Genomic DNA, 60,783 nt, shown 5'->3' on the forward strand with positions numbered 1-60,783 from the left:
ATCAGTGTGCCTCTGTTTCCTTGTTTCCCACTATCAAATGGACAGCGACTCTTCGAGATGCTGGGTCGGAAATGCTGGGTGAGCTGGAGAATCTCCTGGCCTTCCCTGTCTCCCTCCTTTTCCTACTCTTCCTCTCCTCCTCTTCCCCATACTGATAGGTATGTCCCATAGGCTATTAGGGGGATTTAGATGGGTCATTATTTACAGAGGTCAGAACCCTGTCTGGCACACACATTTAGTAGGTACACGAATGTTGGATCAAAGTAGGATGTTGCATGGGAAAAAAGCAAGACTCTGGAGATTACAGATTTTTAAAAGTTCAAAAGCAATGAGGATTAAACAAGACGTTGCCAAGGTGTACATATATGCTATCAAGGGATGATAAACAGAAAGTGATCTGGGAACTACTGGGAGGCAGGGGTGAGGGATGGGGAAGTGAGCTGGGTATATGTGCGTTGTTGGGAGTCTCAGGAGATGGGTGGGATCCCAGGCACTTACAGTGTCATTAGAGGAAAAGCTTGCTTGCTTGCTTGCTTGCTTGCTTGCTTGCTTCCTTTCTTTCTTCCTTCCTTCCTTTCTTCTTTCTTTCTTTCTTTCCTTTCTTCTTTCTTTTCTTTCTTTCTTTCTTTCTTTCTTTCTTTCTTTCTTTCTTTCTTTCTTTCAGAAAGAGAGAGTGCGAGCCCGATTAGTGATGAGTGAGGGAAGAGCACAAGAGCAGAGGGAGGGAGAAAGGAAGAAACAGACTACCCACTGAGCAAGGAATCCGACTGGAGGGGTGGGGGTGGTGGGCTCATCTCAGGATGCTGGGATCATGACTTGAGGTGAAGGCAGACGCTTAACCAGCTGAGCCACTCAGGCACCCCAGAGGAGAAGTTTTAACACTGTAACCCTTCAGCATGAGGGGCCTTGGGCTTCAGGCCCAGACCAACTGGATGCTTTGGGGAAGAATGAGACCCCCCACCCCGCTGATTGCTTCCTGCCATGGTGTCCTCAGGCAGAAGTGCAGCTCTTGTACCTCTTGCAGCTAATCAGAGGGAGGAGGATCTGAGCCAGTCAGAGGGAGATGGGCCTCAGGGAGTAAAAAAAAGGAGGAGGACATGAGCTGATCCAAAAGATGGGTCTTGACTAGTCAAATGGAGCAGGGCCCCATTCTGAAGGGGGAGGGTCCAAGCCTGTCCTAGGGAGGGAGGAGGCAGCTGGGCCCACCCAGGGGCCCCTGGAGGACTTGTTTCCCTTGTGGTTTTTTGTACTTCCTGTTCCCCTGCACACTGCGGAAGTTCCTCTTCTTACCCTGCACCCAGAGCCTAGCCGGAGAGGACAAGGGCAGGAGGCACCATGAGTGGGGGCCCTGTGGGAGGCAGGTCTGGGGGTCGCGGAGGACCAGGGGTTCAGCAGAATATACCCTCCACACTCCTCCAGGACCACGAGAACCAGCGACTCTTCGAGATGCTGGGTCGGAAATGCTGGGTGAGCTGGAGAATCTCCTGGCCTTCCCTGTCTCCCTCCTTTTCCTACTCTTCCTCTCCTCCTCTTCCCCATCCTTATTCTGTCCTTCTCTCTTCCTCTTCCCCTCTTCCTTCTCTTCTCCATCACCTCCTCTCTGAAAATCCACTTACCCCCATTCACCAGTCCCAGGAAGATCTTGATTTCAGTATCTGTCTGCTTTCCCTCTGGCTGTGGCTCTTCCTTTGGAATCAGGACAGCCATGGAGAAGGAAGAACTGGACCCTCTGGCTGACCAGATTCCACTGAGCCCTGCTCTTCCCTCCCAGACACTGGCCACCGCTGTTGTTCAGCTGTACCTGGCACTGCCTCCTGGAGCTGAGCACTGGACCAAGGAGCATTGTGGGGCTGTGTGCTTCGTGAAGGATAACCCCCAGAAGTCCTATTTCATCCGTCTTTATGGCCTTCAGGTGACCCCCGTCCCCGCACTGGACATGCAAACCAGTGTTCAACCCGCAAACCCAGATCTGTGTCCATAGCCCCAAGGCCTTAGACAGATCAGTGAACCCCTGAGTCCCAGGACCAAAGACTTCATCCAGACGTCAAACTGTGGTTTGGCTTTCTTTCTTTTTTTTTTTTTTTTAAAGATTTTATTTGTTTATTCATGAGAGACACAGAGAGAGAGGCAGAGACATAGTAAGAGGGAGGAGAAGCAGGCTCCATGCAGGGAGCCTCATGCGGGACTTGATCCCGCGACTCTGGGATCATGCCCTGAGTCAAAGGCAGATGCTCAACCTCTGAGCCACCCAGGCATCCCTAGTTTGGCTTTCTTTGTCTTTGATGACTGACCCCTTGTCAAGATCTATAAACCACCCCCCTACAAAAAAATATTAGTATAGTTCCTAAATCTAGTCTGTTTCATTAACTAAAAAAAAAAAAATGTGCACTGTATTTTTACCTGAACCTCAAATCTGTTCTAAACTCCACATTTTGGGTCCCAGAAATCCCTCATCAAAACTCCTGGACACTAAAGGTTTGCCTAGCTCCTAAGCCATAGTTCTGCTTCACAAACATCAAACTGTATATCCCTTGACTGAATTCTCCACCCCTCAACTTTCAAGTCTGTATCAGACAACCCCAACTCCCAGTACTGGAGCCCCACCTGCCCAAATGAAGGCCCCATAAAGAAAAGATGTAAGATGGAGTCTATGTATGGTCTCAGTTTCCTAGGATTAGAGTCCTAGATCCTCACATTCAAGCCTAAGTCCCACATCTTGGGCTCTGAACCCCAAATACAAATCTCTCACTGCAATATCTAAGCCCTATACCCCTAAGTCCTAAGTACCCCAACCCTCCACATCTGACATATGGATTCCCAACTCTGCTGATAAGCTGAAAATCTCCAATCTGATCCCGGGGCCCCAAATTAGGCCACCATTCTCCTTGTCCAGATACAGAGGCCTGCCACCCAGGGCATGCCTCAGTACCAGTGTGCTTCCCCCAAAATTCTCCAGGCTGGCCGGCTGCTCTGGGAACAGGAGCTGTACTCACAGTTGGTCTATTCCACTCCTACCCCCTTCTTCCACACCTTTGCTGGAGATGTGAGTGACGACTCAACCGTTGGGCCTCAGTTGGGGTGTGGGGATGAAATGGGAAAGGTGGGGGGGGGGCTGGAAGGCTACTGAGCCCAAGATATGTGTAGGACTGCCAAGCAGGGCTGAACTTTGCAGACGAGGGCGAGGCCCAGGCCTTCCGAGCCCTGGTGCAGGAGAAGATACAAAAAAGGAATCAGAGGCAAAGTGGAGGTGAGGAGGCCTTGGGGGAAGAAAGGAAGTGGGGCAGAAGGGTATGCAAGAGAAGCGAGCTGGAAAAGCCCCTCTTGATGGTTCTGGTTCTCAGTCCACCTGTTTCTCCACAGACAGACGCCAGCTACCCTCACCCCCAGCACCAGTCAGTGAAGGTGAGTGCTCAAGTTCAAGGAGGATAAGAAGGGGCTGGTCCGGGAACCTGTGGCAGAGTTGTAATAGTTCTCTACCCATTCCATCTTTCCAGAGAGAAGAGGAGGGCCCCCACCCTTGCCCCCACACCCAGCTGGAGACCAAGGGGGTGAGTGCTGATTCTTCCCTGTGTCTCTGGGTGGACAGATGGATGGGGGAGTAATGAATAGATGGGTGGAGATGGGCAAGTAGTTGGGTGAGTTGGGTGAGTGCAGAGATAAGTGGGCAAATGGATGGGTGGGTGGGTGGAGGGATAGATGGGTAGAGGATGAATTGATGGGAAGATGGAAACATAGATGTATAGATGTATAGGTGAGTGTACAGATGTATAGGTGAATGAGTATGTGGATATATATATGGATGGAAGGATGGAAGGATGGATGGATGGATGGATGGATGGATGATTGCCTAAATTAATGAATGAGTGACTGAACAGCAAATAAATGAATAAGTGACGTAACATTTCAATCAGTGAAGAAAGCAATGACTGACTGAATAATTTAACAAATTCTGGTCAATGAGCCAGAATTAATGAATCAATACTTAAGTGATAAGCAGGAGTCAATGAATAAATAAATGAATTGGTGAAGGTAAGACTGGTTTGTGGGACCCACTCATCCACTTCTCCATAAACCCTAATTGGACCCCTCATCTACTCCCTCCGTGACCATCAAACACACATGCAGATTCCCCCAACACTCTTCCTGTCTTCTGCCCCTACGCTTTGGTTGGTAGGTAAGTAGGTCAATGGCTCAATCACCCTATTATCCCCACAGGCCCAGCAACTGGCCCACTGTCCCTGGGGCTAGTAACAGTGGACATCCAGAACCCGGACATCACGAGTTCACGGTACCGTGGGCTCCCAGCACTTGGGCCTGGCCCAGCTGATAAGAAACGCTCAGGGAAGAAGAAGATCAGCAAGGCTGATATTGGTGCACCCAGTGGATTCAAGTGAGAACCTCTCCCCACTAGTCCCACAGGTCCCTGTTGGGGGGGCAGATGAAAAGTTGGACAGGAAGAGAGCTGGGTGGATGGAAGGTTGGGCAGATGGATGGGTGAGTGGGTAGGCAGATGAGTGGAGAGTTGGGTAGGTGCAAGGCCAGGCCTAGGGAAAGGCAAGTGAGGTTCCAAGGTTGCAAAATGTACAGAGGCACTTACTCTAAGGGTCCCACAACTGCAATTCATGCCTCTGAGAGTAAGGACCTCCTTAAATTTTGCACCTTCGTCACCTCACTTGGTTCACCTTGGTCCTGCCCTGTGTGGGCTGCCCTGTGTGGGTTGGTCCTGCCCTGTGTGGGTTCGTGGGTGAGTGAATGGGTGGGTAGATAGATAAATGGTTGGATGGATGGATGAATGAATGAATGAATGAATGAATGAATGAATGAATGAGTCAGTTGGGGAATGAATGGATAGGTGGTTGGATAGATGGGTAAATGGGAAGTAGGTGGATAGATGGATGGGTGAGTGGATGAGTATGTGGACAGATGAATGGATATCTGGTTGATTCACAGAGAAGGTAGATGGGGATGGATAGGTGGCCAGATATGTGGATGAATGGACAGTTCAGTGGATAAATAGAAGTGTGGTTGAATGGGTAGACAAAAGAGTGGATGGATTGAAAGGTGGGCACATGAGTGGATTGACAAAGGTGTGTGAAGACAGATTGGCAGACAACTGGGTAAACAAATATATGTGGGCAGATGGGTGGAAAAACAAATATACGATAGACTGGTGGTCTGACAGGTGAATGCAAATGGCTAGGTGGACAAATGGATGGGTTGATGGATAGTAGAAAAAGGGATGGATGGATAGATGGGCACTACAAGCTATGAACTGTTCTCATTCAGTCACTCATTCATTCACTTATGATTCATCCATTAATTCTGGCCTTTCCGAGTCCCTCTGGGCAGGGGAGGGCAAGAGGGCTTCACCAGAAAAGGAGGGAAGGAAGGGCAGTGGGGCTTCACTGGGATCTCCTCACCTCCCCCAGACATGTCAGCCACGTGGGGTGGGACCCCCAGAATGGATTTGACGTGAGTAATTCCAAAGACCCCTTGACCTGCTTAAATACCCACCTACCCATCCAAAGTCCCCTGGCTCAGACCTACCCACAGACCCCACCCTTTCTACACTCCTCTCAGGTCTCCCTCTGAGGTGGACCCAGTGATAATCGGTGCCCCTCCCCTATCCACCTTATTCCCCCACTCCTGCCCTGGCCTTTCTCCTCCTGGGCAGGTAAACAACCTGGACCCGGATCTGCGGAGACTGTTCTCCAGGGCAGGAATCAGTGAGGCCCAGCTCACAGATGCTGAGACCTCTAAACTTATCTATGACTTCATTGAGGACCAGGGTGGGCTGGAGGCTGTGCGGCAAGAGATGAGGCGCCAGGGTGAGCACCCCCCCACCCCCCATCTTCTCCAGCCCTAGTCGCTGGTTTCTAAGAGATACACTGCTAGTCATTCAGTTCTCATGGAAACCCTTATAGTGCTTGAATCAGGAGTTGGTCAGTTGGGGTGCCATTTTACAAATGAGCAAAACTGAGGCTCTGAAGATAATTATAACAATAGCTATGTTATTTTCCCCCCTCAGAGCCGCTTCCACCACCCCCACCACCATCCAGAGGAGGAAACCAGGCTCCCAGGCCCCCTACTATAGGGAGCAACAAGGGTCGTTCTGGTCCACTGCCCCCTGTTCCTTTGGGAAATGCTCCACCCCCACCAACTCCCCGGGGACCCCCACCCTCAGGCCGAGGGGGCCCTCCACCACCACCCCCGCCAGCCACTGGACGTTCTGGACCACTGCCCCCTCCACCCCCTGGAGCTGGAGGGCCTCCTGTGCCTCCACCACCACCACCACCACCACCACCACCACCACCACCACCCAGCTCTGGGGAGGGGCCAGTCCCTCCCCCTCCTCCTGCTCTGGGGCCTTCTGGGGGCCCGACTCCTGGTGGAGGTCGGGGGGCGCTTTTGGATCAAATCCGGCAGGGAATTCAGCTGAACAAGGTGAAGACGGGCAAGATGGAGGATTGGGGATCTGGGACTTGGGTGTGCTGGGCATGTCTGGATATTAGGGGGCCAGGGCCAAACTGATGGAGGTCCCAGGCTTTTGGGTTTCAGTGATAGGGCTGGGAGGCTGGTGGGGAGAGACAGGCTGGGAACCTAGAAGGGGACTTGAGAATATGGGAGGGGAAATAATGAGGAAGTGGCAGGGAGGTGTGCTCCTATCATGGGCCCTGAACCCTCTATGCTGGATCCTGCTTGCTCCAGACCCCTGGGGCCCCAGAGAGCTCAGCACTGCAGCCTCCACCTCAGAGCTCAGAAGGGTTGGTGGGAGCCCTGATGCACGTGATGCAGAAGAGAAGCAGAGCCATCCACTCCTCAGGTGAGAGCCTGCCCTTTGCCAGGACAGTGAGCCCAGTTCCTAGGGCTAGTGTTGGCCTCAGAACAACTCTACCGGTTACCATTCATAGTACATTTCTTTTAAAGATTTACTTATTTATTCATGAGAGACACAGAGAGAGGCAGAGACATAGGCAGAGGGAGAAGCCGGCTCCTTGCAGGGAGCCCGATGTGGGACTTGATCCCTGCCCTGATCAGGAGGCAAATGCTCAACCTCTGAGCCACCAGGTGTCCTGTATCCATAGTAACATTAACCCCATCATGATTCTCACGTTTGTCTTCTTTGTGACAATATTAACACTGTCATTATGGAACAATAATAGAATTCACTCTTTGACAATAACATTAACATTAATGCCAAGGCATGGCCACAATATTAATATTAATCCTGTATGTCCAGTAGTGTATAACATTAGCCCATATGTGATGATATTATAAAGGGCCCCACCATAGACAATAATATGAACTTGAACTCTGTGTCAATAGATGAACATTAGCTTGTAATATGATAATAATATCATAACCAACCCAATCTATCATAATAACATTCATCCCCCTAATTGTGTCAATAATATTACTATTATATGACAATTAGATGAGGGTAATGTGAACCTCAACAGATTAATGACAGTATTAACATTAATCCCAGAGTAAGCCCACAGATTAATATGAATCCATTATATGACAATATTATAACAAACTTCCTCTTTTGACAGTGATATCAATAACCCATTATAGGTCAACAATATTAACATTAGCCTGTTATGAAACAGCACTATTGTAATGTACTCCACCTTTGCTTATAATACTTAAAATTCACCCCAGTAAATAACAAGCCTGTTAACATTAACCCTTGTGTGGCAGTAACCACATAGTTGGGCAGTAACCCACCTAACTACATTTCTGACAATGGTATTAACTTTGATTCCAACTTCAACCTACACCCTAACTCTCCCTCCTCTGGGTGGCCCCCTTGCTCATCCAACTGCACAGGCCCCCAGATCTGACTTCCCAGCAGGAGATCTCAGCCCCTTGCCCCAGACCCTGAGTCCTGACCTCTCAGACCCCAAGAACCTTACATTACCCAGGGCCTTTGAACCCTTCTGCCCATCTTGAGTTCTGCTTTTTCTCTCCCTCTCAGACGAAGGGGAGGACCAGGCCGGCGACGAGGATGAGGACGATGAATGGGATGACTGAGTCACCTTCCACACCTGTTCTGAGCCTCCTCCCCTGGCAGCTGCTGCTTGCTGTCCTCCACTCCTGGCCTCCAGGCCCTCAGGTCCCGTTTCTTCCCCACCAACCCTTCCAATGCAGTTATCTCTGACTGGTCCCCAAACATTCACCCTAGCAGTAGCCAGGGCCCCTTTTTATACAGAATTTCTCAGTGCTTCTCACATAATGAGTTTTAAACCAAAATAAAATAACTGTCTTTTTGTTTCTCTAATCTCAAATTGGTTTATATTCCAAATGTGGAAATTTGGGGTCCTTTTCCCCCAAAGTGTCTTTTATTCACCTATCCCATTTCATTTATTTAGCCTTACCCGTGTACATTCACTCATTTGTTCCCTCATTTATTTCTTTGTTTCCTTCTGCCTTTCTTTCCACAAACATTTGTTGCCCAGCACTACTTTAGGGGTTGGAGCTAAACCAGTGGGAAGAAAACCTAGTGAGGCCAACATTCTACTGGAGGAGACAGATACAAAACCAGGAATCAAACAGAAACAACAGATAGTTTCAGATCATGACAAGTGCTGTGATAGGCTGAGGGGGAACAGCTTCAGATGGAACATTTAGGGAAAGCCACCCGGAGGAGGTGACAGTTGTGAAGAATCTAAAGAGAGAGGAGTCAACCAATAAACTTTTGCGGGGAGGGCATTCAAGGCAGAGCGAACAGCCCGTGCAAAGCCTTGAGGTAGGGAAAGCTTGGTGTGAGGTTGAGCATGGTGAATGATCAGGAGTTATTTATTCCTTTACTTACTTATTTAAAAAAAGTCTAATCAACACAATATTAGATCAAGAGAATACTGGATGGTCAGACTTACTCTCCATGTACACAACTCACACACCAGGATCTTGATGGGCAGGATCCCTTTCTCAATTTTAAAATTTGGTTCTGCCCAGTTCTCAGAGCAAACCAAGTCCTGACCAGTGGCAACTGAAGAGGCAAAGACTTAGTAATAAGATAGATCTGCTCTAGAACCTGGGCAAGACCCCCCACCTCTGAGCCTGTTTCTTCATTTATACAATGAGCCGAATAACAGTATGTAACTGATTCCCCCCTCCTCTTCTAGGAAATTACTCACCAGAAAAAAAGGAGCAACTCAAAACTGTCCCTGGTGTTTAAAGCTATTTCCAGGGGGAGTGATTAGACGCTCTTGCACATCAGAGCCTTGGAAGAGGTATCTCCTCCTTCTCATTTCTGAAATCTGGTGGATAAGGAGATCTCAGGTATCCTAGCTTTAGGGGAGGAAGAGGGGAGTGGGGGAGAAAGAGAACAGTGAGGAGGAATCTGGAGAGATCAGGCTTCATTCATCTGCAAGACCAGTGGATGAATTTCTGAAACATCAGAGGTGCAGGCTGGGGGCTAGGGGAAGGAGCAAAGGAGAGCCACGGTGAGGGTGGAGGTGTGGGAAGTGGGAGCTGATTTTGCTCCTTAAGAACTGCCCTGGAGCCACAGAAGCTGAAGGAGGGAGTTTCAAGTTCCTTTTAATTCTTTCATGGTTCTTCACCTTCCACTCTACTCCCCACCCCACCTCAGCCAGGTCACCAGGGCCCAGCTGAGTCTAGGAAGGGCCTGTCAGCATCACTCACCTGGCTCCCCACTCCCTGCTAGGAAACTCTAGAAATCCAGTGTGCTGGGACCCCCTCAGCAGGCTTTGTCATGGAGAAGACCTTGTATCATACAACCCCTGAATCCTCAGGAGCACTGCAGGCATGGGCTTGGCAAACCAGTACTGACCATGGGCAAGTTGCTTGACCCTTCTGGGCCTCAGTTTTCCCCATCTTTAATTTGAGACAAAAAAATTGCATACTTTGCAAGGTTGCAGAATTAAACTGTCTGCAAAGTGCCTGGCTCCTTGAGGCAACTACAAACATTAGATGCCACTGCTGCTATTAATCTTCCTACTACTGGTTGATCCTGAGTCACCACTGATCATAAAATGCACCATTATTGTATGTATCACCAAGGAAGACCAAAAAAGTACTGCGAATTAAGTTATGACTCACCAGTGCTTGGGAGATGCAGCCAGAATTCAGAGATGTTCCAGAATTAAGTGTTCCTGGATCTCTGGCTGGAGATGTTTCTTAACCTTTGTTCTGGTCCCACAGTTATGTTTGCTTGTGAAAACGCAGGACACTGATCACTTATGGCCTGTGACCTCTCCTAAATGTGTGGTACACTCAAAGATGGGGTTTGCATTGAAAACAGGTCAAACCTATACAGCTTGGAATGGAGAAGACCTTATTTGGCCCCAGCACTGGGCAAGGCAATATACACAGTTGGCACTAAAGTAGTGCTGAATGAACAGACAAATGGCTGGGATTGGGACACAGTAATAATAGGGTAGCCTCTTCCTTTTGAGGTCTCCTGGACAGATGCTAGTCCAGAAAGATTGATTTCCAAATGAGTGGGAGATACCCACCCCAAGGCCACTCATCTGACATTTTCAGATGAAGAAACTGCCTAAGGTCACACAATTTAGCAAATGCTACCATTTGAATTCAGGTAGCTAGGCTCCAAGATCCATGCCTCTACTCATTACATTATATATACTGTTTGGGGAAGACCACTGTGTGAAAATTAAGAAAGGGAAACCTTACTTAAATGGACTCAGGATGTTAGAAGGGGAGGCTGGTAGAGAAAGCCTATAGCACAATGTCTACTGCAAAAAGTTTCAGCTACACACCCAACAGAAGTATCTCAACAGGAAAGAATGTTTAATTATAGGCCCCCAACAAAGGAAAGATGTACATCCTATCTCCTTTAAGAAACTGACTACTCCTGCAACTCAGCCAGTGAGAAACCATCATCAGTATGAACTCTTGCTGTTGTCCAATAGATCTTTGTTCCAAACCCCTCCCAACCTCCTCCTTCTCCATAACATAATGTTCTCCTTTGTTTATTGGACTTGCATATGGTTTTGCCATAACTTGCTTGTTCTGCGTTGCAATTCTCAGCTATTCCTGAATATACTCATCTTTTGCTGGTAACATAACTGGCAGTTTTATCTTTCAAATTGGCAAAGGGATGTTTGCCCAACACCCACATACTCCTACATCACCCCCTCCAGATTCAGTCGGGCCTTAAGCCATTCTTATGGGTTGGACTAGGCTCCTGGGAATAGGAGGGTTTTACCTTTTTGGGGAGACTGGGAGCACTCAAGGACCAGCATCTGACTGTGTTCTAGAAGGAATAAGGGAAGGAAGAGGATGCATGGTGGGACGTATGCTGCTGATTGTTCCAGTCATGGTAAGCAGGAACTGATGGAACTTCATACTGACCGTCTATTTCTCCAACAAGCTCAGAGCTAGACTGGCAGGTGGACAGAACAACCATCTGCTTAACTGTAATCATTTGGTTGACCACATAACTCATGGACCAACAGGGAAAGGGGAGCTTTGAGGAACTGACAGTGCGGTTGCCTGATGGTAGGAGGTACTGAATATCTAACTAAATTATGCCCACCTGGGACTGGCTGGGACTGGTGGTCTGATAGTGTAGAAGACAGGCAGCCTCCCAAGGGACTGACAAGCTGGCTGACTGGTGGTGTGTGCTGTTGCTGCTGCCTGGGCGGCGGGATGTTGTGTGTGGCTGACTATTGCTAGGAGTCACATCTGGCCTGAGGGAGTGTCTGGATGTTACACTGTCTGATGCAGTGTAAAGGAGGGCTACCCTGAAGGAATTTCGTGCTGACTGAGGGACAGATCTGTGACTGCCTGATAGGCAACTGTATCTGGTGAGTGACTGTTCACCCTGACCACATAGACCATGTGTGGTCAGTCAGATGCTGAGAATGGCTGCCTGGCGACTGACAAAACGATGAGGAGCAGTGAACGACTCACAGGCCAGCTGACCAGTTGAAATACCAGTGTAGCTGCCTGACTGGATGGCTGTATCAGGTTGGAATCACAGCTGCCTGGAGGGAGCCCCACGGAGACTGACCAAATGACTGACCAATGGTGGGCATACCTCGCTGAGAAGTGACAGACTGCTGACCCACTGTCAGGTGGCATGGAGGCTTTAGTTGCTGTGACTATTTCTTTGAGGGAATAATTGCCTGATCATGGCGTGAATGAGGAGTAACCCGAGGGAATTAAATATTGACCGACACTGGACAGTGTGACTGCCTGAGAGGGCGACATCAGATGACAATGACAGCCTGTCCTCACCTAATCACGGCCCACCTGAGCCACGGCTGGTGGCTGTGAGAGGGTTTCCCCAGGGGGATTCAGGGCTGCCCCCAGAGCAAGAGATGGAGAGACCGGCTGCTTGACTGTGTGAAAAAGGGGCAGCCGGAGGGAATGATAGGTCGGCTAACAGTGTAGTTGTTAGGAACGCGTGTCTGCCTTAAGACTCGCAGCTGGCCACGAACGGATGCTGCCGTTTACTGACAGACCCTGTGAATGGGGGTGAGGGACCGGGGTCTGACTAAACAGTTGTCTGTGGTGAGGGACCCATTGTCTGATTTAAGTCTGGGGACTGGCTGAGCAGCTGTACGTGGTGACAGTCCATCTTGGGAGTCACGGCCAGCTTGGGGTTAAAATGTGGTGACGACCGAGTGACGGTAGTAATTGGGGGTCTGACAGGACGGAGAATCCCCCGTGCGGCTGGCTGACAACGTGATTGGCTGACAGCGTGACAGACAGACCGGCGTACGGGTAGGGCCTCCGGCAACCTCAGTTGCCGCCGCTGCCGCTGCCGCCCAGACGCACTCTGGGAAAGCGCTGGCGAGCACCCGCCTTCGGAACCGAGCGGGGTAGCGGGGAGGGGTCCGGTCACGGCTCGCCGGTTGGTCCGCGCGGGCGATGCTCGCGGCGCCGTGCGGCCAATAGGCTGCGCGTTCTCGGCCACGCCCGCGCGAGCTCTCTTCTCGCGAGGCCGGTTAGGCCCGAATGTCGTTAGCCGTGGGGAAAGATGGCGGAAAATTTAAAAGGTGAAGCAGTGGCGGTAGCGGCGCCGGCCTGCTGGCCGGGCCGGGTGGGCTAGAGGGGTGGCGTCGCGGGCTTGGGGCCCCGGCGTCTGAGGCCACGGAGCCAGGAGCCGGAAGCTTGGCGCGGAAAGGATGGGGCTCTTGGAACCCGGGCCTGGCGCGCGGGGCTGGGCGGGGCTGAGGGGAGGGGGCGCGTGCCTCCGAACGCGGCGGGTGCGGGGCTAAGTGGGGACGCGGCAGGGGGGCGCGCGCCTCTGATCGCGACCAGTCGGCGCGCGCACGCGCGGGGGCTTGTCGGGGAGGCCGCACCCGCGCGCGGGAAAATCGGCCGCCAGTGACCGTTACCCGGTTGGTGTCCACGCGAGACGCCGGAAGGGGAGGGAAGGGAAGGGGACGGACCTCCTTTTCAGAGTGGGGGACAGAGGACTCTTCAGAGTGAGGGTATCTCCTTTCCACGTGATGGGGAAAGGGTTTGCTGTAGAGAAGACTCCCCAGGGAAGAGGGGAAAGGTGGCTTCTCTGATAGGAGAGCTGGACTCCTTCGTGTGTAGGGAAAGAGGGGTGACTTTTCCAGTATGTTGGGGAGGGTGGGCTCCTCTGGGTGAGGATAGCTGCGGGGAGGATGGCCTCCACAGTGTGAGGGGGACCTCTGAGAGGTAGGAATCCACCTGTGGTCAGTGCGGAGCCAGCAGCTGGAGAGGTTAGTTTGGGACCACTTTAGTGGGGTTTCAAATGCAAGTTAAGGGGCTTGAAAGGGAGAGGCATCACAGGGAGTGGAAAGCGTGGGCACAGGCTGAGTCTCCACTAGGCCTGCCTCAGTGGAGGGGGGGTTGTGCACACGAAATAATTTTGCAATGCTCTTGTACGTTTTCAGGTTGACGTCTGCAGTATTTCATTAGGAGTTCAAATGTCTGATTTTTTTAACAGGAGGTAGACGATATTAAAAATAGGATGAGTACTGACTGCATTTGGAATTAGTGTTCTATGGAATGATTTGATAAAATGGCTTTAAAGCACATTGTGCCTTGAATCAGAAGTCTTTTTCTTTCCTTTAAATCGGCGTCTTGAAAATTTCTGATAGCACCAGAAACATTCCAGGTATATTTAAAAGAATCGTCAATAACCTATACTGTTTTGCTGGTTCCTGAATTCAGAGCGTATTCCTTTGGGTGAGCTTTACCCTTCACAGAAATGTAGATGAGACAGCAAGCTAAAATGTGGTGTGAAAAAATATACCTTGTAGGTTTAAGGCACCCAGGCTAATCATTCAAGGAAGCTTCCTGAAATCTAATACCATTCCACAGTCTCTCATTCATAATTTTGAAATCTAAAAAGCTCTGAAAACTTAAGTTTGGCGCCATTTAGGGGCAAAACTAGACTATAAAGTGGGACTATCTTGCCTCTTTATTTCTCCTATTTAATATAGAAAATTCAGATTTTTTGCTGCAGAATTACTAATGTGTTTGATTATGGCTTGATGCCCCTGACCACATAGCGGGTGTTAGGTAGTGCATGGGGCATACCTCGGACTACACTTGTAAAAATAAAAAAAAATCTGAATTCCTAAACACAAGTAGCCCCAGGAGTTTCAGATAAGGGATTCCAGACCTGTCTTTCCAGTTAAGCCTTTGTTTGGGGCCTACAGGTTGTAATCCCAGCCCCATCAGTTCCCTCAGGGCAATGCACCCTACTGAGATGGGGGGTTGTTCTCTTTATTTTGCAAAGTGGGGAGAGGGATGATTAGGTCCTGAACCCAACTGCAGGTTTGCAGGCAGTTTTAGGAATAGTATGGAGGGAGTTGGAAGCTCTAGGAATAGATTCCTTTAGGACAATTCCTGCAGCAGATCCCACTTTGAGGGCTACAGCTGGGGGGGAGGGTGGCCTTGGAATGAGCACTGGGGCTGAAGGAAGTGGCACATTTTTTATGTAGAAGGGTCTCAGCATGGAGAAAGCCTGTGGATTAAATCTCACTGACTCTGAGGCAGTTCTTTGGAAGTCCCAGAAAGGATTTGGGGTCCCCTTTGATCTGTGCCTTCAGCAGGATACCCAGTAAGTTCTTTCTGGCCTCCTCGTTCTAGGCTGCAGTGTGTGTTGCAAGTCGTCTTGGAATCAGCTACAGGACCTGTGCCGTCTGGCCAAGCTCTCCTGCCCTGCCCTCGGCATCTCCAAGAGGAATCTCTATGACTTTGAAGTCGAGTACCTGTGTGATTACAAGAAGATACGCGTGAGTCTGGGGTGCCCATGGCCAGGGCAGGGGTGTCTCAAGGAAGCTGGCTTACTTCCCTCTTTCCTCCACCCCCACTTCCTGCATCTGTTTCCAAAGGGAATGTTCTCTGATCTTAAAAAATTAGGTTTAGTAGGACTTCTTATCATCCTCATTGTGCAGGTGAGGAAATTAAGTGGCTTTCTCAGAGGGGCAGGAGCCAGAATGAATCCCCAAATAAGTCTTCCCACCTCCATAGGAATACAAACCAAGTGCAAAGATTGAGATGTTGAGTGCAGAAATGGAGATGTTGATAGCTAGTGATTTTTTTTGAAAGATTTTATTTATTTATTCATAGAGACAGAGAGAGAGAGAGAGGCAGAGACACGGGCAGAGGGAGAAACAGGCATCATCCAGAGAGCCTGACGTGGGACTCGATCCAGGGTCTCCAGGATCACGCCCTGGGCTGCAGGTGACGCTAAACCGCTGCGCCACCGGGGCTACCCTAGCTAGTGATTATTGAAGCACATTCAGTATGCTGGCACTTCCTCTCAGAAACCCATTTAATCCCCCAAACAGCTCTGTGGGGAACTGTTGCCATTGCCAGAGGAGGCAATGGCAGGATAAAGAGAACAGATTGGAGCCAGTATGGTTGGGTTCAAATTTTGGCCCTATAACCCTGGGATACTTATCCAAATTTTCTGTGGTTCATTTTCCTCATTTATAAAATGGAGACAACTAATAAACAGTATCTAGCTCATAAAGAGTTGTGAGGGTTAGATTAGTTAATAAGATGTAGAAGTTACTTAGAAGAGTACTTGCTACATACTGAATGCTACAAAAATGTCAGCTTTTTTTTCCCCTTATGTATAGATGGGGAAACCAAGGGTCAGCAAAGTTAAATAACTTGCCTAAGGCCACATAGCCAGGGAACCATAGATTCCGAATTTGTACCCAGGGTTTCTACTTGTAGAATCTATGTAGTTAAACTGTACCCAAAGCTGCTCTCTGCAAGAAAATATCCCTCTGCCTGCTGAGTGGAGAACAGATTGTAGGGGGCAAGGGTGGAACGGAGGAGACCAGTGAGGAGGCCTACTACTGTAATCCAGGCAAGTGATGATGGTGGTAGCAGTGACAGTGGTTTGAAGTGGTTAGATTCTGGATGTAGTTGGAAGGTGAGGCTGCCAGGATTTGCTGGGGGTAGATGTGGGGAATGAGAAAGAGAAGTCAAGGTTATGACTTCCAAGAGTTCGGGCCTGAACAGCTTAGAAGGAGGGACTGATGAGAGGAAAGAGATAGGAGGGAGTAGATTAAATTAAAACTTGGAATTTAGACTGTAATAAGGGGGAGAGTGAGATTTGAACCTAGGGATCCTTACTCTAGAGCCCATGCTTTTTGTAAAAATAATTTAAAAAAATATTTTATTTGAGAGAAGGAGCTCGGGGGGCGGGGGGGGGGGCAGAGAGGGAGGGAGAAACAGACTCCCTGCTGAGCAGGGAGCCAGATAAGGGGCTTGATCCCAGGATCATAACCTGAGCTGAGGGTAGATGCTTAACTGACTGAGCTACCCAGGCGCCCCGAAACCAGTGCTTTTTTAACCACCACATGGAGTCATTCCAGAAAAGGTGACGGGAATAGTTTGGGTGTTATCCACTAGCTTTGAGATGGAAGTCCCACAAGGGCTGGTCCAAGGGTATCGCCACTTATGGTGCCCCCATCCCCTGGTCCCCCAACAGGAACAAGAGTATTACCTGGTAAAATGGCGTGGATACCCAGACTCAGAGAGCACCTGGGAGCCACGGCAGAATCTCAAGTGTGTACGCATTCTCAAGCAGTTCCACAAGGACTTAGAAAGGGAGCTGCTCCGGCGGCACCAGCGATCAAAGCCCCCCCGGCACCTGGACCCAAGCTTGGCCAACTACCTGGTACAGAAAGCCAAGCAGAGGCGGGCGCTCCGGCGCTGGGAGCAGGAGCTCAATGCCAAGCGCAGCCACCTGGGACGCATCACTGTGGAGAACGAGGTGGACCTGGACGGCCCCCCGCGGGCTTTCGTATACATCAATGAGTACCGTGTTGGTGAGGGCATCACCCTCAACCAGGTGGCGGTGGGCTGTGAGTGCCAGGACTGTCTGTGGGCCCCCGCTGGAGGCTGCTGCCCTGGGGCATCGCTGCACAAGTTTGCCTACAATGACCAGGGTCAGGTGCGGCTGCGTGCCGGGCTGCCCATCTACGAGTGCAACTCCCGCTGCCGCTGTGGCTATGACTGCCCCAACCGTGTGGTACAGAAGGGCATCCGCTATGACCTCTGCATCTTCCGCACGGATGACGGGCGTGGCTGGGGCGTCCGTACGCTGGAGAAGATCCGCAAGAACAGTTTCGTCATGGAGTACGTGGGAGAGGTAGGGAGCCGGGACCCAATGTGTGTGTGTGTGCGCGCGCGCGCAGCTCTTCCCACCATTGTGTTTCCATTGTGTGCGCCCAGCTGGCCTCACCGTATGCCGGCCATGTCCCTGCTTTTCCTGTTCAGGGAAAAGTGGGGGCGGTTAACCTGAGTGTTGATAGGGACATCCTGGCAGGGGCGCGGATATCCAGCTGGTAGTTGAAAGCATGCTGAAATAGACTTCTGGACTGGTTGACCTCATAAGGGTACCTATTGAATAGGAAAGCAGGAACTGAAATCTAGGGAGTGTTCCTTTTAACAGCCCATGTGGTCTGCATAGGGTTGTGTCACCTGAAAAGGCACTACTTGAAAAGGCACTACTTGTTTTGCAAGGGCTCAGCTTACCACCAAGCAGTGTTTGACCAGGAGGAGCATCTTTTACTAATCTGAACATGAACACTCTGGAGTAGGACATAGACATGCCTTATGTTGGCTGCCTCTTCCTCCAGATTTGCAGGACACTGGGGAAAGGCAGGGTATACAGTTGACCCTAGAACAACATGGTGGGGGGGGGGCAGTTATCCTCCCCTGACATCTCCCTCTTAGTCAAATCTGCATGTAACTTCTGGCTCCCCAGAAACTTAGCTACTAGTAGTGTACTGTTGACCTTACAATAACATAGTTGATTAATACATATTTTATATGTATTATATATACTATTATACACATTATTTTATATTTGTATTTTAATATATATTATACATAGCATATGTATTGTATTTTGTATTCTTACAAGAAAGTAAGCTAGAGAAAAGAAAGTGTTAAGAAAAATCATAAGGAAGAGAAAGTAACATTTACAGTACTATACTGTATTTATCAAAAAAAGAAATGTTCATGTAAGTGGACCCACATAGTTCAGTGTGTTGTTCAAGGGTCAGCTGTATTAGGCAGACTAGCCACCTACCATATAACCCCCAGATCTTAGTGGCTTTACACATTAGAAATGTAACAGTCCTACATGGCTATTTGAGTAGTATCCTTCCACACAATGGTGTGGCCACCCAGGCTCCTTCCCTCTTGTGCCTTTGCTGTGCCTTGGAGCCGCTGGCAGTCCTCACTCAGCATTGCTGGCAAGTAGGCTGAGAGTCGTGGTAGAAGGGGAGGTTGCTAATGGGCCAGGCTTGGACACAGTACCCATCACTTCTGCCCATGCTGACTGACTGGAACCGAGTGACTGGCCTTACCTTCGTGCAAGGGAGGCTAGGAAGTGTGATTGAGTCATGTGCCCTGGTGGAAAACAAAATGAGTTTGTGAGAATAACCAGCAAGTGTCTGTAATACAAGTGTCATGTGCTAAAGTGGGATGTGATGTGCATCTGGGGTGGAGCAGTTCTTTTTATTTAGGACCATCTCATGCATTGGGGGAACATTTAACATCCCTGGACCTTGACCATTTAAATCCAGGAGTGTGCTGTAATGGTGACAACCCCAAATACCTTCATATTTTTAAAGGTCTCTTAGAGGTGTGATATAGTTGGGAAGTGACAGAAATTGGCCAAAGGACACACACTTGAAGGTGTCCACACTATAATGACACTGATGGGAGAGGAGAGAGTCCCAGAAATGAACCATAAAGTAGAGAGGGTCATAACCCCAGGGGGCAGAGGTAATCTAGAGGTAGAGCAGTCTGCACTTCAGAGGACCCTGACAGTCTAGACAAGAAGTCTACACTCAGATAATCTTGATGGTCTGGTGGAAGAAATGTCTACACATCGAAGGTCTGGAGGAAGGAAGAGGTGGCCATACCCCAGAGGGCTCCTGACAGTCTGGGGCAGGGGTCCTGATAATTTGTGGGAAGAGGTGTCTACGTCCCAGAGTGACCTGGAGGCAGAGAGCAAGCTCTCCACACTCCAGAGGACCCTGGCAGTGCAACTTAGGAAGTGTCCATACCCATACCATCCTGACAGTCCAGAAAAAGAAGTGTCCTCACCCCAGAGGTATTGGGACAGTCTGAAGGAGATCAGCCTACACCTAAGAGAACTCTGACAGCCTGTAGAAAGTGTCCACACCCTCAGGATCCTGACAGTCTGGAGGAGGTGTCTAGATCTGAGAGGGGTGCTAACAGTGGAAGAGACGTTAACAGCCCAGAGGGGTGTCCCCAGTCTGAAGGAGGACATGTGCACACTCCAGAGCCCCTGACAGTCTGGAGGAGGAGGCACCCAGCTCCCACAGGAACCTGCCAGTTCTAGGGGAGGTCCAGAGAAGGGAGTGTCCTCAGCCTCACTGTACTGACACTCTCGAGGAAAAACTCTTTATAACACAGAGGATCCTGACAAGTAAAGAGGAGGGAGAGTCCACAGCCCCCTAGACCCCCCTGGTCAGGATGCTGTTCTGGCTGCTCTTCCTTAGTGTCTGTAGTGTTTCATGCTGTCAACATGGGGGTTTTGGGGGCTTCTCACCCCTGTCTCCAGTCTTCCTTGCTCCACACACATTCTCCTCAAGCTTTTCTCAGCCTCCCTCCTGCCACATTCTGTGACTTCCAGGCCCCCGTCTGACACCATCAGGCCTACGGGGCCTCCTGATGGCACCACAGGCCCCCCAAAACTGCCAGAGCCAAGCTCCTCTTCGTGCATCCCCTATGAGGAGGCAGCGCAGTCAGATGTATGGTTGGGAGGGTGGGCGCTGCAGCCTGACTGCCTGAGGTTGGAGCCTAGCTCCACTGCTCAGCAGCACTTACCCTCTGTGTGTCTGTTTCCCAGTCTGTAGCATAGGAGTGGTGATAGCACCCACACCATTCACTTGTTCTAAGAATTAAATGAGTTGTGATATGTGAAGCAATTGGAAGAAGCACTTAAACAGTAAGTTTTTGATAAACATTAGCCATTACAGTCTAAAATTCAGAAAATCCAAAATGCTCAGAAAACCCAGTCTTTTATAACCCATCTGGCTGTAAAACCTGACCAGACCTGATCCAGGCCTGTTTGTAGCCTACTGAGATCCTACTTGGGATGAATATTCATAGATTTCATTATAGAAGTATTAATTTATTCAGTTACTGGTGCTGTCCCAGACTCTTCCTGGTGTCACATAATAGAAGGCATGCACTCCATGTCTGGCCGCTGCTGTGCTCTCCTACAATCTGGACATGACATATGCCCTCCTGGCTCTGCACCAGCAGTCCTTCCATGTGAGCTGCCCTTCCTCTCCTTTGCACCCTTCCATGTTCCATCAGAACATCCCCACCTTTGCCCAGCAGAGAACAACAGCCTAGTTTATCCATTCTAAGACAAGCATTTGCTTCATATTTTACCAACACTGAAATGAACATGCATCCCACTTAATTAGTTTAATTAAATGACGGTGTGTCATCATTTAATTAGCAGCATTTCCCTTCTTGGGAAAGGGCACATAAAAACAAGGGAGCATGTTCTACTGGGATAAGACTGGTACTCATAACCATTCCTAACAGTGCTCAGTGTCAAGAACAGAAATCTCTTTCACATCCCTGATTGTGTTGGAGCTTTACAAGGGCTCCTTTTGGGTTGATGTTATTGTCATTGTCATCCCCATTCTACAGATGAGAGCCGAGGCCCAGAGAGGTATAGTAACAGACTCAGAGTCATCAAGCTAATAAAGTGGGTAAAAAAGGGCCCAAGTGTCTAAAACTGGTGTGCTGCCAGACCTGGTAGAAGGTTTTTTGTTTTGTTTTGTTTTTGGCTGAAGAAACTGGCAGAAGGAGAGAACATTCAGGATCCCAAAGCCAGAATGGGGGCAGGGCAGCAGCCTGACCCTGAGTCTTCTGAGTCCTGTTCACTGTCAACCCCCTTTCCAGGCTGCCAGCTTCTAGCCCATCTGCCTTCCCCAGTCATTCTGGAGACCTGCTAGGGAGCAGGGACATGGTTTGCTCTGTTCCCAAATTTTCAGGGTAGGCCTGCCCTCACAGAGTAGGACTGGAAAGAAGACTGGAGAAGGAGCCGTTTATGCCCTGGAGGGCTCACCGTGTGACTCACTCTTGGTGAGACTCAGGGAGCAGGTAGAGGCAGAACAGGCGGGAAGATGGAGACTGGGGAGGATGTAGAAAGGAAAAAGCTGGCTTAGATGCTACCCAGCATGCTCATGAGCCAGCAGAAACTGCCCTTCAGTCCAGGCCTTCAGAGAGCTTCAGAAAGGCAGCAGCTTCCTCATAGCCACTGGGGATCAGGAGGGTCAGGAATGCTGCAGAGAAGTAACATCTGTTGTGCTGACCCCACAAAGAGTATGTGTTTTCGGGAGGTGGAGGGAGACAGACCTTGATGTACTCCTCCTCAGACCACTTCTGTGGCTCCTGTTGCAACCCTCAGGAGAGAGTCCCCACTCTTCACCTGCTGTCAAAGCCCTTTTATGACCTGTAGCTTGCTTTAGATAGTGTATTGCTCTCTTACTGCCCTGGGAACCCTAAGCAGTGTTTCTGATCAGCATCTTGTATCAGGGTATCCGAGTCCATCTCTCTTTCACCAGGCTGTGACCCAGAGGGCCAGGACCAGGCCTGGTCCCTGTGTCTCCCCCTGCAGACACTGTCCCCTGTATGCTGGGACCAGGCACAGGGTAGGCCTCATAAAAATCCAGTGAATAAATTAACGAATGAACAAGCACAAATTTGGAGTGTGGGGGAGGCCAGGTTCCTCAGTGGAGCCAGAGTCCAGGGCAGTAAGCCTTGTGGCCCGAGGGATAGACCTTGGTCTTGATTAGGATTTGGCCTGGAGCAGAGGATGGAGGTGCTGGTTTAAGAGGCAGGGAGGAGACAGTGAGGACACTAGTGCAGCTGTCCTGGCTAGAGAAAATGGAGGGTGGCCAGGACTGGAAGTAGGAAGAGCATAGTCGTAGCTGGCATGAGGGTGAGCAAGGAGGGAAGTCAGGGCAGGTTTGGGGTTGTGTCATGTGGCAGGGGTGGTGGTGGCCAATGGGTCTCTGATGAAAGGAGAGGGAAGAAGGGGTGTGGGGGGAAGAGTATTTGAGTTGCCTCTAGGACTACTGAAAGAGAGGATAGGTCACTGGGCTAGACGGCAGAGTAAAAATGGTACTTTGGTGTTTCTGCTTTTCACTGTGTGGGCACTTGTCTCTGAGGGGTGGGCAGAGGTAGCAGGAAGCCCAGGGGTGGAGAATGAGATCTGCCCTGGTCTGGAGGCACTCCAGGCTGAAGAGGGGGCAGTCTCGGGTCCCGTGGGACCCTCCTCCAGAGTAGGGCATGGTTGACTCCTCTTAGGGATTACCAGAAGGCTGTGGTGGGCCCAAGGAGGAAGAGGGGACATGAGGGGCGGAGAGGCGGGGGCTTTCCAGGACAGCCAGAGATCCAGCTGGGGAGGAGGAAATCTCTACTACTGTCTTAGGTCCCAGTTGCTGGCACTGCTCAGCATTAGGGCCGAGGAAGAGCTCTCACCCCTGCTCTTGCCTCCTTTCGTCTTCTGAGATTTTGGCCTTAGCTTCGTTCTTGCCATCTCAGACTCTCAGCAAGGGTCTTGATCTTCTCTCTGGACCAGGCTCTTTCATAATAAGATTCTGTCTGCTTTTAAGTCTCTGCCTCGAGTTCTCTTGTCTGAGTCTCTTTCCCATTCATTCTGTCTCCCTTTCCCACGGGTCCAGGCCGCTTTCTCCTCTCCGTGTCCTCCTCACCGCCTTGTGCGCAGTCCAACACTGGTGCCTTCTCTTGTACTGAGTCTCACGGCACCTCAGGCTTTCTTGCACCTCTCTCTTCCTCCCCCTAACACCCACCCCTCCCTGTGAGCTCTGGGTCCTTTTCTTGCCCTTGATCGCCTCACTATGTCTCACTATGGATCTCTCTCTCTCTCTCACTGCTGGACCTTGTGGCCAGCCTCCATCCACCATTGAGGGACGCCATGCCATCAGGAGGCCTGAGGAGGGATGGGTGACAGGCAGCTGAGGCCCAGCCCCTCTCTCAGGGCGCTGAGAGACCCTCTGCATTGCAGATCTCCATGTGCCCATACCTCCTAGCCCCACTGGGCCTGGGCTTAGGAGCTGTGCTGGTTTTCCTGAGCCTTTTTGGCCATTCTCCCCTCCCCCACGGCCCTCTCCCCAGATCATTACCTCAGAGGAGGCGGAGCGGCGGGGCCAGATCTACGACCGCCAGGGCGCCACCTACCTCTTCGACCTGGACTACGTGGAGGACGTGTACACCGTGGATGCCGCCTATTATGGCAACATCTCCCATTTTGTCAACCACAGTGTGGGTACCCCGCAGGTGGGCGGGGGTCGGGAGGAGCAGGCTGGGGCCCCTCCTCACCTTCCCGCTGTTCTTTTTTGCCTAGTGTGACCCCAACCTCCAGGTGTACAACGTCTTCATAGACAACCTTGATGAGCGACTGCCCCGCATCGCTTTCTTTGCCACAAGAACCATCCGGGCAGGCGAGGAGCTCACCTTTGATTACAACATGCAAGGTGGGGGTGGCAAGGGACTGGGGGCAGGGGCACACAGTGACATGGGACACAAGGACCCCTCCCCAGGGAGCTTTAGGATGCTCTTCCGGATTCCCAGTGTCCCATCTGGACTCCTGGACCTCTGCCTGTCTCGGGAGTCCCCTCATTTCCAGCCCCTGGACCCCAACCCTGAGACACTCACACAGACTTCTCCCAAGACTCCTGGGGGAGGATGTTTGGTTCAAGACTTAAGACACTCCTCCTGACTCATCTGAATTTCCTTAGTCCTCCCAATTCTCCCCGCTCCTAATCCCCTTGGCCTTGCTCATTCCAAGCATCTAGATACTCTTGTGGCCTCCAGCCAGTCCCCTTCTTGACAAACTAGCTACCTCTGACATACTCCAGGTTGGGATCTTTGACAGGAGAGTTTAGATGCCCCTCTGGATGTCTAGGTGACCATTCCTGACTTCTGACTTGGCCCTTCCCCTGACAAACCCCTGCCTTCCTCCAGAACCCCCAATTCCTGGCCATCTTCCCAACACCTGAACACCCCTCCAATGCTGATCCCTGGCCCTATCCCCAAACCACCAAGCCCACAACCCCCTCCTGACCTAAATCCCAGATGTGCTCCCAGCACCCAAGATTCCTGGGTCTCATGGTGAAAAGGGCAGCGGGACACTTCACCTTGGCCTTCTAACAAGTCCCCTCCCCCTCCTGCCCTCCCTGGCTGTGACTCCACAGTGGACCCCGTGGACATGGAGAGCACCCGCATGGACTCCAACTTTGGCCTGGCCGGGCTCCCCGGCTCCCCCAAGAAGCGGGTCCGTATTGAATGCAAGTGTGGGACTGAATCCTGCCGCAAATACCTCTTCTAGCCCTTTGAAGTCTGAGGCCAGACAGTGGGGGCCTAAAGCCGCCTGCCCGCCCCACCCACCCACCCACTGCTGCCCTCCTGTTGAGGAATGACTGCCAGGGCCTCCTGCCTGCCTCTACCTGCCCCCACCTGTTCCCACCTGCCCCGTGCTTGGGGATGTGGGGTTACGGTGAGGACTGACTCTAGGAGTCCCCTTTCCCCATCCCAGCCCTATCTGTGGGTTGCACTTACAAATCCCTACCCACCTTCAAAAGTAATTTTTGAACACCAGGACTTTCTGCGGTTTTTGATTCATGGCCTAATCAAGGAGGTCTAAGGGGTGAACCTCAGCCTGGTCCCAGAACAGAAGAATGTTTGTTTTTGCACCTGCTTCTGCCTGGAGCTTGAGAGGTCTGTTGCAGGCCCTCTCCCTACTGCCCCAAGGGTGTGGGGAAGCAGCCCCAGGGCAGGCTGACATTAGAGCCCTGAGTTCCCAGCCCTCTTGTTTCCCCTACCACAGAAACTTTGTGCTAGTGAAAGAAAGAGGATCTCCAGGGCTGTGGCTGTGGCTGGTTTTTAAAGCTCATGCTCCTGTGCCGGCTAGTGTTGGGCCTAAGAGCTGTAGGGTCTCTTTTTCAGGGTTGCACATCTGAGAAGTGGACACTCGTATGCCACTGGAAGAGAAGTGGGTGCCCACGGCCCACTGACCAGTGAGAGGAACGTAGTCCAGACTTTGCCAGCCCTTGAGGTGGACTGGGTCTGAACTCTGTCTCTGGGAGTGCATATAAAAAAGGCACCCAGGGCTTTTGAGAGTGGAGGGTACTGGGAGCTCTGACCTGGGGCATGATGACTGCTGGGACTTCTTAGTGCTGGAACCAGGACCTAGCTAGGCTGTAGATAGCACTTAGGACAAAAATGTGCATTGATGGGGGTGTTGATGAGGTGCCAGGCACTGGGCAGAGCACCTGATCCATGTGGATTGTCTCAGGGAAGCCTTGAAAACTATGGAGGTGGACCCCAGGAAAGGGTGCATGTGGCAGAAGGCAAAGTACAGGCCAAGACTGGCAGGGGGCAGCCATGGTTTACCCATGAGAGTATGGTAAGGTAAGAGGGAAGTCTCTGCCACCTGCTGGCCTCAGCCCCCAAGCCCTCTGCACTCACCTTGGGTCCACTGGTCTCAAAAGTGACCTGTCCACAAATATACACAAGGCAAAGGCTCTGATGGCTGCCTTGCCCCTTGCTTCCCCCATGAGGTCTTCTCTAGGAAGCCTTCCCTGACTACATGTGCTCAGAGTGCCCCTACGTGAGACTGTGTGCCCTGCCACCAGATGCCAGATCTGTGTGTCTGTCTGTGTCTGTGTCTGTGCTCCCTGCCCCCAGACTGACCTTCAGGCATGGACTGAATCTGATTCTCCTCTTGTATATCCCTTGGCCCTACCTAGCCAAGGGTGGGCATCAATAAAACAAATCATTGAACAAACCAAGGTGTGGGGATTGAAGACCTTAAATAGGTGGGGGTTGGGGGTTCATTGAAAATGGTGGGTGCTGGGGCCCAGGAACATTTTCCTCAGACTGCAGCCATCTGCTGTAATGTTCCCAATAGGGTACCACTTGCACCATCATCTACATAATGTGAGCTAAAATAAGCTTTTTAAACCAAACTTTTAAAGTGTACTGAAAAAGCAAACTAAATCAGGGGCACCTGTGTGGTACAGTCAGTTGAGTGTCCGAATCTTAGACATCAACTCAGGTCGTGATCTCGGGGTCATGAACTCGAGCCCTGCTTTGGGCTCTGTGCTTAGTGCAGAGTCTACTTGAGATTCTCTATCCCTCTTCCTCTGCCCCTCCCCCATGCTCACTGGCGTGTACTTTTGCTCTCTAAAATAAATAAACCTTAAAAAAAACTAAATCTTGCTGCCTTAATGGACAAACCATTATCACTTGCCATAAACAAAAAAGAGAAATACAGTAGAAATACAGAAATATGATCTAATTAGAGCTGGACCCTCCCTTTTCTTAGAGGCTTTAAACCGAAAGCCTATCTACTGGGCAGCCCAGGTGGCTCAGCGGTTTAGCGCTGCCTCTGGCCCAGGGTGTGATCCTGGAGACCAGAGATTGAGTCCCACATGGGGCTCCCTGCATGGAGCCTGCTTCTCCCTCTGCCTGTGTCTCTGCCTCTCCCTCTCTGTCTCTCTCATGAATAAATAAATAAAATCTAAAAAACAACAATAAAGCCTATCTACTGCATTCAAAGAGAAAAGTCTTTGCATGCCAGGGGTAGCTTTTTCTGCAAATATTTACTGAGTGCCTATATGTGCCAGGGTAGAAAGAGAACAGAGATGACCTTTGCAATTAACTTGATTTCATCACCCCTCCGTTGGAATATGAGCCAGTGCCCTTTGCTTTGCTCAGGAAACCTCACATGCGGCGACCCAGATACCCAACTATTTTGAAGACCTTATAGGTGACAGAATCCTAAGTGGGTCAGGCATTGTGACTTAGGACACAGGCTTCCAAACAGCCCATATATCTTATACCTGGATGTTGACCCGAGGCCACTGAGACCTCATACTTTGAGATACCTATCTTTAAGCAGCTCAGAGATCTCGCACCTGGACACAGACCCCAACTAACTCATAGGCTGTACTGGAACAATGGGACACAGACTCCCCAAGAGCTCCCAAGTCCTCGAATGTCACCTTATATTCTGGGAGTCAGACCCCACACCACATCAGAGAATGAGCTTTCTGGGATGGAGAGGTACAGACATCTCAGACCTCACAACCTGGGATACTGCCACCCAAGCTATTCAGAGCCTTTACACCATGATTGGCAATTCCCAAACGAGACTTCACATCCTGGGGTAGACACCCCCTTCTCCAGAAGTGAAGATGTGACACCTGGACATAGACTGCCCAAATGCTGAGGCCTCGTGCTCTGAGCACCAATCCCTAAATGATCCTGAAATCTCCTACCTTGGACACAGAACCCCAAATTGCTCAGAGATACCCTGGAAAGTAGAGCCCTAAGCATCCCAGAGGCCTCTCCCTAGAACAGAGTGCCACAAAGAATTCAGAGACTCAAGTCTTAGACACAGACTCCCAAAAAGTAGATCTCACAGCCCAGAAACAGACCTTGTTCAGAGAATACCAAACCTGGGAAACACCTATATACTGCTCAGTGGCCCTGTACCTTCTTTTTTTAAAGATTTTATTTATTTATTCAAGAGAGAGAGAGGCAGAGACACCGGCAGAGGGAGAAGCAGGTTCCATGCAGGGAGCCCGACATGGGACTCAATCCCGGGTCTCCAGGATCAGGCCCTGGGCTGAAGGCGGCGCTAAACCGCTAAGCCACCTGGGCTGCCCATTCCTGTACCTTCTGACACAGACCCCAAAAGAGTTCAGAGTCAGGACAGCTTAGGAAAGACTACCTAACTTCAGAGACCTCCCACTTTGTAACTCACGTACCCAAAGAGCTCAGAGACCTGAAAATCTGATTACAGACCCCCGCAAAGCTTCACAACCAGGGATAAAGACCCACCAGTTTCACAGAGAACTTACAAACTGGGATAAAGATGGACAGACAGACCTCACACCCTCTTCTCTGACCACCAGACCAACTCGGAGACCTCATGCCCTGAACATGATACTAGAGAGCTCCAAAATCCCATAGGCTGAAACACAGGCCTTAAACCAGCTCAGAGATCTTGCACCCTTGACATAGATTCCTGTTCAGAGATGTTATGTACTGGACAGATTTCCCCCAAATAGCTCAGAGCCTTCATACACTGAGATAGATCCCCAAACAGCTCAGAGGCCTTCCACTCTGGTTCACAGAAGAGCTCAGAGACCTGAAAATCTGGACACAAGTCCTTTACATAGCTTAGAGACTGCAAGCCCTGGAATACAGATCACAAATAACTCAGATCACACATCCTGGATGCAGACTCCAAATGGCTTAGAAACCTCATATCATAGGCTCCCATCCCCAAATAGCTCAAGGTCTTCCCAAAAGGAAAGGTATACACTCTGAATGATTCAGAAATACCACACCCTGAACTCAGACCCCTAAACCATTTATGGAACTCCCACTTTGTACCCATATCCAGAAAGATTTCAGACACCTGACACTCACAGACACGGATCACCAAAGGGCCTAGACACCTCACATTCTGTTCAGTCTGCCACAAACAGAGGAGAGATCCAGTAATGGACACAGACTCACAACAGCTTAGGGATTTCACGTTGTGGACACAGGCTCTCAAACAACCCAAAGAACTTCTAACCAAGTAGGGAGAGAAATACAAAAGAGTTCAGAGACAACACATGTCGGTGATATATGCCCACATAGCTCGACACCTCCCATCATGGGACAGAAACCCTCAAAGAGTTTATTAACCTCACAGTCTGGAAAGGAGACCACAAACAGGCCAGAGACCTCACATATCAGATATACAATGCCAAAATGCTTAAGAGTTAACAAACCTTCCACCCTAGGACACAAACGTACCCCCACCCCCAGCTCAGGGACATAATGCCTGGACAAAGACCTCCAAACACCCAGGAAATGTCATTAGTAATAGAACCCCAAACCACTCAAACCCTGGAAACAAACCCCTGATGGGTCAGAGACCCCATACCCTGGGATGAGACACTCCCAATAGGAGCTACCTCACCCTTGAAAACACACCACAACAGGAATCTCAACACCAAGGGATACAGAGCTCACACTCTGGGTCACAGAGGGTAAAGCACCTCAGAGGCCCCCAAAAGTATAAAGACATCAGTAGAAAGACATCAAACCTGAAACCAATCCTGAAACTGCTCTGATAAATCACACCTGAGGACAAAACCCACATCATAGATAACTCATTCCCTGGGACATGGGCTCAAAACAGAAGAGGTTGAACACAGATACTCAAACACACCTGAGTTCTGAGAGTCATAGATCCCAAACAGCCCCGCCACCTCATACCTAAAAGGAGAGAGTTCTGAGTAGTTCAGAGACTCCATACTCGACACAGCCCATCACAAAGTGAAGAGATTTTACATACTGAATGAAGACCTCCAAACAGCTCAGGAAACTCACTAACTGGGCACCCTCCTCCTCCCATTTAAAGCTCAGAGACTATGACCCTGGAATAGACCCTTAATGAGTCTGATGTATCACACTCTATGACTGAGACTTCCTAAGAGGAAGAGACTCTGCACCTGAAAATATACCCCAAACATGTTGAGAAACTCTCAAACCAAAAGAGCTCAGGGACCATGTATTCTGGGACACAGGGACCAAACAGCTCAGAGGTCATACAGTGTAGACACAGCCACCCAAACAGCTCTGTGAACTCACCCCTGGTATGTAGGACCAGAAAAAACTCAGAACCCTCGGCTCTAGGATTCAGAAATCCTTCTGAGACTTACGGTATAGACCTCAAAATATAATTCAGAGAATATGCTGGATGCAGAGCAGCAATCAGAGACTTCAAATCCTGGAACACATAGACCCAAACGGATCAGGGACCTCACATCCTGGAGGTACATACAAAATAGCTCAGAGAATTTAAATTCTAGGAAATACATGCCCCTAAAGAACAGACCTCACATCCTGTGACATACTCACAAAAAGATCAAAAACTATTTTTTATATTCCCCAAATGAATGAGACCTAACTCTGGGAAACAAACTAGGGGTGGTAGAAAGGGAGGTGGGGGGGGGTGACTGGGTGATGGGCACTGAGGGGGGCACTTGGTGGGATGAGCACTGGGTGTTATTCTATATGTTGGCAAATTGAACACCAATACAAAATAAATTTATAAAAAAAAGATACCAATCTTACCTATGTTTCTTTTTTTTTTTAATTTTTTTTATTTATTATTTATGTATTATAGTCACAGAGAGAGAGAGAGAGAGGCAGAGACACAGGCAGAGGGAGAAGCAGGCTCCATGCACCGGGAGCCCGACGTGGGATTCGATCCCGGGTCTCCAGGATCGCGCCCTGGGCCAAAGGCAGGCGCCAAACCGCTGCGCCACCCAGGGATCCCTTTACCTATGTTTCAATAATGGAAAAATAGTTTTAGATTATTGGCCAAATATACCAGTTATATACTTGCTTAATCTTGAATAAAAGTATAAATTTAAAAAAAAAGATCAAAAACTACATGAGTGGAGAGAGACACCCACAGCTATTTCAGAGAAATAGCATCCAGGGATGTATGCCCACAAACAGATTGTAGACCTCAATCCCTTGAGACATCTCCATATAAACATACCAGAGACCTCACATGCCAGGACATATACTCACAAACATTTTTTGAGTACTCATATCCTGGGAAATAAACTAAAGAATGGATCAGAAACTTCATATATTGGGACCTACACCTACAAAGATACTCAAAGCCTAGGATATAAACTCAAAACCCCTCAGAGATCTTACATCCTGAGACAAAGAAAAGGCAAAACAAGATGACCTGGGACAGGGGGATCCCAGGGTGGCTCAGGGGTTTAGTGCAGCCTTCAGTCCAGGGTGTGATCCTGGAGACCCGGGATCGAGTCCCACGTCAGGCTCCCTGCATGGAGCCTGCTTCTCACTCTGCTTCTCCCTCTCTGCCTGTCTCTCTGTCTGTCTCTCTCTCTCTCTTTCTCTGTGTGTGTGTGTGTGTCTCATGAATAAATAAAATCTCTAAAAAAAAAAAAAAAAAAGATGACCTGGGACATAGAGCCACAAACAGATCAGAGACCACATGCTGTTGACACACAGACCAAGAACAGATTCTCCCATCCTGAGACACACAACCACAGAGGGATCAGTCAATTTGTATCTTGATGTGCACCCAACAAACAAATCTGACATCGTGGGGCACAGACCCTCAGAGATGTCATACCCTTGGATGGATATCTGCAGACAGGTAATACACCTTGCAAGCTGGAAATACACGGTGAACTAGATAGATGAAAGACTTCTCATCCTGCAACACAAATCCAAAAAGTGGTCAGAGAACTCATGTCTTAGGACACATACTCACTGTCCTAACAGAGACTTCATATCCTAAGACACACCCGCAAAACATCAGAGGGCATACACCATGGGATGTACACCCACAGGGAGATCAGACACTGCCCACGGGGACATACATAGAAAGAGAGCAGAGAGATGCACATTCTAGGAAATACACTAAAATATCCTGGCGAATACATCCACAGAAAGATAAGAGACCTCAAATGTTTGACAGTACACATAAAGGGATTGGAAATATCACATCCCAGGACACAGAGTGACAAAATGTTCACAGACCTCACATGCTGGGAAATGGGCACAGAAACTTCACATCCTAGGACACACACCCTCAAAGAGTCCAGACATAAAGACCTGCAAAACGCACCCCCAGACCATTCACAAACCTTGCATCCTGGAACACACACAACAAACAAATCAGAGACCTTATATCTAGGACTATACCTGCAAAGAATACAGACAACAGATCCTGAGACACACCCTTGGAAACATACTGATGACCTGAAATCCTGGGAAGACAGCCACAAACAGATCAGAGACCTCCTACCAGCAAAATACACAAGGTGGAGAAAGACATACATTCTGAAACACACACTCACAAACAGCTCAGAAGAATCCTGTATGGGGAAATACACTCACAAATACCCCAGAGACTTCACATCCTTGGATATACACCAACAGATCAGATACCTCAAAATTTACAAATCACACATGGAATCAGATCAGTCCTCACATATAAGGGAATACACGCAAAAACAGATCAAAGGGCTCATATCCTAGGATGTCCACTGACAAAAGGTTACAGAGACTTCACAGCCCCACACACATGCATCCACACACAGATCAGAGACCTTCAATCCAGTAACATACGTGGACAAACATCTCAGAGAGCCCACATTCTAGAGCATACAAAAAAAAAGACCAGAGACTTCAAATCCACAATCAAGTTAGACACTCTGCATGCTTAAAAGCATACCCCCAAAATACACCAGATGGTAGATATCTTGCGGCATAACCCACAAGGGGATCAGATGATTCGTTGTTTTAGCTTCAAATATCTTTCTTGCTCTCTGACCTCTGCTTCTGCCATCACATTCTGCTTTCTGTGACTCTACTTCCATCATCACATGCCCCCCAACCCGCCAGAATACACGGTCACTTAGTTTTCTATGGTTCCCAAAGGTCCTACCTCCCTAACATAAAGACCCTTGTGATTAGAATGGGTCCTCCTGGGTAATACAGGATAACTGTTCCATCTCATGGTGCTTAATGAATACACATCTGCAAAATCCCTTTCTCCAAGTAAGACAGCATATTTACAAGGTCCAAGAATGGGGTGAGCCCATATTTGGCGATCCATTATGACAAAACAGAACATATGTGCACAAAGAGAAACCTCACCTCCTGGGACATATGTACATACAGTGCTTGAAGACTCTACATCTGGAATTCTACACCTCCAAAAAGATCAGAGATCTTCCACCCTGGAGCATACATGCATAATGTGAGAGAGGTACATTCTGAGACAATCACTAGATAATGCTTAGAGTCTTCACACTCTGGGAGTTAGACCTACAAAAATATAAGAGAACCCACTATCTGGGACATACACACCCAAAGCAAACAGGAACCTGATGTGCTGTGATATACACCTATGCGAAGATCAGGGACCCACATTCTAGGACCCCCAAACAGACGAGACCTCTAAACATGAGACATACACCCAAAAGAGCAGAAAAGCATCTCACATTCTCTCTCTCTCTCTCTCTCTCTCTCTCTCTCTCTCTCTCTCACACACACACACACACACACACACACAAACATCAGGGACCTCACAAACTGGACACAGAAACAAAAAGAGACCTCAATGCTCTTTACCAATGCATCCAAGGAGATAACACACTCATATATGTGACACACATGCACAATCAGATCAAAGACCTGATCTGAGAAATACAACCAAAACCACACCTTTAATCCTGCAACATGAACCAACAAACAGGTTATGGACCTCACACTGGTAAATGCATCCAGATAAATTTAGATACCTGAAATCTTGGGGCATATAGTCTCAAGGATATCAGAGAGCTTAGATCCTAGGATACATGCCCACAAATGGAGATCCTCCCAATAAAGAGGTGAAAGTCCTCATGTGCACAGAAATACACCCAGAGATGTCACATCAGAGAGCCGGCAATGTGGGACATATACGCACCACCAGATCAGAGGCCTCACATCGAAACATACACCTAGAATGAGCTCAGAAGTCTCAAACCCTGGATATATATAGACCTTAACAGATAAGAATTTCACTTCACCACGTATATACCAACAAACAGATCAGAAATGCTCACAATATCCACATAAAGACATCAGACATCTGACGACCTGAAACATAACACCCACAAACAGCTCAGAGACCTAAAACTCTGGGATGTACATTCACCAAACATCACAGATCTCACATCCTAGGACACGTGCTGAAACTGGCCAAAGAGCTCACCTAGGAAAAAAACCACCAAAAACATCAAATAAGTCAGAGACCTCATACCCTATTCATTCATCAGTGAAAAGATCAAACACTTCATGCTATCAGACAAATACCCACAAAAAAGATGAGGGAATTTCCATCACGGGATATATACCCTGCTTCATTCCTGCTTCAGTCACCAGGGGCTTCACACCATGAGACAGAGACAAACAAACAGCTGGAAGTCTCATATTCTAGGACAGAATCCCAGAAACAGATCAGTGTTTTTGAGCAAAAGCAAGTGTATCCACAAAGAAGTCAGAATCCTTACTCCGTGAACACCACCCCCTACAGTTCAGAGAATTCACATCTTGGGAACTGTCTACAAAATCAGATTCTCCTCTCCTAGGCCATATACCCGAAAACAGCTAGGCCCACAAATTCTGTATTACAGAGATCAGAGACCTCACACCCTAGTTCATCCACCCACGCCCAGATCAGAGACCTCCCACAATTAGACATACACTCACAAACTGAGGTGTTTACATCCTTGGATGTGTACCAACAACCAGATGGAGACCTCACAGCCTGGGACACTGTAGTCCTTTCTTCCCAACCCCCTCCCTTTTAATTTTTTTTTTAAAGAAAAGAAGGCTACAGGGTGCCTGGCTGGCTTAGTCAAGCAGAGCCTGTGACTGGGCTGGAGCCTACTAAAAAGAGAAAAAGAGAAAAGAAAGAAAGAAAAAGAAGGCCACGTTGATCCCATTTCTTGAAGATGCAGGCCTTTTTACCTTCTGAGGGCTCTAGACTCGCTGCTGTTAACAAATCAATTCAATCTTCTTGTTGTAAAACAACACACATTTATTATTTTCTATTTCTGCAGATCAGAAGACTGACAAGGAGTCTTAGAGGGTAAAAGTCAAGGTATTTGCTCCTTCCTGAAGTTCCTGGGGGAGAATCTAGTTCGTATAGGACACTTGCGTTCCTAAACTTGTGGCTCCTTCCTCCACCTTCAAAGGCAGCAGTGTTTCATCTTCAAATCTCTCTCTTTGCATCCATCAGTCTCCACCTCTATTTCTCTTTGATCTCTGCTTTTGTCATAATGTCAGTGATTCTGCCTCTGTGTTTCTTCCTACATTGTGTTCTCAGACTCTTGCCTTCGTGTGTCCCTCATAAAATGATTACATTGTGCCTACTTGGATAATCTGGGATAATTTCCCCATCTCAGGGTGCTTAATCCTATCTGCAGAGTCCCCCTCTCCATGTAAATTAACATAATTATAGGTTCCAGGGATTAGGAAGTGGACATCTTCAGGGTATTGTTATTTGGTCACCAGAGACATGTATGCACAAATAGCTCACAGATCTCACATTCAGAGCCATACATTTCTACATAAGTGAGACACCCTCCACCCTCTAACACACATCCAGAAAGAACACACACACACACACACACACACACACACACACACACACCTGGGGACACATACTAAAAAAAATGCTCCGAGTCCTTAAGCACTTGAAATTAAACTCACAAACCTAAGAGAACCCACCATCTAGGTCATACACACACAAACTGCAAAGAGAAACACATTCTTTTTTTAAAAAGATTTTAATGGATAAAGAAGATGTGGTTTATGTATACAATGGAATATTACTCAGCCATTAGAAACGACAAATACCCACCATTTGCTTCAACGTGGATGGAACTGGAGGGTATTATGCTGAGTGCAGTAAGTCAATCGGAGAAGGACAAACAGTGTATGTTCTCATTCATTTGGGGAATATAAATAATAGTGAAAGGGAATATAAAGGAAGGGAGAAGAAGTGTGTGGGAAATATCAGGAAGGGAGACAGAACATAAAGACTCCTAACTCTGAGAAATGAACTAGGGGTGGTGGAAGGGGAGGAGGGCGGGGGGTGGGGGGGAATGGGTGACGGGCACTGAGGGGGACACTTGACGGGATGAGCACTGGGTGTTATTCTGTATGTTGGTAAATTGAACACCAATAAAAATTAATTTATTAAAAAAAGAGTTTATTTATTTATTCATGAGAAGCACACACAGAGAGAGAGGCAGAGACACAGGCAGAAAGAAAAGCAGGATCCACGTAGGGAGCCCAATGTGGGACCCAATCCCAGGACTCCAGGACCACGCCTTGGGCCAAAGGCAGACATCCAACCACCGAGCCACCGAGAAACACATTTTTTAAACATAAACCTACACATAGGTCATACCTCACACATTCGGACATGTAACCACAAACCAAATAGGCCTCACATCCTTGATAAGCCCACACAGAGACCAGACACTCATATACCATGATACACACTCACAAAAAGATCAGGGACCTCATGCGAGAAATACAACTAAAAAGAGATCACTGGCCTCAAATTTTGCCACATGCAACTACAAACAGGTCAGAGGCCTGACATGTAGGACATACACCCACAGTAAGTGCAGAGGCCTGACACCTTGAGATGTAGACCCACACAGAGACCAGAGGCCTCACAACCTGAGATAGCTAGCTACCCGCAAACAAATCAGAGATCTCAAATCCTACCATATATATCAACAATCAAGTCAAAGGCCTCAAGGCTGGGAAAACGAGCCAGAAGGCCATCATAGACCTGAGATCTTGCATCATGTACCCATAGAAAGATTGGAGGCACTGTATTCTGGGACATGCTCTCAAACAAGTCAGAGGTTTCAAACCAAGGCAAATGACCCACCAAGAGCTCTATAACCTCACAGCTTAGACATACGCCTTCAGATCAGATATTTATCAACATATAGATATATTGACATGGATACATATATATATCAGCAAACAAATCAGAAATCTCTTATTCTTGGAAATATACCCCCCAAAGCTAGAGATTTGAATATGCATGTCCCAGCAGCTCAGAGAACTCCTTTGCTGGGACATACACCTATAACGAGTTCAGAGACCAAACATTTCCTAGGGCATGCTAAAAGCCAGCAGGTAAGAGAACTCAGATCCTGGGAGAATACCCTCAAACAGGTCAGAGGCTTCACACTCTGGTTCACTGACCAGGGCATACATCAGACATTTCATACCATCCAACACTACCCACAAACACATCAGGGAATTTGCACCTTAGAACATCCACCAACAGAGATTCCAGACCTCACATAGCCACAGACATATCAGAGACTTCAAACGCCATGAACAGTCCAGAGTCCTCACACCATGTAACATATACCATCCAACAGATCAGGAAGCTCAAATTCTGGGATACGTACCCACAAACAGATTAGAGAACTCTCAATCACACAAAGAAAACACAGGCTTCAAACTCTGCAACATGTACCCACAAACAGATCAGAAACCTCAAGCCCTGAGTCATATGTAACAAACAGATCATAAAGCTCACATCCTGGGATATAATCCACAAACAATGCAGAGGCCATATGTACCCAAGGCGCAGACCCACAAATGGATCAGAGATATGAAATCCTGCAATGCAAAACCACAATCAAGTCAGATACCTCAGAGGCTAAGAAAATACTAGAAACAGATTATAGACCTGAAATCTCTCCTTTTTTTTTAAGACCCGAAATCTTACAATGAAGATCCACAAACACATCAGCAAGCTCATGTGCTGGGACATTTACCAGCAAACAAATCAGAGGCCTCAAGTCAAAGGACATACACCCAGGAAACGCTCAGAAACCTCACATGCTCTGGACGTATGAACCTAAATAAATCAGAGATATAACATGCTGGTGGTATATACATGATCAAACAAATCAGAAACCTATTGCCAGAAGCACCCCCAAACAGATCAGAGACCTAACAACTGGCACATAACCCACACACATCTGATGAACCTCACATAATAGAATGTATTCCCCAAATCAGCTCAAACACCTGGCATCCTAGGACATGTGCACACAAACTGATCAGAGACCTCACATTCTAAGGCATATTCCCACAAACAGCTATGAAACCACGAATTCTGGGACATGCCCCCCCCACACACACAAACATTCTGAAACCTCTCATTGTGGTTCATCCACCCACACATGGATCAGAGACCTCCTGCCATCAGACACACATTCACAAATGGATAAGGGGGTGGGGGGGAGTTCACATCCTGAGATACTAACCGACCACCAGATAGACCTCACAACCTGGGCCACTGAATTCATTTCCTATCGCTGCTGTAACAAGTCACTGCAATCTTAGTGTTGTAAAACAACACAAATTTACAATTTTACCTTTCCACAGGTCAGAAGCTAAAAATGGGTTTCAAAGGGCAAAAATCAAGTTGTTGGCAGAACTGTATCGCTCCCAGAGGCTCTAGGGAGAGGATCTATTTCCTTGCCTTTTACTTCTCAAGCTGCCTGCAATTCTTGGCTGGTGGCCCCTTCCTTCTGACTTCAAAGCAGTGTTTCATCCTCAAATCTCTCTCTCTGATTTCTATATCTGTCATCTTCTCTGACTGATTGTCCTGCCTCTCTCCTGTATGGACCCTTGTGATTACATTGGACTCACCTGGAAAATCCAGGAAAATCTCTCCCAACTCAGGATAATTACTTTATCACATTTGCAAAGGGCTTTTTTTTTTTTTCCAAAGGACCTTTTAACATGGAAGGTCCCATAGTCACATGTTCTAGAGATTAGAATACGGACGTTGAAAGACCTTTACCAACCTTAGATATATATACATGAGCAATTAAAAACATCCCATCCTGGGGTGCCTGGCTGGCTCAGTCGATGAGTTCAAGCCCCACACTAGGCATGAAGTTTACTTAAAAAATAAAAAAATAGGGCAACCCCAGTGGCTCAGCGGTTTAGCACTGCCTTCAGCTCAGGGTGTGATCAAGTCCCATGTCAGGCTCCCTGCATGGAGCCTGCTTCTCCCTCTGCCTGTGTCTCTGCCTCTCTCATTAATAAATAAATAAAATCTTAAAAAAATAAAAACATTCCATCCTGAGACATACACCCGTAAGTAGGTCAAAGACCTCACATCTCATGTCATATGATTCCGAAGAGATCAGAGACCCAGAGACCTCCCAATCTTGGAAATACATCCAAAAAAAAAAAAAAAAAAAAAGAATGAGGCACATGTTCTATGTCATATACCCACCCACAAGGTAGGGACCTCTCAAACTAGGACACATAACCACAAACAGAAGACACCTCACACCCTTACACACACAAAGAGATAATAAATTAAAATACCGTGATAGAAAGGTCCGAATACAAACCTGTGAAATCTGAGAAATGTACCCACACACAGATGAGAGACCTTACAGCCTGAGAAACATACTCACAGATCAGAGATCTCAAGTCTTGTAACACATACCTACAATCAAGTAAGAGACCTCATAGTCTAGGAAAAATACCTCAAGACTGATTATACACTTGACTTTTTCAGAAAACACCCAGCAGGAGTTCAGAGTGCTCATATCTTGGGACATAGACCCACAGAAAGATCAGAGACTCGAGCCAAATTAAGGACACCCCCAACCTGCTGTATACCTCACACCTGGATATACACATCCAAACAGATCAGAGGACCTCTCATCCTGGTACATATATAACTAAACGAATCAGAAATCTTGGAAATATCCATGAACTATCAGACCTAACAACCTAGACATAACTCACAACCACCTCAGACCTCATAGAAAGAGACACACAAAATCAGTAGAGGGACCTCACATCCAAGGACATGTACTCACAAAGAGACCAGAGATCACACATCCCAAGATGTACACCCCACAAAATCCACAATTTAGGGATACACACTCTCAAATAGGTCAGAGATCTCTTGCCTTAGTTCATACACCCACACACATAGATCAGAGGCCTCCACCATCAGACACACTCACAAACACATTCCTAGGATGTGAACAGACAACCGGGCAGAAACATCACAACCCAGGACACTGTATTTATTTCTTATTGTTGTTGGAACAAATCACCACAATTTTAGTGTCGTGGAAAAACACAAATTTATTTACTATATTACGTTTGTGTAGGTTAGAAATCCAAAAACGGGTCTTACAGTATTAAAGTCAGGTGTGAGCAGAGCTGTGTTCCTTCTGGAGACTCTAGGGGAGAATTCATTTCCTTGCCTTTTCCAGTCTCCAGAGCTCCTGTATTCTTGGCCCCGGCCCCTTCACTGGAAAGCCCTCCATGCTTCATCTTCAAATTTCTCTGATTTCTGCCTCCATCATCAATCTCTTCCCTAATTAGGGCTCCCTGGTCACATGTCCTTCACTGGACATCTTTTGAGTCCTATTATTTAGCTAGTACAAGTATATATGCACAATTAGAAATTTCACATCTCAGGACATACCCCCATGAACTGCTCAAGGACTTCACAAGCTGGGACACACACCCACAAACATCTCCATCATCAGATCACTGTATGTGACTTGGCTTGTGTTATTACCTTGTGTCTTGTCCCTCTCATTTCAGGACTCCTTTTTTTTTAAAATAAAGATTTCATTTATTTATTCATGAGAGACACAGAGACAGAGAGAGAGGGGCAGAGACACAGGCAGATGGAGAAGCAGGCTCCATGCAGGTAGCCCGACGAGGGACTCGATCCCGGGACTCCAGGATAACGCCCTGGGCCGAAGGCAGGCGCCAAACCACCAAACCACCCAGGGATCCCCAGCCACCCAGGGATCCCCTCATTTCAGGTCTCTTGTGATTACATTGGATCCACCTAGAAAATCTTCTCATCTTAAGATGCTTAAATATTTTTTAAGATTTTTAAAAATTTATTTGAGAGAAAGAGAAGAGACAGAAAGAGGGAGAGAGAGTGCATGAGCAGGGGGGAGGGGCAGAGAGAGGGAGAAGCAGACACCCTGCTGAGCAGGGAGCCCGATGTGGGACTCGATCCCACGATCTCCCCAAGATCCCCCCAGGATCATGACCTGAGCCAAAGGCAGACGCTTAACCAACTGAGATGCGCAGGCGCCCCTTGAGATGCTTAATTTAATCATGCCTTCAAAGTACCTTTTAACATGTAAGGTTACATCTTCACAGTTTCCAAGGATTAGGACACAAGCATCTTTAGAGGCCTTAAGTCAGTAGAGTAGAGATACACATGCACAAACAATAAGAGACCTCAAATTACAAAACCCATACCTCCAAGAAGCTCAGAGACCTAAAATCCTGGGATATACACTAGAAATAGCTCCCATCCCTCGTCTGCAGTCATACATCTAGAAAGTGATCAGAGACCTCCTTCCCTCAGATACACATCTAAAGAGAGCAGAGAGACACACATTCGGGGACATACACCCACAAACAGGTCTGGGACCTCAAAAATTGGGACACATACTCACAGATAGAACAGACCTCATACCATTGGTTTACAAGCAAAAGAGACAACCCCCCCCAAAAAAACACTCACATACTGTGATATACCCACACAAATGGATCAGAGACTTCATCTGAGAAATACAACAAAAATGGCTTAGAGATCCCAAACGCTGCAACAAGAACCCATAACACACGGAGTGCTTGGGTGGCTCAGTCAGTTAAGCGTCTGTCTTAGACTCAGGTCATAATCCCAGGGTCCTGGGATGGAGCCCCACATTGGGCTCCCTGCTCAGCAGGGAGTCTGCTTCTCCCTCTCCCTCTGACCCTACCCCCACCTGTGCACTCTCTCTCTCTCATAAATAAATGTTTTTTTTTATTTAAAAAAATTTAGAAACATTTTAAAAAAGATTTTGTTTATTCATGAGAGACAGAGAGAAAGAGAGTCGAGGGAGAAGCAGGACCCCCTGGGGAGCCTGAGGCAGGACTCGATCCTAGGACCCCAGGACCATGGCCTGAGCCAAAGGCAGATGCTCAACCACTGAGCCACCCAGGTATCCCTAAAAACATTTTTTTTAAAGATTTTATTTATTTGAGAAAGAGAGAGAGAGCACAAGAAGGGAGAGGGGCAGAGGGAGAAGGAGAACCAGACTCCCTCCTTCTCATGCATGTTCTCTCAAACAAATAAAATCTTAAAAAAAAAAAAACCACAACACATTAGAGACTTCACATCCTGGGGAATACAACCAGAATAATTAAAGATGTTTAACATTGGGGCAGCCTGGGTGGCTCAGCGGTTTAGCTCTACCTTCAGCCCAGGGCGTGATCCTGGGGACCTGGGATCAAGTCCCGCATCGGGCTCCCTGCATGGAGCCTGCTTCTCCCTCTGCCTGTGTCTCTAACTCTGTGTGTGTGTGTGTGTGTGTGTGTGTGTGTGTGTGTGTGTCTCATGAATAAATAAATAAAATCTTAAAAAAAAAAAGATGCTTAACATAAGACCCATAAGGAAATGAGAGCTCAAATCCTGGGGCACATACCTGCAAATAGATCAGAAGCCACAATCCTGAGACATATACCCACAAAGAGCTCAGAAATCTCAGACCTTGAATATACACACTTTAACAAATAAGAAACTTCACATCCCGTTACACATTGGGCTCCCATTACACATTGGGCATCCCTGTTCAAGGATATAAACCAGAAATCTCATATACTTGCATCAGAGGCCTAACAAGCTGGGATGAACACCCTCAATCAGCACAGGGTACTCATGCCTGGGATGTACATTTACAAATAGCGCTAAGACCTGACATCCTGGGACATGCATTCAGAAACTGATCAGGGAATTCACATCTTGGGAAAACCCCCTCAAACATGCTAGCCCTTTTAGCCTGGTTCACTTAGCAGAACACAGACCAGAATCTTCACATCATATACTCTCCCACACACAAATGATCAGAGAGTTCACATCCTGGGGTGTACTTCAACAAACAGAATCAGGAGCTCACAACCTGAACATGTAGCCATGGAGACCACAGACCTCAAACCTGGCAATATATGCCTGCAAAGAGATCAGAGACCTCACACTCTGAGAAATATGCCAACAAACAAATCGGGGGGCTCATCTTGGGATGTACTCCAAAACGCATCAGAGACTGTATACAACCAGAAGTGCCCACGAATAGATCAGAGACCTCAAATCCTGCAACATATGCTTCTGAGACCAGATGTGCTATGAAGAAAGAGCCACAAAAGATCACAGAACTAATACCTTGTGATATATATCCACAAAGAGATCAGAGAGTTCATATCCTGTGACATATACTTAATAAGAGATCAGAGAATTAAGGGTCAAGGGACATATACTCACACAGCAAGCTCTTTCCAACCTCACATCCTAGACACTCATAACTAAACAGAGTAAAGACCTTATATTCTGGCATATATACCACCAAAGAAAGTAGAAAGTTCATTATCATCAGAAATATATCTGAAACACATTAGAGGCCTAATAATCTAGAAGTTGTATTCTAGATACAAACATCATAAAGACCTCACATACTGTACTTATACCCCAAATCAGTTCAGATGCCTCACATGCCAGGATAGGCACACACAAACAGATCAGAGACCTCACATTCTGAGACATACCCCAACAAACAGCTCAGAGACCACAAATGTTGGGACACTCACTCTCAAATAGGTCAGAGACCTCACACTCTGGTTCATCCACCTGCACATAGATCAGAGACCTCCCGCCATCAGACACACACTCACAAACAGATGGGGGAGTTCACATCCTGGGGTGTGTGCTGACCACGAGAGAGAGACCTCACGACCTGGGCCACTGTATTCATTTCCTATCGCTGCTGTAACAAGTCACTGCAATCTTAGTGTTGTAAAACAACGTGCATTTATTATCTTATATTTCTACAGGCCAGAACACTGAAAATGAGTCCTAGAGAGATAAAAACAAGTTGTCAGCAGACCTGCCTTCCTCCCGGAGACTCCAAGACAGAATCCATTTCCTTGCCTTTTCCAAGGGCTGCCTACATTCCCTGGCTTGTGGCCCCTTCCCCCACCTTCAAAGCCAGCAGGTTTCATTTTCAAACCTCTCTCTAATCTAATCTCTCTTCTCTTGGCTTCACTTGTCGTTATCTCCTTCTTGCAGTCTGTTTCTATCTTTATATCACCATCTTTGATGCACTTGTATCACTCTCTCAAAGCTCCCAGTCTCAAAGTGTTTCACTTCATTACACTGACAAAGTCTTTTTGCCAGAAAGTTAACATAATCACAGGTTCCAGGGATTGGGACACAGGTATCACTGGAGGCCAGTACTTAGTTAAACTGACCACAGACATGATGTACATGGCACAGAGATATGAAATACACTCACAGACCAATCAGGGAGCTTACACCTCTTATATATACCTACAAATGGATCAGGGACTTAACAGCCTGTAAAGTATAGCCATAAGGAAATCAGAGACTGGGGGTGCCTGGCTGGCTCAGTTCATAAAGTATGACTCTTGATCTCGGGGTCATGAGTGTGAGCCCATGGTGAGCATAGAGCTTACTTTAAAAAAAAAAAAAGAAAAGAAATAACAGACTTCAAATCCTGCAACACAAACCTACAAACAGTTCAGAGACCTCTCACAAACTAGGTAGTACATCCAGAAACGGATTCTGGTTCTTGCACCCAGCACATATACTGACTATCACATGAGAGCCCTCGAAGCCTGGAACATACACCCATAAAGAGTTCACATAAGGCACTTGCTGTCATTCACTCCAAAACAGAGCAGAAACCTCATAACCTGGGATATACCCACAAGCCCATTACAGCTCTTACTCCCTAGGACTGACACACACACACACACACGCACAGCTCAGACACCTCACACACCGGGACACTCACTCCCAAGCAGAGCAGAGACTTCACGTCCTAGAATATACAACAAACAGACCAGAGAACTTACATCCTTAACAAAATTCATAACCGGGCAGCACGTACTGAAACATACAGGAAGGAACAGAGAGGAGACCTCACACCCCGAAACAACCACAGAAAAGTCAGAAACCTTATGTTCTGGACATACACACCCTAAAAGATCCACGACTTCACATTCTATGACATATGCCCACAAACAAATCAGAAACCTCAAATCTTGGCAAATAACCCTCCTAGCAAATCATAGAGCCTATACAACCTGGGACATATACCTGTAAAAAGTAAAGAAAGGAATTCTGGGACATACACCCACAAGTGATCAGAGACCTTATATTCTGGGGCGTATACCCACAAACAGCTAGGGTCCTTACATCCTGAGACATATATGCACAACCAGATCAGACTTTACACCTTTGACAAATGCAAATAGATCAGAGACTCCCATTGGGTGATTTACACCAACAGAGAGATCAACAACCTCACAGCCTGAGACATGCATACATCATACATACATCATACATACATACGTGTATCAGGGAACTCCAATCCTGTAATACATACCACAAACAGCTGAGACTTCACATAGCAGGAAATATACTTAGACACAAAACAGAGTCCTCTCAAATTGGGACCTACTGCTCAAAAGAGAGGAGAGAGGGGCAGCCCAGGTGGCTCAGCGGTTTAGCGCCGCCTTCAGCCCAGGGAGATCCTGGAGACCTGGGATCGAGTTCCACGTCGGGCTCCCTGCATGGAGTCTGCTTCTCCCTCTGCCTGTGTCTCTGCCTCTCTCTGTGTGTGTCTCTCATGAATAAATAAATAAAGTCTCAAAAAAAAGAGAGAGGAGAGAGCTCCCATCTTGGGAATAGACCCACAAACAAATAAGAGGCCTCACATGATGGGACATACACTCTCACTCAGGTGAGAGACCTCACATGTTTGGAAACACACAAGGAATAGATGAGATACTTCACACTGTGGGTCATGAACCCTTGAAAAGATCAGAGACCTCACACCACAGGATGCAAATCCAAAAAGACCTCACAGACTTCACACACCGAGACATACACCCACAGACCTCACCCCCACATTCATACAACCACAAACATATCAGAGAACTTACACCCTTGGCATACACTCATGAAAGACACCTCACACACTAATAATTATAGTGACAAACATCACAGACCTCAAATTCTGACGCTCACATGCACAAACATCAGTGACCTCACACTCCAGGATATATACCCACAAACATGATCAGAGAGCTCCCATTCTGGTGAATGTACTCTCGGAGAGATCAGAGACCTCACGACAGGGACATACTTGCAGAAACAACGTGGACACATAATATTCTAGGGCATACTGCCACAAACCAAACATAGACAAGATGCCTGGGAATTATAATCATAGTGATGAAAGACTTCAAGCTCCTGATACAGTTATGAGAAGGTCAGAGATCTTACATGCAGAGACATATCAGGAGCTTCTTACTTTGGAACATATACCTGGAAACAGGTAGGGGACCTTATACACTGAGAAATACACCCACAAACAGACCTTGACGTATACCAGTGAAGACAGATTCACATACTGGTATATAACAACAAACAGATCAGAGACCTCCCTCCTCAGGATGTACGTCAACAAAGAACTCAGAGAGTTCAAATAATTGAACATACACATCCAAAGAGATCAGAGACCTTTATGCTAGGTCATATAGCCACAAACATATTTGAGAACTCACATTATATGAAATTCTCCCACCCCAAACACCTCAGAGACCTCATTCCCTGGGAAGTACCAATACAAAAGTATCAGAAAACATGGACCCTTGATATACACCCATGAGGAGAGACCTCACATATTGGGACATATATAGGGATAGACAGCACTGAGACCTTACGTTCTGGAACATACAGTCACAAATAGATCACAGATTTCATTTTCTGGTATATACATCCATAAAGAGTTCAGGGAACTTACATCTTGGGAACTGCACCCACAAACATTTTAGAGACCTCACACTCTGGGACATACACCCTCAGACAGAACAGTCCTTATATCCTGCAACATACCTCCAACAAATGGGCCAGAGTGCTCAAACTCCCAGAACACATAACCAAAAAAGCTCAGAAACATACCAACCAGGAAAATAGATCCACAAATATCTCAGAGACCTCATATACTGAAAAATATACCCATAAACATGTCAGAGAATACACACATTGGCACATATACCCACAGAGACCAGAGATCTAACATCCAGGGACATAAAACCAAAAACAGATTAGAGAACTCATACCCTTGATATGCATCCAGAAGAGATACCTCACATCCTGAGAAATACAATGATGAACAGATCAGAGACCTCATACTCTGCGACATACACCCACAAGTGGATCAGAAACATTTACATCATTAGACCATACACCCACAGAGCAGAAACCTCATACCCAAGACATACACATCCAAATAGATTAGGGAACTAACATAATGGAATATACACCCACAAATAAGTAAAACCTCTCTCGTCCTGGGAAACACACACCCAAACAGATCAGAGACCTCATAATCTCATGTACACACATTCAAAAGAGTTCAGTTACCTCACACCCTGGTACATATACCTGTGAACAGAGACCTCATATACTGCAACACAGAGCCACGAGCATGTCAGAGACCCCACACATTTGGGACACATACCCACAAACAACTCAGGAAGTTCATATCGTGGGACATATAGCTATAAACAGTTCAGGGAGCTGACATCCAGAAACACAGATTTCCCCTGCCTTCAAAACCAGAAATACGAATATCTCGACATAGACTTTTGAACACAGCAGAGACTTTATATCTAGAGACTCACTGGCCCAAACTGCTCCATCACCTATCAGCCTGGATACAGATTCCAGTTACCTTCATGATATCTCTTCCTGGGACTTAAAACACCATACACTTCAAAGAACAAACAAAACCTGTACGTGACCCTCCAAAGAGTTCATGGCTATGAAAACTAAGACACCCAGAACACCTCACATCCAGAACACAGACTGCAAAGGAGCTCAGAGACTTCAAATTCTGTACCCAAGTACAAAGTATCTTAGAGACATCATACCCCGGGATTAAGGATCCCAAACAGTTATGATCACATTCTGGCCATGAACCAAAAACAGCTCAGAATCCCCACACTTTGAGGCTTAGATCCCCAAATAGTTCAGTGACCTAAAAACACAGAGAGAGATCCCTAAAGAGATCAGAGACCTAAAAACGTAAAACAGGGAATGCCCCAAATGCCCAGATATACATACAGGTCACAAAAAGCTCAGAAATCTCGAACCCTAGACAGAGACCCTCAAAGAACTCAGAAATGCCAGAAATTACCCAAAACTTAGCAGCTTAAGACAACAGCAAACACTAATCATCTCACACAGTTTTGGGGAGTCAGGAATTCAAGAGCAGCTTAGCTGCATGGTTCTGACTTTAAGTCCTTCAGGATGCAGTTATCAGAAGGCTCAAGTTGGGCTGGAAGCTTTGCTCCCAAGTTGGATCACTCACATTGCTGGCAATTTAGTGATGGCTGTTGGGTGGGGTGCCTCAGTTCTTTGGTGCATAGATCTCTCTCTCCATGTGGCTGCTTGAGTGTCCTCACAACATGATGGCTGGCTTCCACTAGTGATCCAAGAAAAAGCAAGACAGAAGCCAAAATGCCTTTAAAAATTTCCTCTATATAAGTATTGCTTTGCTGTATCCCACAAATTTTTTAAGTTTTCTTTTCATTTTCATTTGTTCAAATAGTTCAAACTATTTTTGGGAATGCCTGGGTGGCTCAGTCAGTTAAACATCTGACTCTTGATCTCAGTTCAGGTCTTGATCTCAGGGTGATGGATTCAAGCCCTGTGTTGGGCTCCATGCTGGGCATGGGGCCTACTTAAAAAAATAAAGATACCAACTATTTTTTAACTTCTCTTATGACTTTTTTGATTCACCAATGCTCTGGACCCTCCCCCAAATCCTTTCTCCAGAGCTCAGACCTTGTCTCTTGCATAAAAGTACAAACCTGGAGGCACCTAGGTGGCTCAGTCAGTTAGGCTTCTGACTCTTGATTTCAGCTCAAGCCATGATCTCAAGAGTTGTAAGATCGAGCCCTGTGCTGGGCTCCCCACTGGGCGTGGCTCCCCATTGGGCATAGAGCCTGCTTGAGATGCTCGTTCTCTCTCCCCTTCCCCTCACCCCTCTCTCTTCCTCTCTCAAAAGAGAGAGAGAGAGAGAGAGAGAGAGAGAGAAAGTACAAACCTATCTCTCTTATAACCGGATTTTCACAAGAACAATGTTTTTTCTCACTGTGCAGACTTGCCTTATGATGCACAGCCCATTATGTATGTTCTCAAAGGAACAGCTGAAGTAAAACTGTGGGTTAACTAGAGATAGAAACATAATTCTGGAGAATATTTACTCTTTATTGAACCTAACCGACATTTATAATAAGCAATATGTGCACATGACTCTTATGTTCCAACTGAGACAGTCTCAGACCCATGCCGGCTCCTGGCCAGAAATGTCATTTACCTGTATCTCATCCCTTTCCCCAGCCCTGAATTTTGCTTTCAGAAGGGATGTGTGATTAGGGAGAAGGGGGATGAAATATGGAGAGTACAGGTATGTGGACTGTACATTGCCCTACTGACTCAGAGCAGTCTTGCAAAAACCTCAGTAGGTCAAATTAAGGTTTAGAAAGAGATGCTCCAAAAAGCTGGACTCTCCTACCACCCAACTGGGACTTGGGTTCCAGGCTCTGAAACAGGTTCCACTAGGCTCCAAACACCCATGTGTACTGGGTGTGGACGAGGCCTGAGTGGAGAAAGATTCCAACATCCATCTGAGCAATGTCTATCCCAAGACAGGGCTCTCCACTCTGGGGCTGGTATCAGGAAATACAACAACCACCTCTCCACAACACAATCTCCACAAATGGTATCAAGGGAGATTCTGTGACCTCTAGAACAAAGGGAAAGATAGAAGTTCTGAAGGAAGTAGCCACCTGTATTTCCTGGTCCAGACGAGGAAGCTGGGGTGGCTATGAATCCATGTGGAGGACTTCACTACTTACCACACGACTCTGATTTCTCATTGCCTTTCTCAACTGGCATATAGCCAGGGCACTGTGTGTGTGCCCCAAACACCTCATGGCTGAATTTTGCCACGTGATGAGATCACTCTTTCTGGATACAGCAACCCAAAGAGCTCAGGGCTCTCAAACATTGGAGCAGAGACCTTGAGATAGACTGGTGACCTCACATCCTGAGAAACAGACCCAAACACTTCTCAGAGAACAAGAACTTCAGACAAACACCCCCAAGCTCCTCAAACACTTCATACCCTGGACCAGTAGCTCTCAACCGAAGGCAATTTGCTCCTCCTTCCCCTCCAGGGAACATCTGGCAATACCTAAGGACATTCTGGTTGTCATAGCTGGGAGGGGAGAGGTGCTACTGGCAACAAGTGGGTAGAGATCAGGGATGCCACTTGACAGTGCTCTTAAGCCAAAGACCCCCCAGGAACATACCTATAGTTGAACAAGTAGGGTTCATTATTCATTTCAGTTCAGTGAGGGAGAATGCACACCTTGGGAGCCAAGAGATGCCTTAGTAAGAGGGTATCAGAAAGAACCAATTAGGGGCACCTGGCTGGCTCTGTCAGAAGAGCATGTGACTCTTGATCTCAGGGTTGTGAGCTCAGGCCCCATGTTGGGTTACTAAAAAATAGGGGGAGATTACTAAAAAATTATTTAATTAAAAAAAGTGGGGTGCCTGAGTGGCTCAGTCCATTAAGCATCTGCCTTGGGCTTGAGTCATGATCCCAGGATTCTGGGATTGATCTCCGTGTCAGTCTCCCTGGGAGCCTGCTTCTCCCTCTTCCTCTGCCTTCCACTCCCCCTGCTTGTGTTCCCCCTCTCTCTCTGTCAAATAAATAAATGAATAAAATATTTTTTAAAAGAAGTAAGAACCAATTATAGGATCTGGGTTTCAGTTAAGTGGTTTGGGGGAGGCCATAAAGAAGTGGAGCTCACTCTAGATTGGATAATGCCAGAAAGTGAGGGCAGTTTTATGACTGGGTATCTCAATAAATCTCATCTATAGCAAGGACAGACTAGAGTGAGAACAAAGCTGAAATTGGTATTAAAAAAAAAAAAGCAGTCACTCGTTTTAACCAAGAGAGGGGGATGTTTGGTATCTTGTAGGTGGCACAATGACCAGTTTTTGTCTGTGCTGAGACAACATTATAAATTAGCTTTGCTTTGTCTCACCCTATCATGGTCTCAGAGTAACCTTGTCTAAGGTTAGTATTCTGTGAGATTCTGTTTATGTCTAATAGGAGAATAACATGGCCTAACTGTAAGTACAGGGACAACTCTGGATGTTGGGGGCTGCTCCCTTCTTCCCTCCCTCTTTCCTTCCTTTCCCATGCCAAACATCTTTTATGGGTTGACTTATATCCACCTCCCTCAAATTCATATGTTGAAGTCCTAACCCATAGGACCCCAGAGTGTGACCTTATTTGGAAATAGGGCCATTGCAGATATAAAACGAGGTCATATTCCTGGAACACAGTGGGCCCCTAATCCACTGTGACTAGTGTGTTTATTAAAAAAGGGGAGGGGGAGTTTGGACACAGGCACACACGCAAAGGACACTGTGTGAAGATGAAGAAATCGGGGTGATGCAGCAGAAGTCAAGGCACATCAAAGACTGCCAGCAAACCACCAGAAGCTAGGAGAGAGGCATGGACAGATTCTCGTTCTCACCCTCAGAAGGAAACAAACCTGCTAACACCTGGATCTCAGACTTCCCGCCTCCGGAACTGTGAGACAATAAATTTCTGTTGCTTAAGCCACTTCCCCCCCCACCCTGCCCCAGTTTGTGGTACTTTTTTTTTTTACAGCAGCCCTAGCAAACTAGTAAAACATCCTACAATGCCCTCCATATCAAAGAATTTTCCAGTCCAAAATGTCAATAGTACTGAGGTTGAGAAATCCTGCCCTAGACACAGAATCCAAAAGTATTGAGTGACCTCATAATCTCTGACAGAGACCAACAGAAACTAGCTGAGAGTACACATAGCTTTGAACTTAGACACCCCAAGGTGCTCAGAGACCTCACACCCTGAACACAGAAGCCCAAACAGCTTAGAGAAAATCTGCCCTGAAGAGACCCTAATAGATCAAAGATATCATTTTCTGGCACAGAAACCACCAAGGAAATAAGAGATCTAGCATCTAGAAACATACACCAAGTGCTCAGAGACATCACAGCACAGGACACAGAACCCAAGAGAGCTGTGGGTCCCAAAAGTTCAGATATTTCACACCTTGGTCACAGACATGAAACAGATGAACAATAGTTCACAAACAATAATATTCATTTCCCAGTTTTAAAGTAGTACTATGGTTATGTAAGTTCTTTATATTAGGAAAAGCAGGGCTAAGGGTATACAGGAACTCTCTGTATACAATTTTGCAACTTTCTCTAAGTCTAAAATAATTTTAAAATAAATTTTTTTTAAAAAGGAAAAAAGATGAAAAGATGTAAAAGGGAATTTGTAAAACTTAAAAAACACATTTTGCTGTAAGCTCAGAAAACAGTATTAAGCCCCTCCAGTGGTCAGAGAAATGCCAAAAAAAACCCAAAATGAAATTCAATTTTAAGGAGGAGGAACCCCTGCACACCCCAAGACAAAGATCCCCCTACAGCTTAAAGCCTTCTCACTCTGAGACAGAAACCAACAAACTCCTGGAAGATCTAAATCTCTGATATAGACCTCCAAACTGGAAACAGCATGTAGTAACTACCTTATAATGAGCTGACTGGCTTCAGAACCACTTTCCTCCTACTTATCTACTCTCAGGCAAACACCTCCCCTGCCTGATGCCTAAAATCCCATCACTTAAAAGTTTATCTTTGCAATTATATTTTGCCCCCTTCAAAATTCCCCTTTTAAATGCCACACACACCTCCATCCTAGAGCATAAAATCATGCATTTATGTTGCTTTTATGTCCCATCTCCTCTCTGTATTCCTCCATACACACACACACACACACCTCCACACACCCTTAGTCAGGCCTGGTCCAGAGGGGGCAAGAAGCTTCCAAGTCATCCTCTCTGGGGGGAGGAGGGGACATCTTAGAAGAGGATCCTAAGATCACCTTGAACCTTCTCTGCAGAACTCAGACCTATAGGTACCTTGAAATACAGATGCCAGGAGCCCCAGTAAAGAATTTTTCTCAGTGCTGCTGTGAAGTGAGTGGGTCCTGAAATCAATATAATGGGACACAATAAGCATTGTTTTCAAAAGAGTCAGAACAGATAGAAGAGAATAGAAAAGGTTACCCGACACATTCTGTGCTAGCCAATAATGCCAGCCTCTTTACAGGTGCACAAACTGATGTTCCCAGATGGGATTCGAACCTATGGTCTCCAGTGGCCAAACCCCTGCCTCTGCAACTGGGAAGGCTAACGCAGGGGCCATAGCGCCTGCGCCAAGTCAGCAGCCAATAGCAGCACGGAGCCAGACGACCCACTCGTAGCCTGTAAGTGATTCCCGAAAACCTCGGTACCCTGGAAGGGCTTAGGTGGGCAGTCTTATGGTAGCCAATCAGCGCTCAGGACAGGGCTTGATCCCGCCTTGTTCATCGCAGAGCCAATCACAGCTCCGCAGCCTTCCACCCCGCACCACCCCAGCTGTTGATCCGAATCATCAGAGCCAACCAGACCTAAGATCGTGTGGTGGTGGCTTCCAGATGGGTGGAGGCTTTAGGCCAGAGGTGGGGTCCACCATCCCCCTCCCTGGGGCTCAGTTTGGTCAGGGCGGCCGCATTCTCTTATCTGGAGTGCGGCAGATGCACGATGCAAAACAAAACGAGAAAACCTTTCACGTCCCTACGCCTACGGTGGTTTCTTCCAAAACACACGACACCCCCCGCGCCCCCGTGGTACCTCCCGGAGCAGACTGTTCCATCTCCCTGTCACACAATGGTATATCCCAGAGTCGCACCATCTTGTCATTAACTCTTCATTGCCACCCTTCAAGCTCTCCTGTGTGCGGCTTAGGAAGGGCTGTTCCATTTCAATGTCCCAGGAATCATTCAATCTTCCGTTCACACCAACACAACTAAGCAGAGTCTCGTGTCTTCTTCCCTGTGCACCTATTCCATTCCAGGCTCCCCCTCACACACCCCGCAATGGACCGTCCCAGCTCCATACCCTGATGATTTTGCTGAATGCGTCGCGAAGGTGTCCCAACCCCCTTGCTGCAGAGCCCGGGCCGGAGAAAGGCACTGGCATCTCCTGATGGCAGTGTGAATTTGTGTGGCAGCATCTATCAAAATGAAAATGGACAGCCCTCTCCGCTAGTACCACCAGACTGTATGTGGCTTTCCAGGCCCCCGCGTCTCCACAAGCACCTAAAACTGCCCTGCTCACAGTAGGTACTCACATGGGAGTTTGTTGAATGCATAACTTCTTTGACCTGGCAATTCCACTTCTAAATATGTGTTCTAAGAAAATACACATTCACTGGTCTGTGTGCACAAGCGTGGAAGGGGCAAACAACTAGAGGGAAAAGGGTAAATTAATCAAGGTGATTCCTGTTACACTACAGAGTACAGGCTGGCTGTTTAACAGTAGGAGACCTCGCCACTGAGACCTCGCCACTGAAAGATCGCAGACAGCTCAGGGACGTCATAGCACTGGACACAGGGCACAGAAAACCTTGGAGACCTCACACCATGGGACACAGAGTCCGAGAGAGTTCAGGGGTCTCCCACAGTAGACACAGACCACAGAACAGCCTAGACACCTCACACTCTGGCCAAAGGCTGGCAAAAAGCTCCAAGGACTCACATAACAAGACATAGACAACCAGTTATTTAATAGACCTTATCCTCTGGCCACAGACTACTACGAACATCACAGGAACCTCACACCCTGAAATCCTAAAGTACCTTGGGGACCTTTCACAGAGACGCAATCCCCAAACAGCTTACATACCTCAGACAGGGACACGGACCCCAAAGCAGCTCAGAGATCTCACCACCCGGAATATAACCTAAAACATCTGGGCAGGGGATCCCTGGGTGGCTCGTCGGTTTGATGCCTGCCTTCCGCCAGGGGAGTGATCCTGGGATCCCGGGATCGAGTCCTACATCGGGCTCCCTGCATGGAGCCTGCTTCTCCCTCTGCCTGTGTCTCTGCCTCTCTCTCTCGTGTGTGTGTCTCTCGTGCATAAATAAATAAAATCTTTAAAAATAATAATAATAATAAAAATAAAACATCTGGGCAAAGACTTCATACTGTTGACATAGACAAAAAATAATTCAGAGGCCTAGATATAAACAATGAGGGTGAACATCTGTATCTGCTGGAGGGACTATCTAAAGGACATACTGTTAATGGCAAGGGGAGCAAATGGGGGAAAATGCTCAAAGAGAAAAGATGAGCATCAGCCCTGCAAAGTATTTGGAGACCTCACACCCAGACAGCTCAAAGAATTAGGATATAAGCCTTGTGACCCACTCCCTGGGATACTGACCCCAAACAGCTCAGAAAGGTGACACTCTGCACATAACTTCTCAAACAACTCAGGAACTTCACACCCCAGGATAAGACACAGCACCCAAAATAATCCAGTGACATCAGACTCTGGAAACATCTCTAAACAGCTTTATACTTAGACTTTATACTTAGAAACACGGACATTCAAATGCTCAGAGATTCCACACCCTGGAAGAAAGTTTCCAAGACAGTGCAGAGACTTAACATCCTATAACAAAGGCCCCAGAACATCTCAGGTACCCCAAAATCTGCAACATGGAGTTCACAACAATAGAGACACCATACCTTAGATGCAGACCTGGAAACATTTTGGAAACATTTCAGAGACCTTATAACTTGGCACATAGTTTAAACAAATAAATAGATCAAAGACTTCAGACCCTAGAAACAAACCCCAAATATTGTAAGAGACTTCACACTCAAGAACACAGACACTCAAAAACGCAAACACCTCACACTTTGGAAAAGAGACATTGAGGCGTGCCTGGGTGGCTCAGTCAGTTAAGTGTCTACTTAGGGCAGGATCCTGGGATCCTAGGATTGAGCCTGTATCAGGCTCCCTGCTCAGTGGGGAGTCTACTTCTCCTTTTTCCCCTGCCCCTACTCAAGTGCCCATGCTCTCACTCTCTCTCTCAAATAAATAATTAAAAAAAAAGAAAAGAGACATTGATTCAGCTAAGTGACCTTGCCACCTGGAAATAGGCCCTAATAGATCACACACATCCCTTGCTGGAACTGAGACCACCAAAAAGATCAGAAACCTCATGCCAGGAAACAAACCCCATATTACTCAAAAACTTCACATCAATGGAACTCGGGATCCACATGAGCTGGGACAACTTTCCCACTAAGGGCAAGACCCCCAAACTATGCACAGATCTTCAGACACAGATACCCAACACCTCATAGACTTTACAAACTAAACACAGACCTCTAAAGCATTTCAGATATTATATACTATGGGATACAGAATAGAGATATCATACCTTGTGACACATCCCCCCATAAATCATTGAAAATTAGCCCCAAATAAAGCAGGGACATCATAGTCAAGAAAGTAATCCCTAATAGGACAAAGACACCACACTCTGGGACTGACATCTCCGAAAGGAGAGAGATTTCACATCCCAAATGGCTCAAGGATAGCACCTCATGGAACTCAGAATCCAAAGAGCTCAGATACGTCACACCCTGAAACACAAAGTCTGAAACAACTCTGGGAACTTAGGCCCCAGACACATACCCCCAAACAGCTCAGAGATCTCACAGGTCAGGACACGGATCCTGAAACCCCTCAGTGGCCCTTAGTGGCCTCATGCCATGCCATACATGCCCATAAAAATACCTCAGAGATATCAGACTCTTGGGAAATATACCCAGAAATAAATCAAAGACCTCATTCTTGTAACCAAGACCCACACGAACATCAAAGACCTCATACCTGGAAACATCTGCCAGATGGCTTCAAGATCTCATGTAATGGGATCTAGACCCACAAGAGCTATGAGGTCTCACATCCTTGATGGAAACTCCCACAAAGTTGGGAAGCCTTAAGACCTGGACCTACGGCCTCAAAGAGTTCAAATATCTCACATGCTGGGAAAAAGACACTCCTGACAGCTTAGAAAACATTCATTGAGGCAAAAAGAAATATAAACTCCTCATCAATCTCATTTTGTCATAGCTGACTCCAAGACCACAAAAATCTCACACCCTCAGACACAGAACATAACACAATTCTGAGGATGCTGACCCCCAAGAAGCTCAGAGGCTTCAGAGGCTGTAGTGTTTCCAGGTCATTGTTGCAGAAACCTCACACCCCAAGACACAGTGTCTCAAAGAGCTCAGAAATCTCAGACTCTGAGCACAGCACAAAACAAATCTGAGGCCTTAAACTTTGGACACTGACAACTCCATACCATCCCTCCCCCACAACTCCTACCCAACCTTACAGACCTCTAGAGAACAGAAGAACTCAAAAACATAGAGATCTCACATCCTATCACACACCTCAAAGACCTTCAGAAGTGGACACATGCCCAAAACAACTCCAACAATTCTCATCATATACACACCCCAAAATGGCTCAAAAATTCACCCTAGGGCATAGACAGTAAGTACCTCAGAGATCATATCTCCTGAGAGCTAACCAAAATCACTCAGAGGACATAACATTTTGGACACAACACCCCAAACAGCTCAGAAGTCTCGTGCTCTGGAACCCAAATCCATGAACACACAGTGATCTCACACAGTCATACAGATGGCTAAAGAGCTCAGAGACCCCACTCCTCGGAAACAGAGGTCACAGCCATCATAACCTTGACAGTGACTGTCAGTAGGAACAGACTCTTCACACGTGGAAACACATCCCAAATGGCTCAGAATTTCCATCGTGTGGGATGCCTGGATGGCTCAGTGGTTGGGCATCTGCCTTTGGCCAAGGGCGTGATCCTGGAGACCTGGAATCGAGTCCCACATCAGGTTCCCCGCGGGGAGCCTGCTTCTCCCTCTGCCTGTGTCTCTGCCTCTCTCTGTATGTCTCTCATGAATAAATAAATAAAATCTTAAAAAAAAAAAAAGAATTTCCATCATGTGACACAGAACCCAAAACAGCATAGAGACTTCACACCCTGGACACATGCCACAAAACAATTCAGAAATCTCATGCCATGAACAGAGATACCCATGAGCCAATAGATGTCATGTTTTGGGGTTCAGATCCAGAAAAAAAATCAGACCCCCAAAGAATCCTTACAACCTGCAAACAGTCACCAGTTACTCAAAGAGTTTAGATGCCTCACATCTAGGACACAGACCACAAAACTAATCAGGAACTCCTATCTTGGTAGCAGGTTTTGAACAGGCTACCAAGGAACAGGCTCCTGAATAGCTCACAAACTACATAGAAACCAATCAGCACAGAAACCTCCTATTTGAGCCACAAATATAAAATTCTGAATCATAAATAAAAATTAAAAAAAAAAAAGGGATCCCTGGGTGGCGCAGCAGTTTGGCGCCTGCCTTTGGCCCAGGGCGCGATCCTGGAGACCCGGGATCGAGTCCCACATCGGGCTCCCGGTGCATGGAGCCTGCTTCTCCCTCTGCCTGTGTCTCTGCCTCTCTCTTTCTCTGTGACTATCATAAATAAAAATTTAAAAAAAAATTAAAAAAAAATAAAATTCTGAGACCATATACCCTAGGAATAGACTACTAATAGTCCATAGGTGTCACACCCTTATACAGAAACCACAAAAAAATGTGAATGACCTCACACCTTGGAACATACCTCAAATGACAGGGATTTTATGGCATGGAACACAGACCCAAAAGAACTCAGACACCTCATACCCTTCAGACAGCTCGGGTCCCCAAACAGCTAAGAGACCTCACTCCCTGGACACAGACTGAAAAAATAATTCATAATCTTCATACCATGAACAAACATAATTGAAAGAAACTCAGGAACCTCATATATTAGGACACAAACATGGAACCACCTCCAAGGGATCACACTGTGGAACACACCCAGGGACATAGTAATTCAAAACCACTCAGAGACCTCATACCTTGGAACAGAGCCCTCACTCCTGACACCTCAGAGACTTCATAACCTGGGACCAAATCCTACACAGAGTTCCAATGCCTCAAACCTTTGAGAAGGACACCAACCTGGGTGGTTGAGTGTCTACTTCGACTCAGGGTGTGATCCCGGAGTCCTGGGATTGAGTCCTGCATCGGGCTCCCTACAGGGAGTCTGTTTCTCCCTCTGCCTATGTCTCTGCTTCTCTCTGTGTGTCTCTTATGAATAAAATAAATAAAATCTTTTTTAAAAAAAAGAGCCTTTGAGAAAAAGAATGCATAAAATTTCAATATCTTATACTCTGGACACACATTGCCAAGGAGCTCAGATAGCGCATAAAATGAGGCACATAGCCAGTAAGTGTGTGTACCCTCACAGCCTGGTACACATAATTTCATACGCCAACAATGGGGAATAGACCCCAAACACATCAAGTAACCTTATTCGCTGCAACAACAACCACAAAGCATCCCAGAGACTTCACACCCTGGACACAGACCTCTACAGTGCAGAGGCTTCACACCCCAGATTTACATATATCCCAGAGACCTTATACTCTGATACACAGACCCCAAATGTTCCAGAGACCACATATCCTGTGCCATATAGACTGATGAATGGCCCAGATAACTAATACCCTGCTTAATCACACAGCCCCAAAGTAATCAGAGACATCAGCCCTGGAAGTGAGATTTCCCCAAAAGAACAGAATCATCAGGCCTAAAAGCATACCCCAAATACTTCAGGAACCAACCTCACACCATGCAAGACAGATACCAAAATAGTTCTGAGAATTTAACAAACACCAAAACAGCTCAAAGATTTCGCACACAAGTACACAAACTACAAAAACCTTAGAGATCTCATTTCTTGGGATACTGCCTCATAAATGGCTCAGAGACCATAGTCAGTAGAAACAATATCTTTTTCTTTTAAGATTTTATTTATTTATTCATTAGAGACACCGAGAGAGAGGCAGAGACACAGGCAGAGGGAGAAGCAGGCTCCATGCAGGGAGCCTGATGTGGGACTCGATCCCGGGACTCCAGGATCACACCCTGGGCCAAAGGCAGACGCTCAACCACTGAGCCACCCAGGCATCCCGAAACAATATCTTAATAAGTCAAAAACATCACATGTTGGGACTGATCTCCCCAAAAGGAACAGACTTCACACCTGGACATATACCCCCAAATAACCTAGGGATCTTAACGTCATGAGACACAGAAATCAAAGGTTCTCAGAGACCTTACCCACTAGACACACACACACAGTTCAGAGTTCTCAAACTCTCTGTCACAGGTGCTCAAATAATTAAAATAAATCCTAATTCAGATAAAACCCCCAAAGAGCTGAGAGACCACATATTCTGGGGAAAAGATCTCCTACCCAGAGTGCTTGGCTGGCTCATTTGGGAGAGCATGTGACTCTTGGTCTCGGGGTTGTAAGTTTGAGCCACATGTTGGGCAGAGAGATTATTTTTATTTTTATTGTTTTTAAAGATCTTATTT

General features: G+C 47.2%; 2 protein-coding genes and 1 long non-coding RNA gene across 3 annotated transcripts; 2 read left to right on the plus strand and 1 right to left on the minus strand.

The window, feature by feature from the left end:
- The first annotated feature begins 1,263 nt into the window (after positions 1–1,263).
- On the plus strand, positions 1,264–8,284 carry WAS (WASP actin nucleation promoting factor). The gene is made up of 12 exons (XM_025982453.2): positions 1,264–1,467; positions 1,772–1,912; positions 2,957–3,043; positions 3,145–3,247; positions 3,361–3,402; positions 3,495–3,548; positions 4,216–4,390; positions 5,430–5,472; positions 5,675–5,828; positions 6,029–6,444; positions 6,709–6,823; positions 7,982–8,284. Exons 1-12 carry the CDS (start codon positions 1,336–1,338, stop codon positions 8,035–8,037), a joined length of 1,518 nt encoding a protein of 505 aa, XP_025838238.2. The 5' UTR covers positions 1,264–1,335; the 3' UTR covers positions 8,038–8,284.
- A 4,407-nt stretch (positions 8,285–12,691) lies between these two features.
- On the plus strand, positions 12,692–26,317 carry SUV39H1 (SUV39H1 histone lysine methyltransferase). Its single transcript, XM_025982419.2, has 6 exons — positions 12,692–12,995; positions 15,070–15,215; positions 16,931–17,593; positions 23,647–23,793; positions 23,876–24,005; positions 24,726–26,317. Exons 1-6 carry the CDS (start codon positions 12,977–12,979, stop codon positions 24,857–24,859), a joined length of 1,239 nt encoding a protein of 412 aa, XP_025838204.1. The 5' UTR covers positions 12,692–12,976; the 3' UTR covers positions 24,860–26,317.
- On the minus strand, positions 15,058–53,600 carry LOC140596254 (uncharacterized). The gene is made up of 3 exons (XR_011998288.1): positions 53,467–53,600; positions 48,636–48,749; positions 15,058–15,191 (listed from the first exon to the last, which is right to left on the minus strand). It is a non-coding gene; the product is annotated as an uncharacterized lncRNA (long non-coding RNA).
- Positions 53,601–60,783: the final 7,183 nt, after the last annotated feature.

The sequence above is a fragment of the Vulpes vulpes genome, chromosome X (genome assembly GCF_048418805.1).
Source record: "Vulpes vulpes isolate BD-2025 chromosome X, VulVul3, whole genome shotgun sequence".
In the NCBI taxonomy this organism is placed as follows: domain Eukaryota; kingdom Metazoa; phylum Chordata; class Mammalia; order Carnivora; family Canidae; genus Vulpes; species Vulpes vulpes.

What these genes read in the sequence shown, in the direction of transcription:
- WAS (XM_025982453.2), top strand. Translation starts at nt 1,336, where the DNA reads ATGAGTGGGGGCCCTGTGGGAGGCAGGTCTGGGGGTCGCGGAGGACCA. An exon ending in GCAAGAGATGAGGCGCCAGG is followed by an intron (nt 5,829 to 6,028) that starts GTGAGCACCCCC and finishes TTCCCCCCTCAG; the next exon opens with AGCCGCTTCCACCACCCCCA. An exon ending in CAGAGCCATCCACTCCTCAG is followed by an intron (nt 6,824 to 7,981) that starts GTGAGAGCCTGC and finishes TCTCCCTCTCAG; the next exon opens with ACGAAGGGGAGGACCAGGCC.
- SUV39H1 (XM_025982419.2), top strand. An exon ending in GTGATTACAAGAAGATACGC is followed by an intron (nt 15,216 to 16,930) that starts GTGAGTCTGGGG and finishes GTCCCCCAACAG; the next exon opens with GAACAAGAGTATTACCTGGT. An exon ending in TCATGGAGTACGTGGGAGAG is followed by an intron (nt 17,594 to 23,646) that starts GTAGGGAGCCGG and finishes CCCTCTCCCCAG; the next exon opens with ATCATTACCTCAGAGGAGGC.